Source organism: Gymnoscopelus braueri (assembly GCF_963280865.1).
Source record: "Gymnoscopelus braueri genome assembly, chromosome: 10".
Taxonomy (NCBI): domain Eukaryota; kingdom Metazoa; phylum Chordata; class Actinopteri; order Myctophiformes; family Myctophidae; genus Gymnoscopelus; species Gymnoscopelus braueri.
This window is the reverse complement of record NC_137611.1, coordinates 56,608,080-56,680,168: the sequence shown is the minus strand read 5'-3', so window position 1 is coordinate 56,680,168 and position 72,089 is coordinate 56,608,080. Positions and strand designations below refer to the sequence as shown.

The 72,089-nt window shown below is 43.0% G+C and overlaps 1 protein-coding gene across 1 annotated transcript; it reads left to right on the top strand.

Annotated features, from left to right (window-relative positions):
* The first annotated feature begins 29,399 nt into the window (after positions 1 to 29,399).
* Positions 29,400 to 51,351, top strand: blvra (biliverdin reductase A). The gene is made up of 7 exons (XM_080439507.1): positions 29,400 to 29,467; positions 33,412 to 33,537; positions 34,622 to 34,741; positions 35,641 to 35,738; positions 43,172 to 43,279; positions 47,793 to 47,961; positions 49,129 to 51,351. The coding sequence occupies exons 2-7, from the start codon at positions 33,419 to 33,421 to the stop codon at positions 49,382 to 49,384; spliced, it is 870 nt and encodes a 289-aa protein (XP_080295633.1). The 5' UTR covers positions 29,400 to 29,467; positions 33,412 to 33,418; the 3' UTR covers positions 49,385 to 51,351.
* Positions 51,352 to 72,089: the final 20,738 nt, after the last annotated feature.

The following is a 72,089-nucleotide window of genomic DNA, read 5'->3' as shown; positions in this document are numbered from 1 at the left end:
GAGGTAGAGAGTAACATATTATTATACCAGCCTGTAGGGGGAGGTAGAGAGTAACATAGTATAATACCAGTCTGTAGGGGGAGGTAGAGAGTAAGATATTATAATACCAGCCTGTAGAGGGAGGTAGAGAGTAACATATTATAATACCAGCCTGTAGGGGGAGGTAGAGAGTAACATATTATAATACCAGCCTGTAGGGGGAGGTAGAGAGTAACATATTATAATACCAGCCTGTAGGGGGAGGTAGAGAGTAACATATTATAATACCAGCCTGTAGAGGGAGGTAGAGAGTAACATATTATAATACCAGCCTGTAGGGGGAGGTAGAGAGTAACATATTATAATACCAGCCTGTAGGGGGAGGTAGAGAGTAACATATTATAGTACCAGCCTGTAGGGGGAGGTAGAGAGTCACATATTATAATACCAGCCTGTAGGGGAGGTAGAGAGTAACCTATTATAATACCAGCCTGTAGGGGGAGGTAGAGAGTCACATATTATAATACCAGCCTGTAGGGGGAGGTAGAGAGTAACATATTATAATACCAGCCTGTAGGGGGAGGTAGAGAGTAACATATTATAATACCAGCCTGTAGGGGGAGGTAGAGAGTAACATATTATAGTACCAGCCTGTAGGGGGAGGTAGAGAGTCACATATTATAATACCAGCCTGTAGGGGAGGTAGAGAGTAACCTATTATAATACCAGCCTGTAGGGGGAGGTAGAGAGTCACATATTATAATACCAGCCTGTAGGGGAAAATGTCACCAAAGTGCTTATCTCAGCCCAAAAATGCTATTTTGAGCCACGATTTTTTAAAGAAAGTGGGTGTCAGTTTTGTCTGAAGGAAGGCATTAGGGCTCATGTATTTTGTGTTGGGCTCCTAAAACCCACTTTTAGAGACCTCACAAAGTCAGCAGCCACTTAGAATGTACTGGGAACAAGTTACAGGAAAATGTCACCAAAGTGCTTATCTCAGTCTGAAAATGCTATTTTGACCCAAGATTTTTTTAAAGAAAGTGGGTGTCAGTTTTGTCTGAAGGAAGGCATTAGGGCTCATGTATTTTGTGTTGGGCTCCTAAAACCCACTTTTGCAGACCTCACAAAGTCAGCAGCCACTTAAAATGTACTGGGAACAAGTTACAGGAAAATGTCACCAAAGTGCTTATCTCAGCCCAAAAATGCTATTTTGAGCCACGATTTTGTAAGGAAAGTGGGTGTCAGTTTTGTCTGAAGGAAGGCATTAGGGCTCATGTATTTTGTGTTGGGCTCCTAAAACCCACTTTTAGAGACCTCACAAAGTCAGCAGCCACTTAGAATGTACTGGGAACAAGTTACAGGAAAATGTCACCAAAGTGCTTATCTCAGTCTAAAAATGCTATTTTGACCCAAGATTTTTTTAAGAAAGTGGGCGTCAGTTTTGTCTGAAAGAAGGCATTAGGGCTCATGTATTTTGTGTTGGGCTCCTAAAACCCAATTTTACAGACCTCACAAAGTCAGCAGCCACTTAAAATGTACTGGGAACAAGTTACAGGAAAATGTCACCAAAGTGCTTATCTCAGCCCAAAAATGCTATTTTGAACCACGATTTTTTAAAGAAAGTGGGTGTCAGTTTTGTCTGAAGGAAGGCATTAGGGCTCATGTATTTTGTGTTGGGCTCCTAAAACCCACTTTTAGAGACCTCACAAAGTCAGCAGCTACTTAGAATGTACTGGGAACAAGTTACAGGAAAATGTCACCAAAGTGCTTATCTCAGTCTAAAAATGCTATTTTGACCCAAGATTTTTTTAAGAAAGTGGGTGTCAGTTTTGTCTGAAGGAAGGCATTAGGGCTCATGTATTTTGTGTTGGGCTCCTAAAACCCACTTTTAGAGACCTCACAAAGTCAGCAGCCACTTAGAATGTACTGGGAACAAGTTACAGGAAAATGTCAAAATAGCATTTTTAGGCTGAGATAAGCACTTTGGTGACACTTTCCTGTAACTTGTTCCCAGTACATTCTAAGTGGCTGCTGACTTTGTGAGGTCTCTAAAAGTGGGTTTTAGGAGCCCAACACAAAATACATGAGCCCTAATGCCTTCCTTCAGACAAAACTGACACCCACTATCTTAAAAATACGTATTATAATATGTGACTCTCTACCTCCCCCTACAGGCTGGTATTATAATATGTTACTCTCTACCTCCCCCTACAGGCTGGTATTATAATATGTGACTCTCTACCTCCCCCTACAGGCTGGTATTATAATATGTGACTCTCTACCTCCCCCTACAGGCTGGTATTATAATATGTTACTCTCTACCTCCCCCTACAGGCTGGTATTATAATATGTTACTCTCTACCTCCCCCTACAGGCTGGTATTATAATATTTTACTCTCTACCTCCCCCTACAGGCTGGTATTATAATATGTGACTCTCTACCTTCCCCTACAGGCTGGTATTATAATATGTGACTCTCTACCTCCCCCTACAGGCTGGTATTATAATATGTGACTCTCTACCTCCCCCTACAGGCTGGTATTATAATATGTTACTCTCTACCTCCCCCTACAGGCTGGTATTATAATAAGTTACTCTCTACCTCCCCCTATAGGCTGGTATTATAATATGTTACTCTCTACCTCCCTCTACAGGCTGGTATTATAATATATTACTCTCTACCTCCCCCTACAGACTGGTATTATACTATGTTACTCTCTACCTCCCCCTACAGGCTGGTATTATAATATGTTACTCTCTACCTCCCTCTACAGGCTGGTATTATAATATCTTACTCTCTACCTCCCCCTACAGACTGGTATTATACTATGTTACTCTCTACCTCCCCCTACAGGCTGGTATAATAATATGTTACTCTCTACCTCCCCCTATAGGCTGGTATTATAATATGTTACTCTCTACCTCCCTCTACAGGCTGGTATTATAATATGTTACTCTCTACCTCCCTCTACAGGCTGGTATTATAATATCTTACTCTCTACCTCCCCCTACAGACTGGTATTATACTATGTTACTCTCTACCTCCCCCTACAGGCTGGTATAATAATATGTTACTCTCTACCTCCCCCTAGAGGCTGGTATTATAATATGTTACTCTCTACCTCCCCCTAGAGACCGGTATTATACTATGTTACTCTCTACCTCCCCCTACAGGCTGGTATTATAATATGTTACTCTCTACCTCCCCCTACAGGTTGGTATTATAATATGTGACTCTCTACCTCCCCCTACAGGCTGGTATTATAATATGTTACTCTCTACCTCCCCCTACAGGCTGGTATTATAATATGTTACTCTCTACCTCCCTCTACAGGCTGGTATTATAATATGTTACTCTCTACCTCCCCCTACAGACTGGTATTATACTATGTTACTCTCTACCTCCCCCTACAGGCTGGTATTATAATATGTTACTCTCTACCTCCCTCTACAGGCTGGTATTATAATATCTTACTCTCTACCTCCCCCTACAGACTGGTATTATACTATGTTACTCTCTACCTCCCCCTACAGGCTGGTATAATAATATGTTACTCTCTACCTCCCCCTAGAGGCTGGTATTATAATTTGTTACTCTCTACCTCCCCCTAGAGACTGGTATTATACTATGTTACTCTCTACCTCCCCCTACAGGCTGGTATTATAATATGTTACTCTCTACCTCCCCCTACAGGCTGGTATTATAATATGTGACTCTCTACCTCCCCCTACAGGCTGGTATTATAATATGTTACTCTCTACCTCCCCCTACAGGCTGGTATTATAATATGTTACTCTATACCTCCCCCTACAGGCTGGTATTATAATATGTTACTCTCTACCTCCCCCTACAGGCTGGTATTATACTATGTTACTCTCTACCTCCCCCTAAAGGCTGGTATTATAATATGTTACTCTCTACCTCCCCCTACAGGATGGTATAATAATATGTTAATCTCTACCAATCGATTGATCAATCGGTCGAACAATTAACCCCGGCCCCTCCCCCAGCCACTATGTGGGCGTGGCATATCACCTTGGGGGTGTGGTTTCGAGCCGGGGGTGTGGCCTATTGGTGAGGGGGGAGTGGTTTGGAGCTGTGGGCTTGGCCTATCACCAAGGGGGTGTGGTTTGGAGCTATGGGCGTGGCCTATCGCCAAGGGGGGGTGTGGTTTAAGGCTAGGGGTGTGGCCTATCGCCATGGGGGCGTGGTTTGGTGCTGGGGACGTGGCCTGTCGGCTTGGGGCGAGGGGCTGTGGTTTGAAGCTGGGGGCGTGGCCTATCGCCATCGGGGCGTGGTTTGGAGCGGGGGGCGTGGCCTGTCGGCTTGGGGGCGTGGTTTACAGCAGTGGGACTCAAAAATAGCAGATCTACAAGCTCGTAGATCATAGCTCTAAGAGCTTGTAGATCTGATATCGGCTGGGGGTGGGCGTGGCCTATCACCCCGGGGGGTGGGGTCTGAAGCTGTGGGCGGGGCCTATTGGCTTGGGGGCGAAAAAAATAGCAGATCTACAAGCTCGTAGAGCATAGCTCTACGAGCTTGTAGATCTGCTATTTTTGAGTCCCACTGCTGTATACCACGCCCCCAAGCCAACAAGCCACGCCCCCAGCTCCAAACCACATCCCCATGGCGATAGGCCACGCCCCCAGCTTCAAACCACACACCCCTCGCCGATAGAGGACAAGCACACGGCTTAAGACCCCAATCCAAGGGGAAAGGCCACGCCCCCAAGCCGACAGGCCCCGCCCCCCGCTCCAAACCACACCCCCAAGGTGATAGGCCACGCCCCCAGCTTCAAACCACAGCCCCCTCGCCGATAGAGGACAAGCACACAGCTTAAAACCCCAATCCAAGGGGAAAGGCCACGCCCCCGGCTTGAAACCACGCCCCCAAGCCAATAGGCCCCGCCCACAGCTTCAGACCCCACCCCCCGGGATGATAGGCCACGCCCACCCCCAGCCGATATCAGATCTACAAGCTCGTAGAGCTATGATCTACGAGCTTGTAGATCTGCTATTTTTGAGTCCCACTGCTGTAAACCACGCCCCCAAGCCGATAAGCCACGCCCCCAGCTTCAAACCACGCCTCCAAGCCGACAGGCCCCCGCCCACAGCTTCATACCCCACCCCCCGGGGTGATAGGCCACGCCCAACCCCAGCCGATATCAGATCTACAAGCTCGTAGAGCTATGCTCTACGAGCTTGTAGATCTGCTATTTTTGAGTCCCACTGCTGTATACCACGCCCCCAAGCCAACAAGCCACGCCCCCAGCTCCAAACCACGCCCCCATGGCGATAGGCCACGCCCCCAGCTTCAAACCACACACCCCTCGCCGATAGAGGACAAGCACACGGCTTAAGACCCCAATCCAAGGGGAAAGGCCACGCCCCCAAGCCGACAGGCCCCGCCCCCCGCTCCAAACCACGCCCCCATGGCGATAGGCCACGCCCCCAGCTTCAAACCACAGCCCCCTCGCCGATAGAGGACAAGCACACAGCTTAAAACCCCAATCCAAGGGGAAAGGCCACGCCCCCGGCTTGAAACCACGCCCCTAAGCCAATAAGCCCCGCCCACAGCTTCAGACCCCACCCCCCAGGGCGATAGGCCACGCCCAACCCCAGCCGATATCAGATCTACAAGCTCGTAGAGCTATGCTCTACGAGCTTGTAGATCTGCTATTTTTGAGTCCCACTGCTGTAAACCACGCCCCCAAGCCGACAGGCCACGCCCCCCGCTCCAAACCATGCCCCCATGGCGATAGGCCACGCCCCCAGCTTCAAACCACACACCCAAGCACACGGCTTTAAACCACAATCCAAGGTGATAGGCCACGCCCCCAAGCCGACAGGCCACGCCCACAGCTCCAAACCACCCCCCCCCCCCCCCCCGGGTGATAGGACACGCCCACAGCTCCAAACCACTCCCTCCTCACCGATAGGCCACGCCCCCGGCTTCAAACCACACCCCCCGAAGCGATAGGCCACGCCCACAGAGCGGGTAGGGGAGGGCCCGGGGGGCGGGTTTAAGTGTTCGACCGATCAAACCGATCAATTGATCGATCGATCGATCAGTGCAGCCTCTATGGCTTGGATTGTGGAAAAATCTCTCCAAATGACTATGTCCAGAAGTCAAAATCTGTGAAAATGACTATGTCCAGAAGTCAAAACGGCGAAAGATGGGGTTTTGCCCGGCTCTCCACGCGGCCCCGGGGAGCCTCCGGCCCCCACCGGGGTGCCCAGCCAGAGCCCAGCTAAGTCCTCTACCTGGCTCTCCATCCGAACCCGGGGACCCACTCTTAAGCACCCCCCCCGGAGTCTGGACCCACAGCCGCGGGCGCTAGTTGCCCGGGGACAGGGGAGTATAAGCCAATTTCGGCCCGGGGACAGGGGGGTACAAATCCATTTATATCCCTGAATTCTTCTAAGTCGAAACTGCAGAAGATGCAGTTTTGCGGGGCCCCCCACGCCAAACCGAGGCCCCTTAAGAGGACAGCACTCTGCCAGGTGTAACCAAAGTCATGCCTGGTTCCGTGTTCCGCAGCCCACCTGAGCTTTCTACGCTGTGGCGCCCCCTGGTGCTTCTCCAAAGTGTCCGATATTTCACTTTCTTTTTTTTTAAGGATGCTTTCCTTAGGGAAAAAAAAAAGTTATCATTGTCCTTTTGGCATCAGTGTCCTTTTGGCATCAGTGTCCTTTTGGCACTTATAGGTTCCAAACATAACCCCAGTTATCATTGGCCTTTTGGCATTAGTGTCCTTTTGGCATCAGTGTCCTTTTGGCATCAATGTCCTTTTGGCATCAGTGTCCTTTTAGCATCAGTGTCCTTTTGGCACTTATCATTGTCCTTTTGGCATTAGTGTCCTTTTAGCATCAGTGTCCTTTTGGCACTTATCATTGTCCTTTTGGCATTAGTGTCCTTTTGGCATCAGTGTCCTTTTGGCATCAATGTCCTTTTGGCATCAGTGTCCTTTTAGCATCAGTGTCCTTTTGGCACTTATCATTGTCCTTTTGGCATTAGTGTCCTTTTAGCATCAGTGTCCTTTTGGCACTTATCATTGTCCTTTTGGCATTAGTGTCCTTTTGGCATCAGTGTCCTTTTGGCATCAATGTCCTTTTGGCATCAGTGTCCTTTTGGCATCAGTGTCCTTTTGGCATCAATGTCCTTTTGGCATCAGTGTCCTTTTAGCAGTGTCCTTTTGGCACTTATCATTGTCCTTTTGGCATTAGTGTCCTTTTAGCATCAGTGTCCTTTTGGCACTTATCATTGTCCTTTTGGCATTAGTGTCCTTTTAGCATCAGTGTCCTTTTGGCACTTATCATTGTCCTTTTGGCATTAGTGTCCTTTTAGCATCAGTGTCCTTTTGGCACTTATCATTGTCCTTTTGGCATTAGTGTCCTTTTGGCATCAGTGTCCTTTTGGCATCAATGTCCTTTTGGCATCAGTGTCCTTTTAGCATCAGTGTCCTTTTGGCACTTATCATTGTCCTTTTGGCATTAGTGTCCTTTTAGCATCAGTGTCCTTTTGGCACTTATCATTGTCCTTTTGGCATTAGTGTCCTTTTGGCATCAGTGTCCTTTTGGCATCAATGTCCTTTTGGCATCAGTGTCCTTTTAGCAGTGTCCTTTTGGCACTTATCATTGTCCTTTTGGCATTAGTGTCCTTTTAGCATCAGTGTCCTTTTGGCACTTATCATTGTCCTTTTGGCATTAGTGTCCTTTTAGCATCAGTGTCCTTTTGGCACTTATCATTGTCCTTTTGGCATTAGTGTCCTTTTAGCATCAGTGTCCTTTTGGCACTTATCATTGTCCTTTTGGCATTAGTGTCCTTTTAGCATCAGTGTCCTTTTGGCACTTATCATTGTCCTTTTGGCATTAGTATCCTTTTGGCATCAGTGTCCTTTTGGCACTTATCATTGTCCTTTTGGCATTAGTGTCCTTTTAGCATCAGTGTCCTTTTGGCACTTATCATTGTCCTTTTTGCATTAGTGTCCTTTTGGCATCAGTGTCCTTTTGGCATCAATGTCCTTTTGGCATCAGTGTCCTTTTAGCATCAGTGTCCTTTTGGCACTTATCATTGTCCTTTTGGCATTAGTGTCCTTTTAGCATCAGTGTCCTTTTGGCACTTATCATTGTCCTTTTGGCATTAGTGTCCTTTTAGCATCAGTGTCCTTTTGGCACTTATCATTGTCCTTTTGGCATTAGTGTCCTTTTAGCATCAGTGTCCTTTTGGCACTTATCATTGTCCTTTTGGCATTAGTGTCCTTTTAGCATCAGTGTCCTTTTGGCACTTATCATTGTCCTTTTGGCATTAGTGTCCTTTTGGCATCAGTGTCCTTTTGGCATCAATGTCCTTTTGGCATCAGTGTCCTTTTAGCATCAGTGTCCTTTTGGCACTTATCATTGTCCTTTTGGCATTAGTGTCCTTTTAGCATCAGTGTCCTTTTGGCACTTATCATTGTCCTTTTGGCATTAGTGTCCTTTTGGCATCAGTGTCCTTTTGGCATCAATGTCCTTTTGGCATCAGTGTCCTTTTAGCATCAGTGTCCTTTTGGCACTTATCATTGTCCTTTTGGCATCAGTGTCCTTTTAGCATCAGTGTCCTTTTGGCACTTATCATTGTCCTTTTGGCATTAGTGTCCTTTTGGCATCAGTGTCCTTTTGGCACTTATAGGTTACAAACATAACCCCAGTTATCATTGGCCTTTTGGCATTAGTGTCCTTTTGGCATCAGTGTCCTTTTGGCATCAATGTCCTTTTGGCATCAGTGTCCTTTTGGCATCAGTGTCCTTTTGGCATCAGTGTCCTTTTGGCATCATTGTCCTTTTGGCACCAGTGTCCTTTTGGCACTGGCCTTTTGGCACTACAAAACTCGCTGCTGCCCCCCAAAGGGATGTGACTGCAGGTACCTTTTGCCAAATGGACACAACTTACTAGCCAAAAAGACTGTCTTTTTGGCAAAAAATGCCAAAAAGACAGTCTTTTTGGCACTTGCCTAATACCCAAAAGGACAAAAAGTCAGAATTATCTCCAACGCGGCGGTCTGCGTTGACTTTTTGTCTTTTTGGCATTGGGCTTATTAGCCAAAAGGACACAAAATTCCTGCCAAACGGACACCTTTCCCTTACGTGTTGTTTTAGCTACTTTACAGAAGCCGACATAGCATGATTTGGCGTGGCCTATTTGCCTGATCTTCTCTGTATCGCTCCAATTTCCGCTCATTCCTATGGTGGGTCCCAATCTTCTCTGTATCGTTCCAATTTGTGTCCTATTTGTCCTATTTGCCTGATCTTCTCTGTATCGCTCCAATTTCCGCTCATTCCTATGGTGGGTCCCAATCTTCTCTGTATCGTTCCAATTTGTGTCCTATTTGTCCTATTTGCCTGATCTTCTCTGTATCGCTCCAATTTCCGCTCGCGCAAGGATGACACGCAAATTCGTGAAGCGTTCCTCATTTTTAACTATTTTGAGGAAATAGAGAAAAAAAAAATATTTTAGATTTTTTAAAATTATTTTTCGACATTTTTTAATGCTTCAAAGTCCCCCCAAGTGGCCCCCGAGGTGATAGGCCACGCCCACAGCTCCAAACCACGCCCCCATGGTGATAGGCCACGCCCCCAGCTTCAAACCACACCCCCCTCGCCGATAGAGGACAAGCACACGGCTTTAAACCACAATCCAAGGTGATAGGCCACGCCCCCAGGCCGATAAGCCCCGCCCACAGCTCCACAACACGCCCCCATGGTGATAGGCCACGCCCCCAGCTTCAAACCACACCCCGCTCGCCGAGAGAGGACAAGCACACGGCTTTAAACCACAATCCAAGGTGATAGGCCACGCCCCCAGGCCGATAAGCCACGCCCACAGCTCCAAAACACGCCCCATGGTGATAGGCCACGCCCCCAGCTTCAAACCACACCCCCCTCGCCGAGAGAGGACAAGCACACGGCTTAAAACCACAATCCAAGGTGATAGGCCACGCCCCCAGGCTGATAAGCCACGCCCACGGCTCCAAAACACGCCCCCATGGTGATAGGCCACGCCCCCAGCTTCAAACCACACACCCCTCGCCGAGAGAGGACAAGCACACGGCTTAAAACCCCAATCCAAGGTGATAGGCCACGCCCCCAGGCCGATAAGCCACGCCCACGGCTCCACAACACGCCCCCATGGTGATAGGCCACGCCCCCAGCTTCAAACCACACCCCCCTCGCCGAGAGAGGACAAGCACACGGCTTAAAACCCCAGTCCAAGGTGATAGGCCACGCCCCCAGGCCGATAAGCCACGCCCACAGCTGCAAAACACGCCCCCATGGCGATAGGCCACGCCCCCAGCTTCAAACCACACCCCCCTCGCCGATAGAGGACAAGCACACGGCTTTAAACCACAATCCAAGGTGATAGGCCACGCCCCCAAGCCGACAGGCCACGCCCACAGCTCCAAACCACCCCCCCCCCCCCCCGGGTGATAGGACACGCCCACAGCTCCAAACCACTCCCTCCTCACCGATAGGCCACGCCCCCGGCTTCAAACCACAACCCCCGAAGCGATAGGCCACGCCCACAGAGCGGGTAGGGGAGGGCCCGGGGGGCGGGGTTAAGTGTTCGACCGATCAAACCGATCAATCGATCGATCGATCGATCAGTGCAGCCTCTATGGCTTGGATTGTGGAAAAATCTCTCCAAATGACTATGTCCAGAAGTCAAAATCTGTGAAAATGACTATGTCCAGAAGTCAAAACGGCGAAAGATGGGGTTTTGCCCGGCTCTCCACGCGGCCCCGGGGAGCCTCCGGCCCCCACCGGGGTGCCCAGCCAGAGCCCAGCTAAGTCCTCTACCTGGCTCTCCATCCGAACCCGGGGACCCACTCTTAAGCACCCCCCCCGGAGTCTGGACCCACAGCCGCGGGCGCTAGTTGCCCGGGGACAGGGGAGTATAAGCCAATTTCGGCCCGGGGACAGGGGGGTACAAATCCATTTATATCCCTGAATTCTTCTAAGTCGAAACTGCAGAAGATGCAGTTTTGCGGGGCCCCCCACGCCAAACCGAGGCCCCTTAAGAGGACAGCACTCTGCCAGGTGTAACCAAAGTCATGCCTGGTTCCGTGTTCCGCAGCCCACCTGAGCTTTCTACGCTGTAGCGCCCCCTGGTGCTTCTCCAATATTTAACTTTTTTTTTTTTTTTTTTTCAGGGATGCTTTCCTTAGGAAAAAAACAAAAAACAAAAAACAGGTGAGATCACCAGATGCACTTAAGAGCACTCACTTTGTGAACATTTGAACGAGGCCTACTCCCCCTATTTCTAATGAAATGAATAACTTGACTCACAGAGGGGGGGGATATTGCCATGTTGCCAGAAAGCTAAGAGCGTGCGCCGCTAAATGGTTGATCGGCGTGGCTGGTGCCTTTGCCGGCCACGGCGGTGGGAGGTCAGAATTACTCGGGTCTCTCTTCATGACGAATAAGCCTTTCGCCTTTTACTAAAGACTTCCGTGGAGAGGGACACTCATGAGTTATGCATATTTTTGGCCTTGTCCAAAGGGCAAGCCCTTTGGACAAGGCCAACTCAGCTGTTGAAGGAAATGAGAAGGCGAGCGGTGGTACGTGGGCACGTTTGAGGTCAAGTCAGGCGCGAGCGCATTTGTGTCACTATGTGGCCTTATCGTCTCGTTGTAGCTACTTTACAGTAGCTGACAAAGTATGATTTGCCGCAGGAAGGCAAGCAGGGAAGATATCAGACCTACGAGCCACGCCCACAGCTTCAAACCACACTTATGTCTATGAAATCGATTCAAGGACCACCCCCCCCGCCCCCAGCCGATAAGCCACGCCCACAGCTTCATGAGTCCAAAAGGAGGGGACTAGTGGGTGTCAGGCCGGGTGAGGATGGAATCAGCGGAGATTGCGATCGTTCAGGCAGTCAGCTAAGGGGTTATCGCTTCTCGGCCTTTTGGCTAAGATCAAGTGTAGTATCTGTTCTTATCAGTTTAATATCTGATATGTCCCCTATATGGGGACTACATATTAAACGGATTTTTGAACTCGGGAGTTGAAACAGGGGCTTGCTCCGTTCACTCCGCGCATTGACCCGGCACTGCAGTGCCGCCGGGAACGGTGCACCTCCTATCGCCTTGTCGAAAGAACACGTGAGTAAATAACCACACTTTGCTCCTGGTATAGAGGTGGGTGACACATTGTTTTTCAAAGTGTTTCCAAAGTACAGGGTTCCACTTGCAAAAAACAATGCATGTACAAGTCAAAACGTAGCCCATTTCCTCCAACCCAACAATCAACAGCTATCATCAACGAGGTTCATAAAATGTGTGTACGTTAACATAGTAGTTTGTGGTTGAGCGTGTGTTGTATGAACCGTCGAGGCGACGTGTACGTGTGTGGGTCCTTGCCTCCACGCCACGCGATGGCGAGGCATACTTACCTGGCAGGGGAGACACCATGATCACGAAGGTGGTTCACCCACGGCGAGGCTCAGCCATTGCACTCCGTGCTTTGCTGACCCGTGCGAATTCCCCAAATGTGGGAATCTCGACTGCATAATTTCTGGTAGTGGGGGACTGCGTTCGCGCTCTCCCCCGATGAAGTGTTGAAAATCAAATACCTGTGAGTGAGTTTTGCACAAGCTGTGGCCTTAACGTGTTGTTGTAGCTACTTTACAGAAGCCGACAAAGCATGATTTGGCGTGGCCTATTTGCCTGATCTTCTCTGTATCGCTCCAATTTCCGCTCACTCCTATGGTGGGTCCCAATCTTCTCTGTATCGTTCCAATTTGTGTCCTATTTGTCCCACTTGCCTGATCTTCTCTGTATCGCTCCAATTTCCGCTCACTCCTATGGTGGGTCCCAATCTTCTCTGTATCGTTCCAATTTGTGTCCTATTTGTCCTACTTGCCTGATCTTCTCTGTATCGCTCCAATTTCCGCTCACTCCTATGGTGGGTCCCAATCTTCTCCACGCCGCGTGTGGAATAAACCCCGCGCGCCCGACCGCAGGCCGGGCGGCGCTTTTGGCGCCGCCGGCCCCCGGGGCCCGCACCCGGCGCCGCGGGGCCGGGGGATCACGGGGAGTATTTTTCCCCATTATCCCCGCGGGATAAGCGAACGATACGGCAGGTTGAGGTATTGGAACATTACAGCGGAGGGAGCCCTCCCCTCGCCCGTTCACGGAGGATATGCAAATCCTATGCAAATTAGCCATGCGGTCGGTCTCTCCCCTCACCTCCCCTCCCTTCCCTCCCTCCCTCCACCGACAGCAAGCGCGCACGCACGCACAACGACAAGTGAACGGTGCGGCCGCGGTGCTCGCTCTCCTTTTACGCACGGCGCAGCTGGCACATGCGGCCACTTTGCGTTCTATGTCATCCGATCTGCCACTCTGCCACTTCAAGAATTCATTCCATAAACACTCTTCTCTCCTCTGTTATTTCTCCCCTGCTCCAAAGTCCAATAATGGCTTTGTCAGTCTGTTACTTGTCATGTTCAGAGAGTCCCGTTTTTGACTCTGTGCTTTTCCCTGCTGTGAAAGCCAAATTTGAATGCATGAGACCCTGACGGGTCCATTTGGTTCCACCATTACATTGCCACCTTTCAATTGTCATCGATTTTACATTGCAGTCTATATTTGCCTCTCAGAGATATATTACTGAATATTCTCCAGTATGTAGTGGCATCTCTTCTGCTTATTCTTGTAGCCTTTTCCTTTATTTATTTTATCCATTAACCACATGCTTATCTCTCTCTTCAACCTGTCAATACTCTGTGTCTATGATAGTGGAACAGAGGAGGAAAAGATTGGCCTGCACTGGGCGCGATGCAAACTGGTCAATTTTCTCCATTTGAGTTGGTCTAGGGAGTGTTTTGGGGGGAAAGAGCGTTTGTTTGGTGTTTTGATGGAAGAAAACGGAAGAAATGAAGATTTTATGAGGTAATGGAGGACGATTTGTAGTAAGCATGCACTGTACAGGTAGGGGCAAATGCAAAACACTCCACTCTTGTGGTCACAGATCAGACTGCACTCTGCTCTCTGAATGCTCTCTGAATGTGAATGAATGATTGTTTGTGTACTGGAGGGTGTTAGAGTGAGGCTGTTGTTGTCATTGGATTGTTTCTAATTAGTAGTAGTTAGTACATTAGTGTCCCTTGTTCTCCTCAGTGTCTGTCAAGTTGAATGACTTGCTATTTGACTTTTTTTGGCTTACTGCTGTGACCTCCTTCTCCCCTGCTGTGACCCCGCCTTTTCTATTGTGATGGCATGTTAGGCCTTGCACCGATGAGGTCACTTAACTGCTACTGTATTTAATTTTGGCTTCTGGGGGTTATATAAGTTTTGATCTAGGGTAAATGTGACTGTATTTTGGCTTCTGGGGGTTATAAAAGTTTTGATCTAGGGTAAATGTGACTTGCTATTGAATTAACTCTGCCCTGCCTGACATGGTGCATTTTGTGCTTGGTGGCTGTCTGTCAAACTGAATGCCATGCTGCTCTGTGACGTGATCTGCCTTGCCCTGCCTGATGGTTGCAATGTGGTTCTGACAGATGTGATGTCCTGCTGTTGTTGTGATGATGCTGCTGCTGCTGCTGCTGCTGACGGATGCTGAGCGGCGGACAATAAGGAAGCTGTCAGGACAACAGTGAGTGTAATACCTCTCTAGAACCCTCCCTTAATACATTTCTTTCACATTGCAAAGCAGACAGGTGACAGTGGCCATATTTTAGAGCTTTCCGCGGAGTTGCACCGCGTGACCAGAGGTCAGATCTGAACGAAAGCTTTGGTTTTGGCCTCCTGAACACCATGTCTAGCAGTTGCATGCATGCACAAACTGAGCCAGCCAGTTCAATGGAATTAAATAGAAAATATAAAATAAAACAACACTTTCACAGACCCCCCCCCTTTAATGGCACTTGTATCTTATCTTGTAAAATCAATGTGAATTTACCTCTGAGATGAATGACACTGGAACCCCTTCATTTAATCAAAGGAGCCAATTAAACACAACATTGTTACCCTCACTGTTACATAAACAACAGGGGTCCATTTGGTTCTAATTAATGAATAAATGATTTAATTAATCAGCCAAAGGGGTCAAATATAGGCTTCCTCCTGTCAGATTGTCAGGTAAGGCAAATGCAAAACACTCCACTGTTGTGTTCACAGATCAGACTGCACTCTGCTCTCTTGAATGAATGTGAATGTGTACTGTACATTGTTGATTGTCGCTTTGATGGCAGTTTATGCATTTAATAGGTTCTCTCTCTGCTCTCTTGAATGTGAACTGTACTGTAGATTGTCGCTTTGATGGCAGTTTATGCATTTCATAGGTTTGTTTACAAAAACGGAGCTAACATGCTAATTGCTATGCCTTGCCTGCAGATCAAAAGCACACAAATCGGTCAAAACTTCACCTAAAGCTCCCAAATAAAAAGCACAAACCTTGTGAAAGCCTTACCTCATGCCAGATGTAAACTTTGATTCGTTTGAGGCGCCCTGTGATTTCATAGCAATTAAAGTTGAATAAAACTAATCCTCTGTTAGCTAGCTGCCCTCCAAGTTAGCCCTGATAAAAGCACACACAGCTTGGTCAAATATGCATCAAAAGCTATCAAATAAAAAGCGGAAGCCTTATCAAAGCCTTGCCCAGTGCCAGATGCAAACTTTAATTCATTTGAGGCGCCCTGTGATTTAGTAGGATTAAATTAATTTGTCCTTCTCCTCCTCCACTACTGCAGTGAACTGTCATGGCCGCCGGTGAGCTACTGTTTGGGGTTGAGGGCCAATCAGAGCATGGGGGGGGGGGGGGAGAGAGAGAACTGAAACCGGCCAATGAAATAGGTAGAATTTTTCCCTTTCCCAGTTTCACTCCTTTTAACAGGAGGGGAGGGGGGAGAAAGAGTATAAACCCCGCGCGCCCGACCGCAGGCCGGGCGGCGCTTTTGGCGCCGCCGGCCCCCGGGGCCCGCACCCGGCGCCGCGGGGCCGGGGGATCACGGGGAGTATTTTTCCCCATTATCCCCGCGGGATAAGCGAACGATACGGCAGGTTGAGGTATTGGAACATTACAGCGGAGGGAGCCCTCCCCTCGCCCGTTCACGGAGGATATGCAAATCCTATGCAAATTAGCCATGCGGTCGGTCTCTCCCCTCACCTCCCCTCCCTTCCCTCCCTCCCTCCACCGACAGCAAGCGCGCACGCACGCACAACGACAAGTGAACGGTGCGGCCGCGGTGCTCGCTCTCCTTTTACGCACGGCGCAGCTGGCACATGCGGCCACTTTGCGTTCTATGTCATCCGATCTGCCACTCTGCCACTTCAAGAATTCATTCCATAAACACTCTTCTCTCCTCTGTTATTTCTCCCCTGCTCCAAAGTCCAATAATGGCTTTGTCAGTCTGTTACTTGTCATGTTCAGAGAGTCCCGTTTTTGACTCTGTGCTTTTCCCTGCTGTGAAAGCCAAATTTGAATGCATGAGACCCTGACGGGTCCATTTGGTTCCACCATTACATTGCCACCTTTCAATTGTCATCGATTTTACATTGCAGTCTATATTTGCCTCTCAGAGATATATTACTGAATATTCTCCAGTATGTAGTGGCATCTCTTCTGCTTATTCTTGGCATTTTCCTTTATTTATTTTATCCATTAACCACATGCTTATCTCTCTCTTCAACCTGTCAATACTCTGCGTCTATGAAACAGAATCGCCGTTATAATTGTAACAATATAAGCCCCTGTTTTAGCTGTACACAAGAAGTTGTGGTTGGGTGCAAACATCGGTCATGTTGTTGGTAAAAGCCAAGTACTTTGACCGGTGCAAACATCGGTCATGTTGTTGGTAAAAGCCAAGGCAAAGTGTCCTTATTGTATCCACACAGCAGGAGGGCTCCTCTGCAGCACGGTGTTATCTCTCCAGCAAGCCTTAAAATCTGTGGCACTCTGAGTGACCTCTAGACCTGTTGCACATATACACAGAGCTAAACACATTTAAAACTTATTTTGTGTAGCGTTTAAAAGCATGTTTTTGTCCAAAACCAAATGTAATGACTACTTTATAGGCTGTATGCTTAATATGTACACAAGGACAAAATGTGAGGTAGCTCTGCTTACACAATGCTGTACCCCCTCAAGCTGTATATGTTTGATCCCTTTTTTCTACTGTTTATTATTGTATTTTGATACTTGCAAACTGGTCAATTTTCTCCATTTTAGTTGGTCTAGGGAGTGTTTTGGGGCGAAAGAGCGTTTGTTTGGTGTTTTGATGGAAGAAAACGGAAGAAATTAAGATTTTATGAGGTAATGGAGGACGATTTGTAGTAAGCATGCACTGTACAGGTAAGGGCAAATGCAAAACACTCCACTCTTGTGGTCACAGATCAGACTGCACTCTGCTCTCTTGAATGTCAATGTGTACTGCACTAACTGTGTGTTTGTGTTGTCCTGAATAGAAAGACACAACGCTCTGTGAATGAAAGAAATCCAAAGCAATGTGAGACATTAGCCTGTTTGTGTCATTGGATTGTTTCTAATTAGTAGTAGTTAGTACATTAGTGTCCCTTGTTCTCATCAGTGTCTGTCAAGTTTAATGCCTTGCTATTTGACTTTTTTAAGCTTACTGCTGCGACCTCGTTCACCTTATATGTTGCATTTGTACAGGAGAAGTACGGTATTTACTGGTGCATCGTAGTGCGGTGCGTTGTTTTGGCCTAGCTGGTTAGCTTAGCAAGGTCCAACCAAACTTATAGTCTTCTTTAAGATCAAACAACTTGCTATATACTAACATGTGAACAATGACACCATGGCCTGGTTCTATCATTTTGTGGTGTATATTTAACGATTTATATCTTATAAATGCATACACATAGAACAGACTTCACTTACCCTGAGAAGAAGTTACATACAACAACAGCTGTGCAGTGTGCAGTGTAGAAGTGGTCGGTATCCGGTCTAGCGGATACGGAAACTGTCTACATCACAATCCGGATGTAGTAGGCGTATTCTAGTATGCACCAGGAATTAGCGGTTAAGAGTTAGATAATATATATTTTAATTAGAAATACGTTTAATATGTATGGTAACTAGGCTATTTCAAGGTTGTGCCGGCCTGGTCCTCAACAGAAAACCCCTGCATTTAACATTCTAAATTATCTAAGCACAATTATTTATTATTCATTATTATCATTATTATCATTATTATCATTATTATTATTATTATTATTATATACTATTACAACATTCAAAAAGGTGATTGCCTGGCCTTGAAGAGAAAACCCCTGTGTTAAACACATAGATAGATAGATAGATAGATAGATAGATAGATAGATAGATAGATAGATAGATAGATAGATAGATAGATAGATAGATAGTAGCAGCATTTATATGGTGGGAAGAAAGTTCGGTTTCAAAGTAGCCCTGACGAAACTTCAACCTGATGTTTGCACTTTTTCCATTTACGGCCCGTACATCTACATAAACGTTTAGATTTCAATTATAAAGTGCTTAGCCCATGGCCACGGACGTTACAATTATATACGGTGCCTCAAAAATACCCGTATATTCCGTGTTGTTCAATAAAAAGCATTTTAATCCGATTGGCTGCCATTTTCTCACAGAGTTTTAATGTATCAGAGTGCAATACACCTCCCAACCAATAGGGTCACGTAGTAAAAAGCATGGAGAAAATGGTCACCAATCGGATTCAAATGCTTTTTATTGAACAATACAAAAGATACGGGTATTTTTGAGTACCCGTACAGAATTGTAACATCCGTGGCCATTAGGTAATTACTTTATATTTGAGATCTGAACGTTAATGTAGATGTACCGAGTGTAATGGAAAAAGTGCAAAAAAAAAGGCTGAAGTTCAGCCATGACGCCCGTGACGGACACTGCGGAAGTAATCTGACATGACGTCATTGGAAACGTCAAACAAATGTCCCGTTCTCAACAAATACTCATCGGAAAAATACCAAAATAATATGGAAATGCTCAGAATATTGTCAGGTTTTTGTGGGTGGTGTGTGCTCTGGTGCATTTCAACCAAGTCTCTTAGCTCACGTTGTGTGTCAGTCCAATGTATTATCAATGGAACGTCTAAGAAGGCGCAGGCTGCCTTTTGAGGAATTCTATTAATGTCTATGGGTGCCCTGGAAGGCGCATATTATCGTCGAGGGCGGACTTGGACGACACATAGTGCCTTCCTGGGGTTCTGACCAAAAGGCAATATGTGCCTTCTTCGGAGTGAGACTGTGTTGGTTCCAACCTCTACTTTGGTAGAGGTAGAGGTTTGGGTTGTGTAGTTACCTGTCCAAGGTGGACAAGAAATCAAAAATAATTGCTCCATTGATTAGAAATTGAGAATTCAAAATATGCTCCTCATTGACACTGTACAGTGAAACAGCTCTTAAAGTCACTCTTTTAGCACAAACAAGGCTGATTCAGACAATATAGATCAACAAACACAGTACTGTTTTTTTTTTTTAAATCAAAATATCAACTTCCTGTTGATTAACTATTTTTATTAAAAAGAAAACCCGGACTGGATCTGGATCATTGTCTGAATCAGTTTGTTTCTTTATGTGCTAAAAGAGTGACTTTGAGAGCTGTTTCACTGTACAATGTAAGTCAATGAGGAGCATATTTTGAATTATCAATTTCTAATCAAGGGAGCAATTTTTTTTTTTCTTGTCTACCTTTGGAGTTACATCATGGCAAGGTAACTACACAACCCCAACCCCTACCAAAGGGGTCTTGCCCTTTAAACATGTGTGCTATCAATGCCACTGCCTACATAGACTCCAGCAAAGGTATCACGTGACAAAAGGAACAGATCTACAAGCCAACAATGTATGACGGTGCAACGCGTTAGCTTGTAGATCTATTATTTTTGTCACATGACCTCCTGTGTACATTTAGGTGGCACGTATTTCAAGTAATGCTAGACATGTTTTGGGACAATAGTCAATGCAAATTATATCCAAGCATTAAAAAAATTCAGTTAACCCATTAAGACCGGGAAAGCATCTGTGTGTCATTTTAAGATTTCTTTGGCTTTTCAAAAATAGCAGATATACAAGCTCACTATGAGCTTGTCTACTGTATCTGATATTTTTTTGAAAAATCGTGGAAGATTAGTGCACAACAAAACTTGTATATATATATGTTTTAAAGCAAACATTTTAAACTCCGATCTGTGCTTCTGGGTGGTCCCTGGAACAACATTTAGAGATGGGGGTTCGTGGCTAAATACATATAATTTTGTGGGCCCTTGACATGGCAAAGTTGGAGTACCACTTATATACTGTAGCAACATACTGTTAGGATTTAGAAAACATTTCTAGATATTATTTGGCCACGGACCCCCATCTCAAAACGTTTTGTTCCAGGGACCCCCCCAGAAGCAATGATTTGAATTTCAAATGTTCGCTTAAAAAAAAAAAAAAAGATGTGCACAAATGTCCCAGATAAAAAAAAAATGCAGATCTACAAGCTCATAGCGTGGCACAGTGCCGCACTATGAGCTTGTATATCTGCTATTTTGTGACATGATGTTCTTTTTTTAACAGGACCAACCCAGAGTGCGCTATGCGCAATTGAATGAGCATGTCCCCTTCCTCAGCCTGTACTTCGCCGGTGGCGACACAAAACCAGCCCTACGGCTATCCAGGTTGAGTGTGACCGTGCTCATCCATATGCTGCCCCGGGAGAAGGACCATGGATGGAGCCATGAAATGGAGGTGCTGGTGACACTTTACTGGCTGGCCTGTGGGGCGTCCTACAGGATGACACGAGACTCCTTCGGGATGCCAATCTCCACCATCTGCAGGACGGTCCACAACGTCTTGGAGGAAAAGATGACGGAGCTCCTCCACAGAGTGATTCATTTCCCCAGACCCGAGGACATGGAGGAGGTGGGGGCCGAGTTTCGCTGGCTAGCTGGACATCCGGTATTCCGCCATGCTGCCGGTGCCATCGACGGTTGCCACGTCCGAATCGTCCCCCCTAGACTGACACAAAAAAAGTGCTACATTAACAGGAAGCTTTTCCCCTCACTGGTCCTGCAGGGTATCTGTGATGCGAATGGCAGGTTCCTAGATGTTTACATTGGCCAACCAGGTACTGTACATGATGCCCTTGTCACGTGTCACTCTTTTAGCACATAAACGAACAAAGCTGATTCAGACAATATAGAACATCACCAAAGCCAGTACTGTTTACAAATCGAAACTTCCTGTTGATTTTACTATTTTTAATAAGAACAAAACTGTCAAGTCTAGGCTAACTACTAACACAAAGCATTATCCAATACAAAAATTGCCTAGTTAGATAAACTTACAACACTAGAGAAGCAGGCCAACATGGCATCTCTCCTCTGCCTTCTCAACTCTATCCTGGCTCTCCTTGCATGGATACTCCTCCTCTTCAGCCTCTAAATGCGGCATGCCCACAGTCTTCAACTAGTAAAACCAACAGGAAGTTAACATTTTTATTAGAAGAAACAAAACAGTACTGGGTTTGGTGATGTTCTATATCGTCTGAATCAGCGTTGTTTACATTCGTTTATATGCTAATAATAATGTCAATGTGTATGTACAATGTAAGTCAATGAGGAGCATATTTAGAATGATCAATTTCTAATCAATGGAGCTAATATTTGTGATTTATTAATCTTGTCCACCATGGCACGTTAAATAGACTCCAGTAAAGGTGTCACGTGACAAAAATAACAGATCTACAAGCTAACAACATATCACGGTGCATTTTCAATTTGGTCACTTTCACCTCAAAGCCTCGCCGGTCTACTCCACGTCCTGAGCTTCCTTGTGGGCAGGGGGTGGGGCCGGGAGGAAGCCTCGCCGCTCTGTTCCAGGTCCTTCCTCGCGGCCGGGGGGGGATGGCACTGAGAGGGACCTGTCTGGGAACGGTATTCCGCCATGCTGCCGGTGCCATAGACGGGTGCCACGTCCAAATGGTCCCCCCCTAGATTGACACAAAAAAGTACTACATCAACAGAAAGCTTTTCCCCTCACTGGTGCTGCAGGGTATCTGTGTTGGAGCGATTATTTTTGATTTCATGTCCACCTTTGGAGTTACATCATGGCACGTTAACTACACAACCCTAGCCTCTACCAAAGTGGTATTGACCTTTAAACATGTGTGCTATCAATGCCTCTGCCTAGATAGACTACAGTAAAGATGTCACCTGACAAAAAGAACAGATCTACAAGCTAACATATCACAGTGCATTTTCATTTTGGTCACTTTTACCTGGCCGAAGCCTCGCCGGTCTTCTCCAGGTCCTCAGCTTCATTTAGGCCAGGGGGGGGGGGGGGGGGGCGGGAGGAAGCTTCCCCGGTCTTTCCCAGGTCATCAGCTTCCTCCCGGCCGGGGTGCAGTAATTAGAACCCTATTTTCAGGAGCATAAAGACCCACCAACAGGCAAAGGGATAGAGCCTGGTGGTGCCACAGCTGCAGGTGGCGTGGTGCGCTTAGCGACCTCTAGCCCTTCTTCGAAAGCAGAGGAAGCCAGGGAAAGCCAGCCACGACCTAAGAAAAAAATGAAGATATGCTATTTGTTTCGGGAGGAAGCCTCGCCGGTCTGTTCCAGGTCCTCAGCTTCCTCGCGGCCAGGGGGGTGGGGGCGGGGGGCGGGGGGAAGCTTCCCCGGTCTTTTCCAGGTCATCAGCTTCCTCCCGGCCGGGGTGGGGCGGCTCTCCTCTGGATTCCTGACAAGAAAAAATATACGATAATTTAAAGCAATCTGCTTGTGTTCAAGTATGTGTATCAAATATAATTTTATTCCAAGGCAACGTCTCTCTTCCATGTCAAACTAGAAAAAGTGCTCCTCGGAGCACAGGTCTCCGCCAGGTCAGGTAAGTTATTGTGGCCTCCTGGTGGCGCTATAATAGGCCAATGTGAAAAGGGTGGGTGGCATTTCTTCCTCGGCCTAGTGGGAATGTGCGTGCAAATTTTCACGGAAATCGCACGCCGCGTTCATGATTTCAGACATTTTGTTCAAAACGGACCAATCCTGCAAACTTTGGAAGTCAACCTTAGTCAATCAGGATGGAATATGAAATATCGGACAGATGCGTCTTGATCACATGACTATAGAGATACTGTGTACCGATTTGTGTGATGTTTGGATAAAATCTGAAGGATTAATATCCAAAAATGTATTTGACATAAGTCGGCCTCCTGGTGGCGCTGTAAAAAGCAGATGTGAAAAATGCAGTGCAGATGTTTTTCCTTGGCCTCTAGGGAGTAGGCGTGCAAAGTTTCACGCAGCGGGTGCAGTTATAGTTAAAAATGCAAATCGGCCTGTTATAGCGCCACCATGAGGCTGATGTGAAAAGTTTTAAGTGCCATTTCTTCCTCGGCCTAGTGGGAATGTGTGTGTGCAATTTTATGCAAATGGCAAGCTGCGTTCATGATTTGAGGCAGTTTGTTCAAAACGGACCAATCCTGCAAACTTTGGATGGTAACCTTAGCCAATGAGGATGGAATATGGGAAATCGGACAGATCAGGGTTGATCACATGACTATAGAGATGTGTACCGATTTGCATGAGGTTTGGTTAAAAACTGTAGGAGTAATGGGAAAAAATGGGTTTTGCACAAATCGGCCTCCTGGTGGCGCTATAACAGGCCCATGTGGAAAATTTGAGGCAGAGGTTCTGAATTGGCATCCAGGGAGTGTGTGTGCACAGTTTCGCAGCGACCGGGCCAACGGTGCCGGAGATTTGGTGCTAACACACAGACAGGACACACGGACGGACGGACACACGGACACACGGACGGACGGACGGACAGGGGCGAAAACATAGTCTCTTGCCATGCCTTTCGGCCTGGCGGAGACAACAAGTCCATGGATCTATCTATGAAATCTATTAAAAGGTTTAATCGGCAACATATGTAGTAGGGGGTCCCTGCTTCATCTCTCTCTCAGCTATAGGGGTCCTTGGCCTGAAAAACATTTAAGGGGGTTTTAGGGGGTTCTTAGAGTTACTAAAGGGGGTCCGCCAACTCTTTGTTTGATGGGGAACAAGCTTATAGATCTGCTATTTTCGGCTATTGTTCCGAACAATAGCCGAAAATAGCAGATCTATAAGCTCACAACACCTCGAAGAATTGCTGTAGAGGGATAAAGAGCAGACTAAGTACAGAGGCCAACGGTCAAGTTGACTAAGTATTCATAGTACAAGTTGCATCATTTCATTTCATATAATTATATTGTAAATAGTTGTGTGTATGTGTGTATATATATATATATATATATATATATATATATATATATATATATATATATATATATATATATATATATATATATATATATATATATATGGTGTCTTTTCTGTTTTGTTGTAAATCAAATTAAATAATATAATTTACTTTCAAGAATGTGTTAAAATGTAAAAATTTTTGGGGGGGGGTCCCCAGATGAACAGCTTAATCCATTAAGACATGAGGCTGATTCTAAAAAATGTCTTCTAAATCTTATCTTATCTTATCTTTTCTGAAAAACTTATGTTGCTAGATCAGTGGTGCTCAAACTTTGTTCCAACTTTTTTGTTCCAGGGACCCCGAGAAGCAAAGATTTTAGTTAAAAATGTAAATGTGTTCAAATATTTGCATACATTTTCAAAATTCTTTCAAAAATAGCAGATCTACAAGCTCAAAGTGTGGCAAAAAGTGACACGCTGTGAGCTTGTACATCTGCCATTTGTGAATAGCCAAAGTATCAAATATGGTTAAAGTGGTAAAAAGACTGATGCAAATGACACAGATACTTTCCCAGTTGTAATGGGTTAAAGTGCAACATTGTTTTCTCACTCCAAAGTAAACAAACCAACATACAGTATAAGTACACAGGGTATCTGCATATTTCTTTAAGGAACTACTAGACCTTTAAATACCCCTTAAATAAACTAATAAGAACACCATTACTACGCCAAAAGTAAACATCAAACTGAACTATAAGAAATGGTCCAACATTGGCCAAATATTGACCTACGAAAGAGGCAAATATTGTGAAAATAGCTGATCTACAAGCTCACAACGCCTCACAATACGACGCGTTGTGAGCGTAGTTCGGCTATTTTCACAATATTTATCTGTGGAATCAAGTCCAACTAAATGTAATGCCTCAACTTGTACAATTCCAAGTGCTTGTCAGGGTTGGGGGGGGCAGTTCAAATATGATTATTTCACTACATTTTGTCCACCAGTTTCTCAAACAGAGCCAGATATCTCTCTGAGCGCTGTGTGGCTGCCCTTTCCCTCTCCTCTTCTCTTCTCAAGTCCTCTCTTCTCTCTCGGACTGCTCTCGCAAGAAATCCAGCAAATCTTCATTTTTTTCCTTCTTTTTTTCTGGCTGGCTCTCCCTGGCTTCCTCTGTTTCTGATAGGCTAGAGGTCGCTAAGCGGACCACGCCACCTGAAGTGGCAGTGATATTGGATGCAACCACCAGGGGGGCATTAATTGAGTGCTGCCCCCCGAGAGCAGCATCCATCTGACTATACCACTTCCAGGTGGCAGCTGTGGCACCACCGGGCTCTACCCCTTTCCCAGTTGGTGGATCTTTATGCTCCTGAAAATAGGGTTCTAATTACTACACTGTGAAACTGACTATTCACATTCCCAAGTAACACTTTCACTCAAGGAATGCTGCGTCTTTGCAGATGTTCAGATTACCTTGTAGCAATCTTTGAGATTATTCCACTTCTTGCCTGCCTGTTTGCCTGTCATGGACAGGCCTGAAGTCTTAACAAATTCCCTGTGAAAACAACAATACTGACTCACTTCCACTACAATAATAAGAAATCATTAAAGATGGACACTGCCCAAATCTGACACCAACCACTGCCCAGATATATAGGAAATGCTAGAAGCACTCAATACTCACTCCCATCCAGATTTAAAAGTGTTTTTCTTCCCAGTGAAGTACCGGTCATTAGATTAGTCTCCCGCCAGGTAATTTTTTGATTGATTGAATATTTTATTAGGCAAAAAATGTAAAACAGCACAGTTACATTTAAAATACTTTGTCTAACAGGTCCGTTCATAAAAGTCCTTGCGGACTTGTTTCCAATGAGGGCCTTGGTATTCAATTCATAGGCATATATAGTGGCACCACAGTTCAAATAACATTACAAAATAAACAGCAAAAAAAAATAACACCATGTACAACAAAAAAATAAAAAAGAGGGGGAAAAAAATATGTACAAGAACAGGGGGGGGGGGGGTCTGCTGTCTAACGGGAAAATGGTACTACCTCCTCCTTTGGCCTCCTGAAAGGTGATTTTTTTAAGGCTCTTTTAAATGAGCCCAGCGAACTGCATTTTTTTGAGGGATGGAGTTAGACTATTCCAATCCTGGGTGGCAGTGCTGTAGAAGGAGAATTTGCCCATGTTTGATTTATATAGTCAAAAAGTGGTTGAATCAGGGCCCCAGAGAGGGTCCTGAGGGCCTGAGGGTTGACAAAAGAGGAAACTCTGCCCATAAATTTGGTTCTCTGGTTTACTCTTTTGACCACCTTTGTAGCCATGCTTTCACCTGTCAGGTATTTGTCAAGATACAACCCAAATAGGTAATCTCTTCTTTGCTAGAGATAATTGTGTCATCGACTTTGACCTTGAAATCATTTACATCCATCTGTCTGAGGGAATGTTTGGTCCCAAAGAGAATGGATTCAGTTTTCCCAAGGTGTAGTGACAGTTTGTTATCGGTAAGCCAAGTACAGATTTTTGAGAGTTCGGAGCTGAGCGCCTCCTCAACTTGCAACTTGTCCTCTCCCGAGATCAGGAGTGCCGAGATCAGGAGTGCCGAGTCATCAGCGAACAGGAACAATTTGCAGTTACAGGCAGCACTCATGTCGTTAATGTATAGAAGAAACAGTAACGGCCCTAGAATGTTGCCCTGAGGAACCCCACAGTTCACCGGGAGGGATGAGGACATGGTTCCGTTGATGTCAACCACTTGTTCTCTTCCCTCCAGGTAAGATCTCATCCAGTTTAGTGATGTGCAGTCAAAACCAATTGCCCTCAGCTTATTATTAAGTAAAATTGAGTGGTTTACAGTGTCGAACGCTTTTTGGAGGTCCAACATGACCATGCCGCAGTATTTGCCCGCGTCTACCTCACGTTTGATGTAGTCGGTCAGATACAGTAGGCATGTGTCAGTGGAATGGGAGGTTCTGAAGCCCGATTGGAATTCAAACAACAGTTTATGCTCGCTGAGGTAGCTGTTGATTTGTTCTTGAATTAATCGCTCTACAACCTTTGAGATGGAACAAAGGATGGAAACATGCCTATAGTTGCCAGGTTCTAATTTGCTTCCTTTTTTATGCAGAGGGATTACTCTTGCCAACTTGAAATCCTGTGGGACGTGACACTGGCTGATGGAGAGGTTTGTGATTTGGGCTACTATGGGGGCAATGAGGGCCTGGGTTTCCTCATCTGTCCCTTGAAAAATATTGTAATGCTGTATGTTAGTTTAAATGCACATTGGTAGCAATTGTTCAATAATAATTACATGCAAATTTGATCAAAGAACACAAAAGAGGCAGTTAAGTACCACTTTAAAGTTGGATACTAATAGGTTAAATGGACTAATTTACTAATAAAGTTTAACTATAAAGTTATGAATCCTAGGCGATCGGGTTGAGAGACCCGACAGTCCCACCCTGAGCAAGCAATTTTTGCGACAGTGGCAACAAAAAACTCCCCCTTATCTGGAAGAAACGTCAGGCAGACCCTAGGCTCTAGGGTGGGGGCCTTCTGCCTCGACCGTGTCGGGGGGAAAGAAGAGAGAGAGAGGGAGAGACAGAGGAGAGACAGAGAGAGATAAAAGTTTGAAGTTTCAAAGTTTCAACATTGATACTGTTGAGTTCTAATGGAAGCATGAATAGTGATTTGACCTTCATGCAGTACCTCTTATCAACCAGTAGGTGTCCTACCTGACCACACATTGTAAATGATTCAATAGAAGAGCAGGGAGACCTACTTCCTCTGTACCTGTAGTTATAATAGAACTAACATTGTATTCATATTGTATTAACATAATCTACCATACACATGTACTAGTTATAATAGAACTAACTGTATAGACCAATTATTTGTTTACCAACATTGAGACTGGACGCACAGGTGATTGTTTCATGCAATCAATTCCCAACATATTGTTTCAGTACATTCAACCTCCTCTTGTGTGTTGGCTAGTGAGGCACGTCCTAGCGAGACATGACAGAATGGGTTTCATTTGGTGCCAGCCTGCGCGCGCATACTGGTTCTTATCAGTGTGACTTCGTCTGTTAAGGGGTCTATTAGCATTGTATTAACATAATCTACCATACATGTACTAGTTATAATAGAACTAACATTGTATTAGTATTGCATTAACATAATCTACCATACACATGTACTAGTCATAATAGAACTAGCATTGCATTAGAATTGTATTTACATAATCCATACAGATCAAAATAAGTTTTAATCACTACAAAGGTATGGATTGCAGCTTTAAGGAGTATATATATCGTTGCTGTCAGGCAGAAATCTGAAATCATATTTCAACTCATTTTTACATACATTAATGCCCTACTTCATATACAAGTCGGGAAAATATCCGATCTACAAACTCACAACACGTCATGATCAGTTGATTTAGCCTTTTTGGAAGATGTGAACGTGCCTCCACCCGACAGCAACGATATGCAACAGGGTTTGGGAGGAAACATTATCATTCTAATAAGTTAGTAAGTGTGTCCATTAATTCTATGTACATGTACCAAACTTAACCTGCAGTGCCACAACTGATTTGAGTCATTTTTCAGTTTTAGAATGGGTCAAACTAGCAATAAAATACATGTTCTATTGATTGAACTGTAAACTGATTCAGTTTTTGGTGCAGAAGCATCTTCCATAAAAACCCTCATGGTATCATATTTCATAAAAGCAAAGTCTCAATCTGCAATTATTTTCAACCATGAACATACTGTAGATTTAAACGTGGCCGATTTCCAACCTAAATCTCATTCTTCCGATGTCAGTTGTGTGTGTGTGTGTGTGTGTGTGTGTGTGTGTGTGTGTGTGTGTGTGTGTGTGTGTGTGTGTGTGTGTGTGTGTGTGTGTGTGTGTGTGTGAGAAATAACACCTTTATCAAACGTCTATAGTTAAGTAAAGGTAAGGGTTAGTTATAGTTTTACTAAGGTTAAGGTTAGGCTTATAGGCATAGTTTTACTAAGGTTAAGGTTAGGTTTAGGCATAGTTTTACTAAGGTTAAGGTTAGGGTTAGGCATAGTTTTACTGAGGTTTCTCCTCTCCTCTCCTCTCCACTCCCCTCTCCATTATGTTAATTGTGTAGGTGATTTTATTTTGAAGTTTACAAGCGGAAGTCTTCAAAGAGTTGCGCAGAATGCGCACTTGACAGTTGTTGATAGTTTACACAACGAGGACGTTAAGAACGTAACGCTGCTGTAACGTAACGGTAAGGATGTTTTGATTGATTGATTGATTGATTGGATGGATGAATGAATGAATGGATGAATGAATGAATATAGTGTTGTGGGGTTTTGGTTTTATTTAAAGGCTGGTTTATACTTTATACAATGGTGGTGTCATGTGCTGGTTTTCAAACCGAGGTCTGGGGACCCCCGGCGGTCCCAGTAAAATGAGGAACAGTTTAACCACTTTACACCCCTGTGTTACTTATTATTATCCTTTGGTTATTAGAAAATAGCAGATCGACAAGTTCACATCACACTACAACCTGAATCAGCCTAGTTTCTATTTAAGCTATAATGTATCAATGCAACCTAGAATAGACTAAACCTCAGTCTACAGTAAGAGAATAATAAGGTATGATAAATTCCTCCTTTTGTAGACAGTGGAATGAAAATGACATTTTCTAATATAGTTTAAATGCTATTACATAAACATATTATTGTTCTTAGTCTTATTCTTTATTATTCTTATTATGTAGTATTAAAGGTGTAACATAAATGTATATACATTAATAATAACAATAGTATTATGATTAATAATAATAATAATAATAATAATAATAATGATAATGATAATAATAATGATAATAATAATAATAACAATAATACATTATATTATTGTTATTATTATTATTATTATTATTATTATTATTATTATATGATGTTGAAAAGCTGTGACATAAATGTATATTATTATTATTAGTAGTAGTAGTAGTAGTATTACTATTAGTATTAATACATACATATTATTATTATTATTATTATTATTATTATTATTATTATTATGTCATATTAAAGGTGTAACATACATGTATATGAATGTACAACATCTGTCTTGTATTCTGGGTTCAACTGTTACATTTTGCATCATGTGCTGGAACCACTGTTGTACACAGATAAGACATAGAGAGACCTTATCTCTGTGTCTCACTCACTCACACACACACACACACACACACACACACACACACACACACACACACACACACACACACACACACACACACACACACACACACACACAGTTTGTTTTACTACTACACTTGTAAGGACGTCAACATTTTAAGACAGAAATTTTACGAATTACATTTTTATTTAATTGCTATTGCTATTTTTTACCATGTGAGCTTGTACAGTAGATTGGCTATTTATTTTGAGCACAACAAAAAAATTATTTGTTTCTTATGAGAAATAAGCAATGCAGTAACAAAAGGTTAGAAATAAGCAATGTAGGCCTGACGCCATTCTCCATATACATGCATATGCGTGCATTAGTGGTCACAGCTCCTTTAAGTCCCCTCCTTCTGTCCCCTGTATAAATGTCCTGCCACACCTCCATCTCTTCCTTGTGTATTTCCGTATTGGAACGAGGTGGGTGTCTTTTGTTATCTTTTCTGTAAAACAAAATAAGAATTGGAGTTGCAAATGACTTATACAGTGTTTGTTTGATTTTGTTTAGAAAGGAGTCCATGCACTAGAGCCACATTAACTTGGAGACGAGTGTTTTGTGTCTGTCAGAATAAATGGAGATTGTGACCAAAGAGAGTCCTGGGTCCGTCTAAATCCATTCAACACAACGCAGAGATAGAAACTACACCGGTTACACTCAGTGGTGGAAAAAGTACTCTAAAATATATTTTGCTTAAGTAAAAGTATCAATACTGCAATACATAGAAATATATAGAAAATATATAGAAATTACCATTACAAGTAGGTTTTTTGAAAATCGATTTTTTTAAAATGAGAATCGATTCTGAATCGTCCAACAGTAGAATCGCGATTCGTACTCGAATCGATTTTTTCCGACACCCCTAGCTGTTACTGTTCCTTCCATACATTAACGACATGAATGCTGCCTGTAACTGCAAACTGTTCCTGTTCGCTGATGACTCGGCACTCCTGATCTCGGGTGAGGACAAGTTGCAAGTTGAGGAAGCTCTCAGCTCTGAACTCTCAAAAATCCGTACCTGGCTTACCGATAACAAACTGTCACTACACCTTGGGAAAACTGAATCCATTCTCTTTGGGACCAAACATTCCCTCAGTAAAATGAAGGTAAATGACTTCAAGGTCAAAGTCGATGACTCAACCATCACTAGCAAAGAAGAGATTACCTATTTGGGATGTATTCTTGACAAATACCTGACAGGTAGAAAGCATGGCAACAAAGGTGGTCAAAGGAGTAAACCAGAGAACCAGATATATGGGCAGAGTTTCCTCTTTTGTCAACCCTCAGGCCCTCAGGACCCTCTCAGGGGCCCTGATTCAGCCCCTTTTTGACTATGCTTGCTCCTCTTGGTACTCCAACACCTCAGTGTCACTGAAGACTAAGCTTCAAACGTCCCAAAACAAACTGATTCGACTACTTCTCGGACTGGGGCCCATGACCCACCTCTCTCCCACTCACTTTGCCAGCCTAGGTGGCTCAGGGTGGAAGACAGGGTTAAACAACAAAAAATGTGACTGATCTTCAAAATTGTAAATGCAGATTTGCCCGAAATGCCCCCTATACCCTCATATCTGTATAAATACCTCGAAAAAGTCTGGTACCACCCACCCATAAAACAAACATGGGCAAATTCTCCCTCTACAGCACAGCCACCAAGGTATGGAATAGTCTAACCCCATCCCTCAAAAAATGCAGTTTGCTGGGCTCATTCAAAACAGCCCTAAAAACTCATCTTTCTGGAGGCTACCCCCCGCCCCTCCCCTTTTTTGTATATATTTTTTTATTTTTTCATGCTTTTTTTGTACATAGTGGTATTTTATTTTTCTTCTTTTTTTCCTCTGTATTTTTATGTTGATTTTTGAACTGTTTGGTTGCTACTATATATGTTTATGAAATTAATTCAAGGACCCCAACGGAAACAAGTCCGCAAGGACTTTTTTGGTCAGACCTTTTAGACAAAAGTATTATAAATGTAACTGTGTTGTTTTACATTATTTTGCCTAATAAAAATGTCAATCAATCAATCAAAACCAAAAGTAAAAGTACTAAAATATTTGAAAACAGCAGATCTACAAGCTCGCGACGCGTTGTGAGCTTGTAGATCGGCTATTTTCAAATAGCTTAGGTATAAAATAGGGATAAAGTGGTTAATGTATGTTTTATAATGTAATAATTTATATCTGCAAAGTAACTAGTTAGTAGTTACTAAAGTTTTCTATAATTGTAGTGGAGTAAAAGTACAATATTTGCCTCTGAGATGTAGTGGAGTAGAAGTAAAAGTATTGGAAATTGGAAATACCCAAGTAAAGTACAAATATCTCAAAATTGTACAGTACTTGAGTACATGTACTTAGTTACTTTCCACCACTGGTCCTGGGTCTGTCTAAATCCAATCTGGGAACCCAGAACCAAATGAGAAGGAAAAACAGCGCCCTCTGCTGTTTGTACTATCTCACTTGGCTCTGGGACAATGACGACGTAGCACCCGTGCGCAAGGAAACCGGGGTTTTGGTCTGCCTTCAGCGTTTCACTTCCGGTGGTGCGACTATGTTTTCATTCCCACTAACAATATTATGTCTACACTGAACACTAACACCACTTCTCCCAGAGAACATGGATCGTTTTGGTTATAAGCCCACTTGTTTCTATGATAAAAGAGCAAGTTAAAATGTGAATATCTTTTCGTGGTTTTGTCTGCTCCGCGGACGCTATTGTTAAATTAGTTTCGGTTGGTTTCGAGTGGGGAATGATCGGCGGACACGTAAATCCCGCCCACTACATTTGATTGGGTAAAGCGCGGCCTGCTTCCTGATCTGAAGGCACGCCCACTTGTAGCCCAGTGTGTACACGTTATGACGAACCTTCACGACAGATTCCAACGCAGAGCAGAATCTGTTCTTTAGAGATTAGTCTAAATCCATTCAACACAAAGCAGAGATAGAAACTACACCGGTTACACTGTTGTGTTATTTCTTCTAGGTCAGTGATGTTTGGTGCAGTGGTGGTGGGCGTCGGCATGGTGGGCAGTGTGAGGATCAGAGACATGTTGGCACCACTGCCTGGCAGCACTGTCGACAAACTGTGTGTTAAAGGATTCATATCCAGGTAAGATATCTATACACACACACACACACACACACACACACACACACACACACACACACACACACACACACACACACACACACACACACACACACACACACACACACACACACACATCTCTATCTTTATCTACTCCTTTCTCTCCTCCATCCCTTTCCTGTCTTTCTCCCAGTATACAGTCTATTTGTATTACAAAAAGACAGCTGGTACTGGTAAATCTTTAACAGTGATGTTATTATAATTGTGATGTATTTAAATGGTAAATGGTGCATTTATATATCGCTTTTCTCCAAAGCGCTTTACATATATTGTGCATTACATTCACCCGTTCACACACACATTCATACACCGATGGCGGAGGAAACCATACAAGGCACCAACCTGCTCATCGGGAGCAATTAGGGGTTCAGCGTCTTGCTCAAGGACACTTCGACACTAACTCTGTGATTGGTTATAATTGGTGATATAAATGTATCATATTGGTAATAGAGCACTGAAGTCTGAAGGGGGGCGCATGCTACCATTTTCGGTGGTCACCTTATCACCTTATCACCGCGGTGGTGATAGAGAGCGCTCTCTCTATCGCGCTCTCTCTATCGCGCTCTCTCTATCACCTAAAAGGTGATAGGGTGACCACCTCATTTGGTAGCATGCGTGGGCCTTAACAACACTGCTGCTACAGGCCGCTATCCCCCTGGGTCTATTGAAGATCCCATAGGGAAATCTTCTAAGAACTGTGTTCCAAACATAAACAAATGAGCCCGGCAATTTTACTCATATGGATATTAATGATCAACTGACGGTGAAAAAGTACACATCCAAAGAGTAAGAAAGTAAAAACAATAATCTCCAAACACAGACGTTATCAAATATATGTTACTCAATATCATAAACGACACAGAGCCACATACCTGACAGAATCGCGGGACTGATTTGTTTATTTTTGGAACACAATTTTTGTAGTGATGCGATCTATGATTTCCCAATGGGAATTTCACTCGAAAAAAATACTTCGTGACCCAGGGGTATAGCGGGAATAACGTCAGGACTTCGGTACTCTATATAAATGATGATAATGTCTCAGGCGCAGCATGGAACCGAAACAGGGAGTGAAACAGATGTCGTTAGATGAAGCTCTGCGCAGAGAAGACATCCGTGCGGCTTTCGTCTGTACTGAGAACACGACGCATGAGGAGAATGTCAGGTAACGTTCAACATTCCATTGTTTTTATGAGCCGATTCGGTAACACTTATGCATCATAGACATGGTATGCATAGCAAGTGTTACCGTAGATTCTTTGTGCCATCATCACTGTATGTGTGGTGGAAAAATGACTCACATTTTTAGTAAAAGTATCAATACTGCAATATAGAAATACTCTGTTACAAGTAAATGTCCGGAATTCAAAATGTGCTTGAGTAAAAGTACAAAAGTATTGGCATCAAAATGTACTTAAAGTACCAAAAGTAAAAGTAGTCATTATGAAGAATGTCCCATTTCAACTTTTCAAACATCTTTTGAAAATAGCAGATCTACAAGCTCACAAGCGATGCGACGCATTGTGAGCTTATAGATCTGCTATTTTCAAAAGGCCGAAATGTATATAGGGCTGAAGTGGTTAATGTATGTTTTGTAATAATAATCAAAATCTACAAAGTAACTAGTAACTAAAGATTTTAAATAATTGTAGTGGAGTAAAAGTACAAAATTCTCCTCTTGAGATGTAGTGGAGTACAAGTAAAAGTATTGGAGATTGGAAATACTCAAGTAAAGTACAAATACCTAAAAATGTTACTTAAGTACAGTACTTGAGTAGATGTACTTAGTTACTTTCCACCACTGTTTCGAAGGAGCCCACGGTCTCCACAACATGGAACGTGATGTTTCTGATCCTCTCCTCTCTCCTCCTCTTTCTATCCTCTCCTCTCTCTCCCCTGATTCCTCCCACCTCCCCATATGAAAAGAAAAGGCTCTATGGAAGTCGTATTGGAAAGAAATTTGGGCTTTCCATTTGTACACTCAGAGTTACACACCTGTAAAGTGGCTCTGTCCTAAAGGTAATCGTACGGTACGATGGATGTAATTCTCTCTCTTCTCTCCAGGACCTTCTTGCAGGCAGGCAAGCATGTGTGTGTGGAATACCCCATGACCTTGAACTACAAGGCTGCTGTGGAACTGTGGGATTTGGCCCAGGAGAAAGGTGTGTGGAATAGGATCTGGGTTACGTGCTTGAGGGTCCATTTGGTTCCATTTGTACACTGAGTTATGGCGGTCCTTGATATAATTTTTTTTAGTCCTTTATTATTTTTTTTATTTTTTATCACCGGTATTGTAATTGTATAGCAGACGTGAAGTCCACATACCAGCTCTGACAGTGTGATGAAACCCAGTCCGGATCCGGTTCCAAATGTGATGGAAACCGATTGTGGTTCCTCATGTTGGATCCGGTTCCTCCGATTTCTCCGGTTCCAGATCCCAACCGTATGTGCATTGTGGATGTGCACCGTAATGCTGGGACTTTCAAAATTGTTTTAAAAAATGTTAAAATTAACACTAGTTTCCTGTGAGCCCAGCATTCTGACTTTTTTACATCAGGCTACTGGACTTGTGCCTGCATGGCTAAAATACATATCTGGGAAAACAATTATATATATTTTTTTTTACCAGCTTGCAAAGCAGGCTGGTCTCTGAAGAGACTGACCAACTAGTCATCAATATGTGACATATTCTCGACATGTTTTCGATCATTGGCTGTCCTTTAAGCCAATGGGGAGCCACTAGCAGTGCTGCCAGATTTGCGAGAGAAATAAGAAACCAGGTCTAAGCCAATGGGGAGCCACTAGCAGTGTTGCCAGATTCTACGAGAGAAATAAGGAACCAGGTCTATGAAAACAAGCCGCGCATACACGGCACACACACACACACACACACACACACACACACATATACACACACACACACACACACACACACACACACACACACACACACACACACACACACACACACACACACACACACACACACACACACACACTATGGGGCTCCGTTAGTGCCACGAGGGGCGCATGACGCCTCCTGTGACCACATGATTTTTTCTTACGTGTGTGTGTGTGTGTGTGTGTGTGTGTACACGTTCGTTCTGCGCGTGCACTGCACAAAAGCACGCGTTACGCGCTGCAACGCGTTGTGTACATTTACGCGTAGGCTACATGCGCTACAACCTGTCACGTACATTCACACGTAGTCTACTTCCATGCGCTGAAACTTGTCACGTACATTCACACGTATTAATAATAATTTAAAAAAAAAATAATAATAATAATAAGGGTAATAATAATAATAAAAAAATAATAATAATAATAACAATAATAATCCTTTATTAAATAATGATACTGCCCAAGATATTGCCTTACTAATGTAATAATGCAATAAGGGTAATAGTGTAATAATGCAATAAGTGTAATAGGTGTACTAATGTAATAGTATAACAACTCAATAAGGGTAGTAGTGTAATAGGTGGAATAGTGTAGTACATTCACACGTAGTCTACTTCCATGCGCTGCAACTTGTCACGTACATTCACACGTAGTAATAATAATACAAATAAAATAATAATAATAATAATAATAAGGATAATAATAATAATACATAATTAATAATAATAGTAATAATAATAATAATAATAATAATAACAATAATAATCCTTTATTAAATAATGATACTGCCCAAGATATTGCCTTACTAATGTAATAACGCAATAAGGGTAATAGTGTAATAATGCAATAAGTGTAATAGGTGTAATAGGTGTACTAATGTAATAGTGTAACAACGCAATAAGGGTAGTTGTGTAATAGGTGGAATAGTGTAATATTGCATTAAGTTTAATATGTAATAGGTGTAATAGTGTAATAGGTGTAATAGTGCAACGTGTGTAATAGTGTAATAGATGTAATAACGCAATGAGGGTAATACTCTAATAGTTGAACAGGTGTAATAGTGCAATAAGTTAATAAGTGTAAAAGTGTTATAAGTGGTCACATTCACCCAATTCCGCCCACATCCACCCAAACTCCTACTTCACTACACAACTACTTCACTACACTATAACACCTATTGCACTATTACCCTATTGCGTCATTACACTATTACACCTAATACACTTTTTACACTTTCTACACTATTATACTATCACACATATTGCACTATTACACTATTAAACCTATTACACTGTTACCATTATTATGTTATTACACTATTACACTTGTTGCATTATTACACCATTACAATTATTACACTATTACACGTATTACAACATTACCCTTATTCCGTTAATATATCATATAGCAGTCACTGGGTACCGGCCACTGGGTGCCAGGCAACGGCCCCGGTCGACCCGCCAACAGCCTTTTGGTGAAGAACCTGGGCTCGGTCCACCTCTATATTTTCATGGTATGCAGAGACTGACTCACGCATAGGAAATACATTGCCTTTTTCTCCAAGTCCTCAAACCAGCCAGGATGTGGAGTTGCGAATGAGAGGAAAGTGTCTTCCTCCTCCTGCCACTGCCCCAGTTTAGGAGACACCTTCAGGCATGGGAAGACGTAGTCTATATCCTCCTCCCACAGGCCCTCTGTTGACCAGTTCTCCTCCAAGAAGGTGTTCAGGTGTGGAGGAAGACTCATTGACTTCCTTAACGATCTGCTTTAGCAGCCTAGGCCAAATGTGGACCCGCTGTTGTAGGGTCTCAAACGGCACCAGCAAGTGTCCCAGCTTAGTACAACCGGGTTCCCTGAGAAATTTTCTTATGCACACCAAGGACAGAGTTCCGACCCAACGCAAGCCACAGCCACATACCAGTTGTGGCATCAGTGTCTCTAGCAACTTTTAGGAGTCTCCAAGCCTCCAGAATGGACTCATAGAATGGTGACAGCCCTGGCAGATATGCATTGTCCCTCCTTAGTAGCAGCAGCTGCTTGCCGTAGCTTGACGGAAGCTCCTTGTCTACGAAAGTTTTCTCCTCTGGATTGAGTTGAGGGAGCCCTTCCAGCAGATCGGCAGCATAGTGGCTCACACTGCTCTGCTCCAAAGAGATCAGAATAAAAGGAGACCACCTGACCCTGCATCTCCTTTGGGTCCATGGTCCCCCTGCCATCCGGAAGCATAAGAGAAGTCATCTTTCTGCTCCTGCATGGCAACTTCTCAGGTTGAAGAAAGAGCTGGGAGCGTTCATGTCCTTGATGTTGAGGAAATGGTATCTAACCAGGGTTCCCTTCACCCTCTCCTGCATGAAGGCCTTTAGCTCCAGTCTCCTCACCTGCAACAGCACGTCAGCAGCAGAGTCTGGGTGGGTGCTTGTCACATGCTCCAGGTTTTTATACTGTTTCATGCTGTGCTGCTGCCTAAATGCTGGCAGTGGAGTGTGTTGTGTATACTGCTGACAAAACACCAGGATCTGAGCCTTGCCAACCTCCCACCACTGCCTAAAAGAGTTGAAATGACCTCATTGCTCTGCCACACTATCCAAAACTGATTGAAACTATGGCAGAAAGTACAGTAATAACTTCAAATTAATCAGTATCGTACAGTGGTTATCTGTTCGTTCATGCGCGATTTTCAAACGGCCGCCTATTGCCGCCTATTGGACCTCAGAGGTACCTAAACATACCTTTAAAAGTTGACGCCCACAGAATCTTAGCGCCTCCCATTGCAAGGATTAGAACGTTTAGTGTGGCCGTTCAAAGTACTGTTATAAAGAAAGTCCAGTTTCACATATTATGTTAAAATTGAAAATAGCAGATCTACAAGCTTACAACATGTAGCTTAGTTCTGCTATTTTTAAAATAGACAACGTTTATATAAGGCTGAAGTGGTTAATGTATGTTTTGTAATAATAATCAAAATCTGCAAAGTAACTAGTAGCCTAACTAGTTTTCAAACACTGCGCATTGCATCCATCTGTGTGTGTGTGTGTGTGTGTGTGTGTGTATAAAATATATAAAACATATTTTGAAAGTAGCAGATCTACAAGCTCACATTGACAGACAGACAGACGGACGTCTTATATATTATTATTTTTTCTCGCATCACACATACTGTGTAGTATGTATACTAATTGTTTCCTCTTTAAATGAGACAGCCCAGTTAGTGTAGAGGTTAACGCTGATATCCAGTGATTTTACGGCCCGCGTTCGAATCCCACGCGAGGAGCATGCTCGTAACGTAATTAGTGATTTAAACAGTGTATTTTCAAACATTTTACAGTGGTGTACTGGTGTAGAGTAACAAATTTCATTTACTGAAGTACTGTACTGCTCGAGTCGCAAAGCGAGTTAATTCAGCCAAAATCGAATTGTATTCTTTGATCTGCTGGTGCCTGGTGATATAACTTAACTGTCACAACTTGGTATTTATAAACATACTTGTGTGAATTACGGAGAAATCTGAATGAAGTCTTGTTCGGGGAGGCGCTACGCACTTATGGATTATGGATCTCTTTGTGTCAGTCGTGCGACCTATTTTTGGTGCGCAATACCGCCCGCCAAACGAAGTATATACACAATTGAAACCTGAGAGAGAGAGAGAGAGAGAGAGAGAGAGAGAGAGAGAGAGAGAGAGAGAGAGAGAGAGAGAGAGAGGAGAGAGAGAGAGAGAGAGAGAGAGAGAGAGAGAGAGAGAGAGAGAGAGAGAGAGAGAGAGAGAGAGAGAGAGAGAGAGAGAGAGAGAGAGAGAGAGAGAGAGGTGTGGCAGGCCGGCAGCGGACCACGGACTAAACATCTAATAGGCCTATAGGCTACACATGAACATTTTGCAAGGGCTGTTCTGGTATATGCTTTAATTCATCAACGTGATGAAAGCGACCAAATAGGCTATTTCCATGGTGGACACCAGCCTAGGGTTAGACTTGCACAGCAGTTCATTGTCTGTCCATTGTCTGAGAAGCGCAGTGCTGATCCAATAATAAAACTCATAATGACTACAGGCGTCGAAATTAAAACCTGTCCCATCCATAGAAGCCAATCTATAATAACGCATAACAATGATGTAACTGGAAATCTGATTTCCAGTTACATCTATTTATTCCCATGATATGCTCTTGGGATGAATTAAACCCTGTATTTAACCAGGTCAATCTAAATGAGATTAAAGCTTATTATCTATTACATTAACATTGTAAAACGCATATGAAAAACACACCAATGGGAGACAGATTCTATAACACTTTGAATTGTATCAAAATGTGTGAAATCGTTATCTAGGCGAGCAGGTGAGATGTGGTTTCGCAACTTTTTTCTTTCTGTTTTTCCCCTCTCCTTTTTGAGAGAGAAGGATAATTGTTGCGCTCTGCAGTCAGTAACACAGAAGTAATACCTCTATGGCATAAACGCATATGTTTATTGTTGTTGGAAGGGAGCTTGGCGCATTTGAAAACATGGGCACAATTGGACCCGTTGGAAAGCCAGAGCGGCACCATTGATTTGACACCATAAGCTATACTGTACAGCTGTTTATTGCCTTGAAATAGAAGATTATTTAAGAGAAAATACTATAGCCTAGGGCTAGGCCTACATGTTACTGATGATAATATATTTGCAATGATGCTAAATGAAGCAAATTCGTGTCAGATCAAAGCCACGTACGGTGATGCCATGCACCATGCACTCTGCTTAAAAGCCGCTGTTGCTTATTTGCTTTATCAATGGATATTGATAGAATATACAGTGATGAGCTGTACACGAAACAAAAGCTAAGGTTCCAAAGAACTTAAAATTGATTTGATTTGAGAGAGCTCTAAGTGTTAGAAGACACCCACGACCGCCGAGTTTTTGGCACCGACCGCGCCGTGATTGCGTAATTCCTTGCGTAATTCATTCATATCAGGAAATAATGAAAGAATCCAGCCATGGGCCAAATAAACATACAAAGCTTAGATTTCACGGATTCTGGCGTTCTTTTTATTTATATTTTTGGTTATGATCTGACTGAGTATTAGCTAATATAAAAATCGCCTCGAACCTCCGGAAAAAAGACGAGAAGAGTGCATGGCGCGGTGATCAACCAGACCCGATGTTGGAATCATACTGTACAGTTTATAATTGCCTTGAAATAAAAGATTATTTGACAGAAATTAATACAGCCTATATGTTACTGATGACTTGGAATTTAATTTTATTGCAATCAATGCAATATTGATTGCAAAGGACAGGATTCAAGAATGGAGACTTGGAGAGGGACAGCGCACCTGCTGTGCGTAATTGCAGAAAGCCACTTCATAAATTGAATCACATATCAGGAGAGGTAACTGAATTAATTAATACAAATATTTTATGAAGACTTACACATGCATATGAGGCGTTCTGCGCAGGGCAGAGTTATGTCACAAGGGCACATGATGCGTTATGTGCAGAGCACAGTTATGTCAAAGGGGCACATGATGCGTTTTGTGCAGAGCTCAGTTATGTCACACGGGTAGGTGAGGCGTTCCACGCAGCGCGCACCAAGGTGGCACAGCACCCACTCATCTCTCCGCGCCTCGCCTAGTCGCGTGACCAAATAATCATGCGTGCGTTGACGCGTGCCTTTGCTACAGACGCATGAATCTACACGTAGACGTGTTACCCTGTAGGTCAAGATGCAGTGGTTGCACTGTTACGCGTGAACGTGTTCCCATTGTGAGTCAATGGGAAAGTACACTACACGTCTATGCGGTTCTGTGCAACACAAAAAAAAATTACATGATTACAGGACAGGGGGTGTGCTTACGTGGCACTAACGGAGCCCCATACACACACACACACACACACACACACACACACACACACACACACACACACACACACACACAGAGAGAGAGAAAAAAGAAAGCAAGCTGGTGTACATGACTGTATGTCATGTCTTGTTTGTCCCTTGGAGCCCCTCCCTTCTAAAATCTGACAAAAGCTGAGGCCCCTGAACATCCCTTCTGATCCACAATCCACCCCATCCTGCCATGGAAGATAATACATCTAATATCTCTGTCAGGCAGAAATTTTGTGGTAGGGAGCTCAAGCTGGGTACGCTGTCTCATCTTCAGCTGCAAAAACACCAACACCCTGTTGGAACCAGTGGGAGGGAGCCAGTGACCCCCAACGCACACACGCACAGACGCACACATACACATACACATTGGCTTACATTTCTCCATATTTCAACTTGTCTATGTTTTTCATAAATTAATGACATGTACTTTGTCGCACAAGAGTATTGCGTTTCAGGTTGGGGTAAGGATTAGGATTAGACATTTAGAGGTCAGGTATAGGGATTAGAATTAGAGTTAAACATGATTTACTCTTAGTTGCGTGCCAGTGTCGTGCACCGAAACATAGCCGATCTACAAACTCATCAGCATGTTTATGCTTGCGCTTAAAAATGTCACAAAAAACATTTAATTCATAAAAATCACTGTCGTAAAATGTTGATGTCCTCACAAGTATAGTAATACAAACGTGTGTGTGTGTGTGTGTGTGTGTGTGTGTGTGTGTGTGTGTGTGTGTGTGTGTGTGTGTGTGTGTGTGTGTGTGTGTGTGTGTGTGTGTGTGTGTGTGTGTGTGTGTGTGTGTGTGTGTGTGTGTGTGTGTGTGTGTGTGTGTGTAGGGTTAGTTCTTCATGTGGAACACATAGGGTTGTTATCAGCAGAATACAAGCAACTGAAGACAGAGCTGACAGGAAAACAACTGCAGGAGGGAACACTGCATTTCACTGGTGAGACCTGTGTGTGTGTGTGTGTGTGTGTGTGTGTGTGTGTGTGTGTGTGTGTGTGTGAGAGAGAGAGTGAGAGAGACAAATCAGGAGAATATCAACTTTGTTATCGACCTTTAGAGATTTGGGAAGATATCTGAAGAGTCCATATGCAGTCTGACGGACGAGACATAGAGGGCTCTGTCCCTTATTTTTAACTATGCTCTGTCCCCATAAGAGGTTTAAAAACTGATGAACTGAGATTCTATGGGCGCTGTTCACAGGTCGCCCCTAAACCCTACCCTAAACCTGTTAAATACGGATAAGGGAGCTGCGCTGTCCCAAAACGTTATTCTGCACCTGCTCTACCCGTCACCCATTATGCCGACACCATTATTTGCGCGTGGAGGCGTGCCCGTGGCCGTGTTGTTGCTTTATCCCCCACATTGCTATTCTGCACACACACATGGGTACGACTTTGGGAGGGGGCACAGCGGATTCTAAAAGCACCCGCAAAGGGCACACAGACACTGCAATGGCTTTGTGGAGACGCAAAAGCAAAAGCGCGCACCTCTCTCTATTATTGTCAACAAATCTCTGTGATTCTAATTTTACTATAATCAGCAGAAGGAAGGGTGTCAATTCCTTGTGTCAATTATATTTACTTTAAAGAAGACAATTTGTGCATCTGCAATGCAATGCTCCACATTACACGTCAGTTTTGTTCATTGATTATGCAGGAAATAATTAACTGATTACAAAAATATAAAATTCTCTCTAATCAGAATATGTAGGTGATATTTATGTCTATCAAATGTGGTTTTACTGAAAGGCAAGCTTAGACTTAGAAACAAAACATCGGCCCCATGTTAAATCGCCTCAGTGCAGCCACAGAGCGCATGTTGGCCACAGAGCGCATGTTGGAACATGAGCCGTGTTGCCAGCCTTGGCGGGAAATAAGCAACCAGGTCTATGAAAACAAAAAGAAGCGACTATAAGGCCACATGAGCACTTCAAACTAGAGCTTTCATATCCCCTAAATATTTGAGCCTGGCTCGACCCATAATTGACAAATTGGGCCCTGTCCAGCCCGTCAGTCATTTTTCTAAACAAGCTTCTATGTGCGGCCTTTCATCATAAAGTTTAAATATAAAAACATCGAAATTAAACAAATATGTTTAACTCAGCATCAGCTATATTGTCTCAGTTATCTTGGCATATACTTACATTTTTTATAAGATGATCGGATCATCTGTGATAGCATGTTTAGGAAACGTCTCATTTTCATTTTGTGCTGCTGTCTCGTTAAACCCAGATGCGGGTGAATATTATATTATATACCATATATATTATATTATTATTATATTCCCCACGTAAACGCTACGTTCATGTTTACTGCATTAAAGCAGGGGTTCTCAATCTTTTCAGGCCATCGACCCCCAAAAATAGCCATATTTGAACTGGGAACCCCCCCATTTTGTTTGACTCGGTTCCACAGATAAATATTGTGAAAATACCAGATCTACAAGCTCACAATGCCTGGCGTTGTGAGCTCTGTTGTTGTGGTCTCGACCCACAGGTTGAGAACCACTGCATTAAAAGCTCCAAGCAAGTTACATGTCTAGTATGTTGTTGACCACGCAATGTAATGTTTTTGGTTTAGTGTTGTATAGGCTACTCCGTGGCGCGCGCACGCCTCATGCGCCGCTCGATCGTGCCTCATTGTTTATGCTGCCCAAAATAACAGATCTGTAAGCTGTCGACACGCCATGACGCAGCGCGTTGATAGCTTGTATGTCTGTTATTTTGGGTAGGTAGGCGACGCACATTACGCGCCGCAGCAATGTATCTGGGTTTGAGAGGCTATGATTGATGTAAACTTAAAGGAGAGATCCGCCCATTTTAAGTGTTATCTTTGATGTGTCGCTAATCACTCACCATCATTGAAAGGGACGTTGAGTTATTTCAGAGAGTCCCGTGTCGTGCAGTCTGTCGACCCCCTCCGTTGGCATAATGGGAGCCCGTGTAAGAGTGAAAATCGTCTATTATAACCGATGCAAAGTTAGTATTTTCTCTACTACTGCTCATTGTGGAGTCTCATGATACTCAAACGTGCACTGAATGTCGCGAACGAGCTATCGTTCATGCAGAACGAGATGATGCTGGTTGCTTACTTCTTCCACAGACGCCAGGTTCACAAAGTAGTAGAGAAAAAACTAACTTTGCATCGGTTATAATAGACGAATTTCACTCTTACACGGGCTCCCATTATGCCACGGAGGGGGTCGCCAGACTGCATGACACGGGACTCTCTGGAATAACTCAACGTCCATTTCAATGATGGTGAGTGATTAGCGACACATCAAAGATAACACTTAAAATATCCGGATCTCTCCTTTAAAGTGTAGCTCGTTCGGGATTATTGAACAAAGGTGGATGATGAAAGAGAACAGGGACAATATGGATGTAAGTTAACTGCGTCACTTCAGAGGAAACTAAATGGAGCTACTTCAGAGATGTTTACACACCCCTGGAATCCGTTAGAATGGTGGAAATAGAGCAATAACAGCCAAAGTGAGTACATATAGACCTTTCCTAAAACTGGCCAATGTATTATAGCCATATGCTACTGTATGTCTGTGTACCACCGCTCGGCCCTGTGGTCGACCAGCTGGAGGTCCATGGCTGCCTGTAGGAGCGTTGTTGCAACGTAATTAATTATTTGGGAGCAGCCGGTGTGTAAGATTCCAATAGTATAAATATTTTAAATGGCTTTCATATACTATTCCGGATCTGACTAATATGACAAGTTGCTTATTGTGAACACAATAGGCTACAAATTAATATAAATATGTATTTGGATAAAATAAAAATAAAGAAGTTGTATTTTGTTGCCTAGCCCAGCCCAACCCAAAGCCCGACAAATACGTGACCAATTGGACCCGGCAGGAAAACAGGTCCAATGTGGCTTACAATAATCAGATAGGAGAGCATATATTGGATTGGGGATGACGGCTAGCGCAGTCTTCTCTTAAAGGCAATGGCTTCTGGCACGGTGATTGGTTTTATCATTGTAACGCCCAAACCACACCTATGCATAATGTAAGGGGTAGCACAGGTGTTTAGCGGGTAAGGGAGGTGCCCCAGAATACCAAAGTTTGCTGGGGAACGCCTCTTGCCTAGTCCTAAATCAGATATTAGTGTGTTTAGCAAACTCGTGCCTGAATAGGGCAGTATATGTGAATATAGTACGTGAAATCATTATGGATATATTAAAATGTAATAAAATGTGTGTTCCAATGCTCAATAATATCATTTTCCGTCTTGGTTGATGGGGTATGGTTCGGGAATCATGACATTTTGCCATCTGTTATCTCTCCATAGCAGTGTGCAATACCAACATGTACACTGTACAGCACTTATAAACGCACTTAGGGTACCGATAACATAAGACGCACAACCAATACAATGCTCATCCGCATGACGTTGTCAGCCAGGGAGAGGGGAGGGGGAGGGTGGTGGGATGGTCAGGGGAGAAGCAAACCACGCCTACTTAGGAGACCACTTGTAGGATTTATGTACGATTTTGCCTCTAGTGGCTCCAATTGGGATGGTGTATCTTCTTAAATTAACAATCTTTGCTATAGGTTAAGACGAGCACCGCCCATACCTGCTTCTGATTGGTCGAAATTAACCTTTTTGGTGTTCTGCCAAAAAGGGGGTGGGGTCAGGTTCAAATAAGGTTCAATACCCCATCCGGCCAGATGCATTAGTGTGCTGCGTTAAGCGTTAGACGTCATGGGATCAAATCACACTCCCATTGTTTTATTCTTCCCTAAAGCGTGTCGCCAATAATTTGATTAGGGTTAGGCATAGTTTTTGTGAGGTTAAGGTTAGGAATAAGGTTATGTTTAGGCAAAGTTTCAATAATAAACTGCAAAAGTCTCACAAGGCACAACTGCCAATCAAAGTGACTATTGGCCAATCAGAGCGCGTCCTTTCCGGGACTTGGCACAACACTGTCGTAGATTGTAATAACACGGAGGGAGCTCCTTTTAGTTCACACGATAACCTACAGATGCAATTCTCAACTTGTGGGCCATCGCCCACTGGTGGGCCATAAGAATGTTGCAAATGGGCCCCCAAATAATTGGCAAAACACCTTTTTGTTATGATTAAATGACGCACACATACACATCCAAACGCTTTCTCCTTTGTTGAAGTGTCTTTCTTGGAACACATGTCAAATACATGTTTTTCTCTTTTTTCTCCTCCTGTGATGTATAAATTGTCCTCCTCCACATGACAATCCTCTGGGCTCTACAATGGTCCAGTGATACGGCTGTGTGACCCAAATATTGAATATAATATGAATATATGCAATTAGGCTAATGTCGTGTGTGTGTGTGTGTGTGTGTGTGTGTGTGTGTGTGTGTGTGTGTGTGTGTGTGTGTGTGTGTGTGTGTGTGTGTGTGTGTGTGTGTGTGTGTGTGTGTGTGTGTGTGTGTGTGTGTGGTGTGGTGTGTGCGCGTGTCAGGTGGGTCCGTAAACTCCGGCTTTGGCTTCATGGCGTTCAGTGGTATTTCTCGTCTCGGCTGGTTGGTGGATCTGTTCGGGGGGTTGTCAGTGACCAGTGCCACAATGGAGGAGCGTCCGGATGACAGCTACATGAAGATGACCGCTCTGCTGCAAACCCTGGACAGCAGGTGGGAGTGTATTGGGCTTGGGCTTGGATATCTGCTATTTCCTGCACACAATTAAGTATAAATTTAGCATATGTTTCGGTGTGTTTACACAGTCACATTTGAGTAGAATAAGTGAAATTTTGGAAAACTAAGTTGTTGGTTGAGATGCCTCTTTTTCTTTTCTTTTTTGAGCAGCCAATAATTTGTTTACCCTTTCCCCCCGCAATTTAGTCCCTTTGCTAATTAATTCCTCCCCACACACATTTGTGTGTTGTCACTGCTGTTGTATCCTACTGACTCACCTGCCAGTGAGGAGCCCCCACCGCCTTATTTCTACTCCTCCCGCCAAACACTCCCTGGCTGCTGACAAGAGTACATGCAGTGACAAATATCATCCCCCCGCACGGCTTCTCTCCCCAATGGTGCCAAGCACCTCCGAGCGCCTTAGAGATGCTTCTTGTCTGAGCAGTAGAAATGGTGTCTCTCACACAAGAGACCCTGGTTCAAATCCCTGTTAGGACTTAAACGTTACATATTGCAACTTTAACGTGTACATAATGTGTTGGTCCACCCATCCTTTAATGTATATTGTGTTGGTCCGCCCATACAGCAGCTTTAAAGGTCTTAATGTGACATTCATTTTAATTTGTTTTGTTTTTCTGGGGGTTTTATGACCTCAATTACACCCAAAAAAACTGAACTTTGAACATTCAGTGGATTTTCTGTGGTCTAGGGTTGTCTGAATAATTAGGCTAAAAAAAGTGCTGGGATTGGCCCCTTGACTTCGCCGTTATAGTCCCTTAATCCCGCCCCCTCTCCTCCCCGCCGTCGATGATAGACAGGCAAAATCACTCAACAGCGACACCCGCAGACAAAGATTTCTTATTGCAGTGCAGTTGAAAAGGCTTTAGGAATCAGAGAGAAAAAAAACTGCCATGGATCACTGGAGTGGATTTTTCAGTTAAAACATTTTAATACACGTTTGAAGGACCATGATAAAGACTTTTAATGTGTTGTAAAACTGAATGTCATGAAACCTTTAACGTGTACTTAATGTGTTGGTCCACCCATCCTTTAATGTATATTGCGTTGGTCCACCCTTACAGCAGCTTTAACGTGTACTTGTCGTGTTGGTCCACCCATACAGCAGCTGTAACGTGTACTTGTCGTGTTGGTCCACCCATCCAGGAGGCTGACATGGATAGAGGAGCGAGGACCCGGCCTCCCCAGATCCAAGAACATCAACTTCCGCATGGACTCTGGCACGGTGTGCCACATGCCTGCGGCCACCAGGGGCGCCGTGGGGCTCTTCATGCAGGACCTGGTGCTCTTCTCTGGGAAGCTGCTGGGCCTCATGTCCCCTGAAGACCTGCAGAAAGAGAGATGGAGGATTCTACACTGTCTGTGCCTTGCTGAGAACATTCAACGCCACTGTCAACAATAGAATCACAAACCGCATTTAAACATGATTCTCCAGGGGTCTTCAAGGTTTTTCAGGCCAAGGACCTTAGTTGAGAGAGAGATAAAGCAGGGACCCCCACGATATAAAATGTTGTGGCAGATTAAACTTGATCATAGATTTCATAGATAGCTTCATAGACTTGTTTGACGGCACTGTCAATGTGTAGGGTTGTGTTGGATTCATCTTAATGTGTATTTTCAGACAGTTAACCACTTAAAACCTCAAAACTTGTACTTGGTCTGCTCTCTATTCCCTCTACACCAAACCTCTTTGCCAAAGATAGCCGATCTACAAGCTCACAACGCCTCGCTGCGAGGCGTTGTGAGCTTGTAGATCTGCTATTTTTGGCTAAAGTTCGCCTCAGAATAGGGATGCTAGGGTCCAAGTGCTTAATGTAAAACAATTATCCTATCACATAAAGATTTATAGGAACTCTGAGGACCCCTTAGGGGTCCCGGACCCCTGTTGAAGACCTCTGTTCTACATGGTCTCATACCTGGCTGAGACCTCTGTCAACAATAGAACTATAAACACAACATCTAAAGAGCTAGGACACGTTGGTAGAGGTTTGGTTTGTGTAGTTACCTTGCCATGATGTAACGCCAAAGGTGGGCAAGGAATCGAAAATAATTGCTCCAGTGATTTGAAATTGATAATTCTAGCTCAGGAGGATCTCTTTTAGCCTGTAAACGAACACAAACAAAGCTGAATCTGACCATATAGAACATCACCAAACCCTAAACCAACTAAAGTTGTCAAATAAATGTAGTGGAGTGAAAAAGTACAAAATTTTCCTCTGAGATGTAGTGGAGTAAAAGTATAAAGTGCCATTGGAACATTTGTGACAAATGCACATTATATTATTATATGTATCTGCTTGACCTATGGATATTAGTTATATCCTTTCAAAGTAAAAGGCCAATTGTTACACATTCATTGATTTTATTTTATTTATCAATGACGGGGAGTTGAGTAAACCTTTTAACCTTTATACTTTTCACCAGTATTGGGCATAACTATTTGCTAAGTAATATATTACTGTCTGCTATATTATTACTTTCCACACTAACTAGTAGTGTAACTAATTACAATGACCAAAACCGTAATAATATTACATTTATTAATCCAGTTAACTGAGTTAATAAGTTACATAGATAGACTATGATATTAAGCCTAGCATTTATCCTCCATAGTAGGAGGCTGTCGGTGTCGCACACGAAAACATAACAGATTTACAAGCTATCAGCATGTTGTGATGTGACATATTGTTAGCTTGTAGATCTGTTCTTTTTTAAGCATGTATCCTCTCGCAAAATGATGACATAAATATGATTGGGAGGGATTTGTTAGCAAAAGTGATAGAACTTGTAATGCAACTAGTTATTATTTATACCAAGTAATAAGTAAAGTAATATTAGTACTATTTAAAGGAGTAATAAGTAACTAGTAACTCATTATTGTTCCTGAGTAACTTGCCCAACACTGTTTATCACTTACTAGTTTTACATATCACAATACACTCCAATATAGAGATATGTTACTACCTTATAATAACTGCCACACACACACACACACACACACACACACACACACACACACACACACACACACACACACACACACACACAGGAACATTTATGGTGTTTTGTGGCAAAAAAAAAAAAAGGATAAACATATTCAGTGTATTTTATTATTGCGATATTACTGGTTCTGGATATTAGGGATGGGACAATAATCGGTATTGTCATTTATTGCAATACAAAATACTCACAATAATCATGTCACAGAGTTTAAAAAGAAAATCATACTCTGGACCAACCTGAGTTGGCGGTGTACTTGAACTTCAAACTCAATTTTAACCATGTTAGATTAATCAAAAACACCCGTCCTTGATTCTGGTGACTCACCCTGCCCCCCTCACGCCCTCCTAATGCGTGAGGGGGCCGTGTTTTTCCGATTACTTTTTTCATTTATTTTATTTCAATTTTGTATTGTATTTTTTTTTTTTCATTTTCCAAAAAATATATAAAAAATAAATGAAAAAAGTAATTGAAAAAACACGGCCCCCTCACGCATTAGGAGGGCAGGGTGAGTCACCAGAACCAAGGACGGGTGTTTTTGATGAATCTAACATGGTTAAAATGGAGTTTGAAGTTACAATGGGTTTGTATAGGAAGGGGGCGTGTCTGATAAAATGAATATCAAATATCTAAATAATTAATCAAGCAACTTAAAAACTGTCTGGGGGGTTAACAAAGGCCTGAGTAGATGATAAAAAGACCAAAAGTTTTGTGAAAGTGAAATATCCCTTTAACCGAAAATAGCAGATCTACAAGCTCACAATACGTCATATTGTGACGCATTGTGAGCTTGTACATTATGGCTAATGTTCCCCCAGAATGTGTATGCTGGAGTACAAGTTTAACAAAAATGTCATTTTAAGAGTTTTCAGCATTTTTTTAAATGTATTATTGCGATAGTGTTAATCGCAGGGATTTTGGTCACAATAATTGTGACATGAAATGCTCATATTGTCCCATTTCTACTGGATACATAGTAATATGTCGTAACATATCGATTTGAGTTGGAGTTTGTTTGTATTGAAATAAACGGGTTGACTCAGTGCTACAAGCTCTTTCAACAATCAAGAAGGTTTCCTTTGTCACTTTTACTCATCAAAGCAGTTGATGCTGTCCAAAACTGTTACTTTTCAGGAAATTAAGAAAAAAACGTTATTGTCACAGCACAGGGCACAGGTTTACATGACTTGTGTAAAACAGTGGGTAAATGTGTTTTTATGCAGCTCTATCGTTTTTGTTATTTCATAAGAAGAGAAAGGGAAGAAGAAGGGGGGTGGGGACCAAGGGGAAGAGAGAGAGGGATCAATAAAACAACAATTTATCTACGTATTTATTTACACATATATCCGGTTCGGTAAGTACCTGAGCTAAGAGATAAGGTGCGGTAAGTAGCCTACACCTGAGGTAAGACATAAAGGTGCGTGAGCAGCAGTTATTGTACATCAGGGGTCTTCAACAGGGGGGCCGGGACCCCTAGAGGGTCCTCAGAGATACTGCAGGGGGGCCGCCAAATCTTTGTGTGATAGGGACTTAATTTTTTTATTTTTACATTAACCACTTGAACCCTGACATTAGCCCTGACATTTGCCGAAAATAGCAGATCTACAAGCTGATCTAATAGCAGCTCTACAAGCCCTGACATTAGCCGAAAATAGCAGATCTACAAGCTCACAATGCGTCTACGACGCGTGTAGATCGGCTAATTTCGGGGGAAGAGGTGTGGTGTATAAACTGTAGAGGGGAAAAAAGAGCAGACCAAGTTCCGAAGCCAAATGTCAAGTTTCTCAAAGTGGGGTCCGGGGATCTCCAGGGGTCCTTGAGGGAGTTCCAGGGGGTCCCCAGCTAAATGATAGATAGTTAGGAAACAAATTGACCCTTATGGGTCTGTAACTCAGAGTGTTCAAATTTAAATGGAACCAACCATTTGGTTCCATTTATAGACTCTCAGAGTTAAATTAGCATTGATTTTACAATATTAATTGGGGTCCCAGAGATTGAAATGCCATTAAATGGGGGGTCCGTAATCTAATGCATATCAAACTGGGGGTCCTTTAAATTAAAATGGTTGAAAATCACTGCTTGAGCCGAAAAGAAACTTCTCTAATGGGGGTCCGGGGGCATATGTTTTCAAATGGGGGTCCACGGGCAAATAAGATTTAAATAAGATTAAATAAGATTCCGCCTGCATGCCTCCATAGCACATCAGTTATGATTAATAGCCTAAAATGTGCCACCATAACAAACTACTGTACACATCAGTTATGATTGATATAGCCTAATATGTGCTACGTACCAAAGTACTGTACACATCAGTTATGATTAATAGCCTAATATGTGCTACGTACCAAAGTACTGTACAAAACTACACACTGGACTGTCGAGAACTGTGGTGCATAATGCTGTGTTCACACCAAAGGACGCCTTTGTGAAAGTCCATTTGACTTGGCGTTTTTTTTATCCAACTGGGCGTGTCCAAGGAGCTGTCACTCAAGTCTCCTCAAGTGAGCTTTTTCGAGGCGAGACACAAACGGGCTGTGTGAGCAGATGCGCATTATGAAGTCAAAAATGAAAAATAGCAGCTGTAGATGAGAAATAAGTCTATATTTAGTTACTACATAACCTATTTATGGAAAAAAAATCTACAGAATGTTTATAAACAAGCTGCTAGATTACTCAACGAGCCGTCTGGTCACTACCCCCCCATGCTGCTCTCCGTGGAGCCCGTCATTATGGAATGCCAAAGCTGCCGTATCTAGATATAAATACATACATAAATAAATGAATTTATAAAGCAATAAATGCTCAAATAAATAAATAATTGTGCAAAGAAATATACAATTAAATATTGAAATGTATTCATTTATGTGACCATTTATGTATTTATTTATTTATTTATATATTTATGTATTTATTTATGTATTCATTTATTTTTATATTTATGTTTTTATTATGTTTTTAATTATTTATGTATTTATTTATTGATGTATACATATATGTATTTATTTATGTATGTATTTCCTTATTTATTTACGTATTTATTTATTTAATTATTTATTAAAACATTTAATTATTTATTTAAACATTTAATTATTTATTTAAACATTTAATTATTTAATTATTTAAACATTTATTTAAACATTTATTTAAACATTTATTTCATGCCGTATTTCATTGACGGTATGTTAATGAGGGGGCGTGTCTTGCCGTCCCATTCAGGCTTTAGCAATCAAACCCAGAGCGATCAAACACCAAAAAAATAACTTCCAGCCCATACAGCTGGTCAGTGGTCAAATGTATTAATATTTTGTTGATGATGATAACTGCGTTTATGTTCATAATAATTTGGTTTGATTTGATAAATTAACAAATAACAATGAAAGCCATAATATATTTAAAAATATGAAGCAAAACTAAATAATATATAACAATAAATAAATGCTTGGGGATAATCCCCAACATGTTCAAAAAGGAATAGGAAGAAATGTAGACGTTTTTACTCCTACCCCCTTTGTATATATCCTTCCTGATTCATATAAACAATTACAAATTTAAATCTATATCATAAATCCTATGATATCTGTATAAATTAAATATATATTTCAAAAAATCTTATACATATGATATTTACACACACATATTTATTACAGAGAAAACAGAACCGAATGTTTGTGCAATCATCACACAGTAGCCTACTGTTACTGTATGTATATTAAACATATCATATTCATCTGCAGTCATCCATCACACAGTTGTTCTATTAAATAAATGATATTAATGTCTATTATGGCTGTTTTGGACGACTGGGCACCTGGACATCTGGGCACTATGGTACATGTGGGCACCTGTACAACTGGGCACTAGGTACATGTGGGCACCTGGACAACTGGGCACTGGGGACATGTGGGCACCTGGACAACTGGGCACTATGGACATGTGGGCACCTGTACAACTGGGCACTTGGAGAGGTGGGCACCAAAACCATCTGGGCACTAGGGACATGTGGGCACCTGGACAAGTGGGCAATTAGGGGTGGAGACATCTGGGCACTAGGGACATGTGGGCACCTGGACAACTGGGCAATATGGACATCTGGGCACTATGGTACATGTGGGCACCTGTACAACTGGGCACTAGGTACATGTGGGCACCTGGACAACTAGGCACTGGTGACATGTGGGCACGTGGACAACTGGGCACTATGGACATGTGGGCACCTGTACAACTGGGCACTAGGTACATGTGGGCACCTGGACAGCTGGGCACTGGGGACATGTGGGCACTATGGACATGTCGGCACCTGGACAACTGGATACTAGTGACATCTGGGCAACATATTTTGGGGACGACTGGGCACCTGGACATCTGGGCACTAGGGATATCTGGGCACTAGGTACATGTGGGCACCTGGACAACTGGGCACTAGGGACATCTGGGCACCTGGACGAGTGGGCAATTAGGGGTGGAGACATCTGGGCACTAGGTACATGTGGGCACCTGGACAACTGGGCATTAGGGACATGTGGGCACCTTGACAACTGGCACTAGGGACATGTGGGCACCTGGACAGGTGGGCACCTTGACAACTGGGCACCAAAGCCATCTGGGCATCATGGACATGTGGGCACCTGGACAACTGGGCACTAGGGACATGTGGGCACCTGGAGAGGTGGGCACCAAAACCATCTGGGCACTAGGGACATGTGGGCAACTGGGCACCCGCCGTTCTAAAAATGGTTTATGCCACTTTTTAAGGTTAATACCATGGTATGTTGTTTTATATAATGGCATATACCGTATTTTTTAAATGGTATGCCTTTCCAAAACGGTATGTGCCTTTCCAAACCGGTATGCACCGTTCCTGGGAGTGGTATGCTGTTCCAAAATTGGTTTATACCACTTTTTAAATGGTATGTCGTTTTATATATAATTATCTATAATAACACTATTGTAGTGGCTATTTGTCAACATCAATAAAAACTCAAAAGCGACTGAGGCACCAGGCAGCGAATCTTATGCAGATCAGGGGGTAATTGGAATGAGTCCATTGTCCAGACAGGCAGCGAAGTTTTGTGGTATTTATTTAGCTCTCCAAGATGAACAATATAGAAAAAGGATGTTGAAATGTTTGCACATTATAATCACAACACTATAATAATAATAATAATATTATTAATAATACTAATACTAATACTAATAATAATAATTACCATTATTATTGTTATTATTTTATGAATTATGATGAATTATTTTGTATTATTATTATTATGTATTATTAGTAGTATTAATAATTATTATTAACATTAGGCCAATACATGTATCCACACAGCTTACACAGCATTCAGTAACACTAGGTATAACTGCAAAATTAAATAACCCCTGTAGGCCTATTAATCATTAGCCCACAATAAGTGTATAATTGTATTATCTAACACAATAATAATTATTATTGATAATTGAATATTGATTATTATTGTTATTATTATAAAAAATAGGCCAACACATGCATCCACACAATAATGAATATGACCATTCAGTAAAACTGGTATAATTGAAGTAACCTGTTAAATATGTATTAATTATTAACCACCCACTGTGTATAATGAAATCTTACTGCATGTCTTCATACTATCATAAAGGCACACAGTTGCTCTAATCCACACCAAACTGGGAACAAACACTGTTCAGGGGTCTGCCATGACAATAGTCCCAGCAGGGGCCACGTGTGCCCACCACAAGCCCCAAGGGGAACCCATAGGGCCAGAGAGGCGCACCATTGCTCAAATCTGCACAAAATGTGGCAGAAACACTGATCACCATGACAATAGTCACACTAAAAATGCACATAGATGTGGCACCATAACAGTGTTACAGCAGTGTTTGACTTAAATGGCTATAACTAGTAGTCTGTCCGTCTGTCTGTCTGTCTTGCCCTACTCTTTGCAAAAATTGGAATGTTGCATATCTAGTATTGGCAATTTAATCAAGGAATAAAATAACCAGTCATTTTCTTAAATTTGTCGTGTGTAAATCAGCGGGATTAGGGCCTGTGTGTGTGTGTGTGTGTTTGTTTGTGTTTGTGTGTGTGTGTGTGTGTGTGTGTGTGTGTGTGTGTGTGTGTGTGTGTGTGTGTGTGTGTGTGTGTGTGTGTGTGTGTGTGTGTGTGTGTGTGTGTGTGTGTGTGTGTGTGTGTGTGTGGTGGTAGTAGTTAACTGTTAATGGTCTATCTACCTGGCCTATTCATCACAATTCAGCCAACTTGTATAACACGCCCCAACACACTTTACACATTAATGTTGATCATGTTGAATGCAAATTAAGAACCTGCAAATTGCTCAATCTCACTCTCAGCTAAGAGGGTTCCTCACAGTTTTTTTTCACTGTCTTTTTTGCTATGTTTTTAATGTTGTTACTTGCTTTTCTTTTTTTGCTGTATTGTTAATCATTTGTACTGTTTCTTTAAAGCACACACAAATAAAATGCATTAGTATCTAAAGTTTTTAGATAGATAGATTTTAAAATAGACAATCTACAAACTTGTAGATCTACTAAACTTTAGGCTATCATTTCTCAAATATCATATCATAGCACGCATATTGTATTATATGCAGTAGCACCTGAAACGGACATTATAAGCTATACAATGATAATTTTCTCTTTATGACACATGCCTACTATACTGTTGACATTTCCACAAGATCAATAGCATCCTCTACAAATGTATGTAGTAGGCCTAATACACAATACACCCTAATCTAATCAATTGGAGTTTTGTATTTTAATGGGAATACTGTTCAGTGGTTGACAGTTAAGTACATTTACTTTAGTTTAGTTTAGTTTGACTCCACTACATTTCTAGGAAGGAAGGGACTCTTGGGACCCAAACTGCATATCAATCATTTACAAAACACAAAAGTATACCCACACATTATTACTGTCATTTATTCAATCAGACTGCCTTTGTATATTATCTCTAGTAATATTACATAAGTGTAGAGGGGACTTCAACGTTTTTCCAGGCGAGGGACCCTCGCTGAGAGAGAGATGAGGCAGGGACCCCCTTTGCTGAGAGAGAGATGAAGCAAGGCCCCCCTTAGCTGAGAAAGAGATGAAACAGGGACCCCCATAGCTAAGATGGAGATAAATCAGGCACCCCCTTACCTGAAATATTATTATCATGGACACAAAATACAATACATAATGCATTTGCAAAGATTAGGGCAAGACAGACAGACAGACAGACAGACAGACAGACAGACAGACAGACAGACAGACAGACAGACAGACAGACTACTAGTTATAGCCATTTGAGTCAAACACTGCTGTAACACTGTTATGGTGCCCATCTATGTGCATTTTTAGTGTGACTATTGTCATGGTGGTCCCCTGATCAGTGTTTCTGCCACATTTTGTGCAGATTTGAGCAATGGTGCGCCTCTCTGGCCCTATGGGTTCCCCTTGGGGCTTGTGGTGGGCACACGTGGCCCCTGCTGGGACTATTGTCATGGCAGATCCCTGAACAGTGTTTGTTCCCAGTTTGGTGTGGATTAGAGCAACTGTGTGCCTTTATGATAGTATGAAGACATGCAGTAAGATTTCATTATACATAGTGGGTGGTTAATAATGAATACATATTTAACAGGTTACTTCAATTATACCAGTTTTACTGAATGGTCATATTCATTATTGTGTGGATGCATGTGTTGGCCTATTTTTTATAATAATAACAATAATAATCAATATTCAATTATCAATAATAATTATTATTGTGTTAGATAATACAATTATACACTTATTTTGGGCTAATGATTAATAGGCCTACAGGGGTTATTTAATTCTGCAGTTATACCTAGTGTTACTGAATGCTGTAAGCTGTGTGGATACATGTATTGGCCTAATGTTAATAATTATTATTAATACTACTAATAATACATAATAATAATAATACAAAATAATTCATCATAATTCATAAAATAATAACAATAATAATGGTAATTATTATTATTATTATTGGTATTAGTATTAGTATTAGTATTATTAATAATATTATTATTATTATTATTATTATTACCCTTATAGTGTTGTGATTATAATGTGCAAACATTTCAACATCCTTTTTCTATATTGTTCATCTTGGAGAGCTAAGTGGCATAAACCATTTTTAGAACGGCGGGTGCCCAGTTGCCCACATGTCCCTAGTGCCCAGATGGTTTTGGTGCCCACCTCTCCAGGTGCCCACATGTCCCTGGTGCCCAGTTGTCCAGGTGCCCACATGTCCATGGTGCCCAGATGGCTTTGGTGCCCAGTTGTCAAGGTGCCCACCTGTCCAGGTGCCCACATGTCCCTAGTGCCAGTTGTCAAGGTGCCCACATGTACCTAGTGCCCAGATGTCTCCACCCCTAATTGCCCACTCGTCCAGGTGCCCAGATGTCCCTAGTGCCCAGTTGTCCAGGTGCCCACATGTACCTAGTGCCCAGATATCCCTAGTGCCCAGATGTCCAGGTGCCCAGTCGTCCCAAAAATATGGTGCCCAGATGTCACTAGTGCCCAGTTGTCCAGGTGCCGACATGTCCATAGTGCCCACATGTCCCCAGTGCCCAGTTGTCCAGGTGCCCACATGTACCTAGTGCCCAGTTGTACAGGTGCCCACATGTCCATAGTGCCCAGTTGTCCACGTGCCCACATGTCCCCAGTGCCTAGTTGTCCAGATGCCCACATGTACCTAGTGCCCAGTTGTACAGGTGCCCACATGTACCATAGTGCCCAGATGTCCATATTGCCCAGTTGTCCAGGTGCCCACATGTCCCTAGTGCCCAGATGTCTCCACCCCTAATTGCCCACTTGTCCAGGTGCCCACATGTCCCTAGTGCCCAGATGGTTTTGGTGCCCACCTCTCCAAGTGCCCACATGTCCCTAGTGCCCAGTTGTACAGGTGCCCACATGTCCATAGTGCCCAGTTGTCCAGGTGTCCACATGTCCCCAGTGCCCAGTTGTCCAGGTGCCCACATGTACCTAGTGCCCAGTTGTACAGGTGCCCACATGTACCATAGTGCCCAGATGTCCAGGTGCCAAGTCGTCCAAAACAGCCATAATAGACATTAATATCATTTATTTAATAGAACAACTGTGTGATGGATGACTGCAGATGAATATGATATGTTTAATATACATACAGTGACAGTAGGCTACTCTGTGATGATTGCACAAACATTCGGTTCTGTTTTCTCTGTAATAAATGTGTGTGTAAATATCATATGTATAAGATTTTTTGAAATATATATTTAATTTATACAGATATCATAGGATTTATGATATAGATTTAAATTTGTAATTGTTTTTATGAATCAGGAAGGATATATACGAAGGGGGTAGGAGTAAATACGTCTTCATTTCTTCCTATTTCTTTTTGAACATGTTGGGGATTATCCCCAAGCATTTATTTATTGTTATATATTATTTAGTTTTGCTTCATATTTTTTAATATATTATGGCTTTCATTGTTATTTGTTAATTTATCAAATCAAACCAAATTATTATGAACATAAATGCAGTTATCATCATCAACAAAATATTAATACATTTGACCACTGACCAGCTGTATGGGCTGGAAGTTATTTTTTTGGTGTTTGATCGCTCTGGGTTTGATTGCTAAAGCCTGAATGGGACGGCAAGACACGCCCCCTCATTAACATACCGTCAATGAAATACGGCATGAAATAAATGTTTAAATAAATGTTTAAATAAATTTTTAAATAATTAAATAATTAAATGTTTAAATAAATAATTAAATGTTTAAATAAATAATTAAATGTTTAAATAAATAATTAAATAAATAAATACGTAAATAAATAAGGAAATAAATACATAAATAAATAATTAAATGTTTTAATAAATAATTAAATAAATAAATACGTAAATAAATAAGGAAATAAATACATATATGTATAAATCAATAAATAAATACATAAATAATTAAAAACATAAATAAAAACATAAATAAAAACATAAATCTAAAAATAAATGAATACATAAATAAATACATAAATATATAAATAAATACATAAATGGTCACATAAATGAATACATTTCAATATTTAATTGTATATTTCTTTGCACAATTATTTATTTATTTTAGCATTTATTGCTTTATAAATTCATTTATTTATTTATGTATTTATATCTAGATACGGCAGCTTTGGCATTCCATACGTCATAGCAGCCCGATCACGGCGAGCACATCTCGGTGGGTCCCTGTGCTGGAAATGACCAAAGCGAACTTAATAATCTCAATCAGTGGCGGAGCGTCCGGGGAGGCCAGGGAGGCGGCCGCCTCCGGGCCCGCGAGCCTGGAGGGCCCGGGCCGTCAGATCACATGGACGTGCGCTCCGCCTCTCCGCCTCTCATTTAAAGCATTATCATCATTAAAATAATATTGAAAATGTTATGTTGCGTGTTGTTGGTTTATTTTCACTCACAGTAATGCAAATATACAAATGAATCACAATCGCTTCCATTATCTTATCTCCAAATGTATTTTGGTTAAAATTGTCATCAACATCTGCCAAAAAAGCCCCATGCCACCCGTGACCTGTACGTCATCATCAATCACTTGTCAACACAAGCCAGGACACGTTACGTTACGGCTTACGGCACGGGCCCGGCTTAATCATGAGCGGAAATGCATATAAACACAAAAGTGTTTACACAGGAGCCAGATTAACAGGTATGACTGTCGGTGTCACTCACTGTCTACAAGAAACTTAGTTATTAAATTGTTTATGGTTCTTATAGTAGCCGCCGAGCCCTACTTAAGAGTCCTTCTCTCTGTCTCTTAGTGAAGATGATGATGATAGGGACTCAGCAGCTGCTAGCTGCTCCTTAGGAGAGGATGCGGGCCCGGTGTTGGACCAGCAGCTCCCCCTCCCCTCACCCACACTGCAAGTGGAAGAAGTGGACACTGGGGGTGAAAGCAGCAGATCTTCTCCTCCCATGGGTGAAATTGAGACCATGGATGAGGACAGCACTCCCCTGGAGTGCTTTCCGACTGATAGGGCCAATTTCTGTGAAAATGTTGAGGACGCCAACACCAAAAGATATGTCCTTAAAATGCAAACCCAAGGGTCCATTCCCCACCGATACGGACAGTCGTTCTTTTTCGGAGAGTTATTACACCTCCACCACTAAAGTTGGGATAAAATTGCCACGCGGTTGTGCTATTCACCAAAATTAGACCACTGTTACTGTGAGCCTTGCTGGCTTTTTGCCAAGCGAAATGCACCCCACTATAATAATGCATGGGTAAATGGAATAAACGCCTGGAAGAATCTCTCCAACAAAATTGAGACGCATGAACCTTCTCAAATACATATTGATGCATGCATAGTATACGAGCAATGGAAATGCAACAGTACAATAGACGCTGACATGGAGAGGTCTGTGCGTAATGCAGCCCTGTTTTGGAGACAGGTCTTAGAGCGCATTGTAAATGTAACACTCACTCTTGCTTCATGCAACTTGGCATTCAGGGGGCATAGGGAGGCTATAGGTAAGGGAAATGCTGGCAACTTTTTGTCAATAATTGAATTATTGTCTCGCTATGACCCTGTTTTGAAAGAGCTAATCAACCGACCAGAAGGGTCAGTGAAATACCTCAGTCACAAGATTCAAGATGAGATTATTTACATATTGTTTTTGCTGAATCAGGTTTCATTAATGTAATTAAAAACATTTGATTGATTGAAATTTGTATTAGGCAAAAGAATGTAAAACAACACAGTTACATTTATAATACTTTTGTCTAAAAGGTCCGACCAAAAAAGTCCTTGCGGACTTGTTTCCGTTGAGGTCCTTGGTCCTTGGTCCATCTACAACAAGCATTGTTGATGTGCGGGCAAAGCTTTGTAAGCATGACACAAGAGTGTTGAATTCAAGTAGAGGAATCCCTGTGTAGAGAAGACAGTCTTCATCATCTTTTAGGAGATCCTCTGCAACAGACTGTGAGCTCTCAGGGGATGGTTCAGTCAGCTCGCTAGATGTCCTGGTAGGTGGAGCTTTGGCATAGATGTGGTCCTCCATTCCTGGGTCTGACGACTGTGTCTGGACATCATGTGAGCTCTTTGCCACGGAATGTGGCTCCTCTGAAGCCTCCATTGCAACTGGCTCGTCGTACAGACATATTTAATTAGTGTACAATGAGATGTATTGCAGTAGTTGTTATCGATTGAGACAGATGTAATTGTACATGTTTAACACACCACCATGCTTAAGGCACTGAATTAAACATACGATTATGACACATTGTTTTTTGTTTTTTGAAAAAATAAAAACTTTGTTTATTGCATCTTTTTTGTCTTTAAGGTTGTACCGTCACCTTCCTAAAATAATGGCCTACATCTTACTTTTTGGGAAATTATATTTTTGCCTAAAGAGTTGTTTGTGGCTAGAAATAGGCCATTATTTTGGCAAGGTGCATGGAGAAGAAAAAAAAACAAGCGCTGTGCGTGGGTGTGACACACACACACACACACACACACACACACACACACACACACACACACACAGTGACGTTACAAATGACAGATTAGTACATGTGTTTGTGATCATAAATGCGTTGCAACTTTTTGTTTGCGATAGGTTGAATCGCTTGCGACACAAATAAATCACAATGAGCCCTGCCGTGGACCAGGCCAGGTCAGATTTGTTTTAATGCCTTGTAGAAATTAATCTTACCCGTTAAATGTCTCTGAACGATACTCTCCTCTGGAGGTCTCTCACCCAACAGCAGCGTTGGATATGGGTTGTCCCGTGTAGGTCTCTTGTCCACGAAGTGAAATGAACATACATACACAGCTTTGGGAGTTTTTTTAAAGTTCAAGTTTCTTAGCCAACTTCTTTTCAAATCGGATGCGATGGAATTTTGACGTTAAGCGAGAGAAAAGCAGAGATAAAAGACTTACTAACAAACGTTCTTGGAGTCAGAATCGCTAGGCGACCTGTGAAGCTGCAGCTACGTTCTGCTGGCAAATGTAAACACACTGAGCCGCTACTTCCTGCTTTCGGTCCGTCCGCAGGATGTTTCCCACACAGGATTTTTGCTCCAGTAAATTCCCGCGGAAACAGGTGGATAGAGAAAAACTGATTAAGTCTGTCTAAATGCCGTGGACAGGGATATGATGGTGCTGCTAATATGAGTGGTGTGTATTCAGGCGTACAAGCAAGAATTGCAGAGAAAGAACCACTTGCCCGGTATGTCCATTGCGCTGCTCATAATCTCAATTTAGCACTCAATGACTCTGTTAAAAACCTCCCTGGAGTAAGACAGTTCTACGACACTGTAGAGGCGTTATACAACTTTTTCGGTCACAGTATCAAGAGATGGGCTTTGCTCAGTGAGGTGATGACGCCAGAGAGCAGAAAAATAACAGTGTGTCCAACTCGCTGGCCCTCTCACCATGATGCGCTTGTTGCGTTAAGGCACAGATATCGAGACATTGTAAAAGCCCTTTTGAAAATAAACCTCACCAGTGACAAAAAAGATGAGCGCGATGACGCAAGTGCACTAAAGAATGCAATCAGTAGCCTACATTTTTTATATTTTTGGTCAACATGCAAAGCAAGATTTTGGAATGTATAAACGCTGCCTCACAGTTAATGCAAGCGAAACACACTGATATCCTCAAAGCATCTACTCTGCTGCAGAACGCCATCAGTGTTCTGAAGGAGTACAGGGAGCAATTTGATGAGGCCAAATCCACAACACTTGCTCTAGCAACTAAATGGGGCAGTACAACACAGTTCGAAACAACCAGGGCGAGAAAAGTTAAACGTTTCTATGATGAACTTTCTGAAGACAGTCGCCTTACTGACGCAGAAAGCAACTTTCGGATAAACGTTTTCAATGCCTTTCTTGATATCATCATACAGCAACTTTGCCAGAGGTTCACCAGCTTACATGTAACTGCAAATATATTCGAGGCAATTCACCCCAACACACTCTTGGAAGCTCAGGATGATGAGTTATACCAAGCTGCCCGACGGCTTAGTGAGCACTGCAGTCGCGACATAGCCCTCAGCTTCCCTGACCAGCTGCTTTCTTTTAGAACGTGTTTCAGAGACCAGATACCTAAACAAAAGACTGTTGTGGATTTAGCTAAAATGCTCATTGTAAACCACCCAGCAGTGACCTCTACATTCAGTGAGGTTTGCACAGCCTTCATATTATTTCTGACTATTCCTGTCACTGTAGCAACCGCCGAGCGCTCATTCTCCAAATTGAAACTGATTAAAAACTACTTGAGAAGCACAATGGGACAGGAGAGACTCACTGGACTGGCCGTGTTGTCAATAGAGAGTGAACGGTCAAAGAAACTGGACATACAAAAGATAGTCGATGAGTTTGCAGAGCGCAAGGCTCGTCGAGTTGCCTTCAAATAGTGGTGAGTGGACCTCACCTAGAAGGCGTGAAATTGCATTCTTGTTGTAGGCTACTTGAGCTCATGGGCCAATTTTTTTCTAAGCAGTTCACCATTCTAATATTTGTTTTATTTAATAGGCCTATTTATATTATTTTAACTACAGTGAGTGTTGTTCATTCATTAGTCTTTTTTTGAAGTGGGTTCCAAAAATGTCATGGCACCACCGCTGTCCATGACAGCGGTGGTGCTGAACTCTTACAAAATGCTGTGATTTGTTTTTTGTGTGACAACAATGTAAGAATGCTTGTAAGCGCCGCAGTTGCGGGAATGTTTGTTGTAAAGCGATTCAATAAAACTGAATTGAAATGTAACGTCAAGCTTTAATTTATTATGTAAAATGAATGTACATTTTTGGAAATTATATTTTTTTATAATGCATTTGTTTATGCGTGCGTGCATGCAAAGGGGGGGGGCCTGAACACTGTGCAGTGCCTCCCGGCCCGGCTTTGAGTTGTTCCGCCACTGATCTCAATAAAAAAGCACAAACTAACTACTTCACAAGAACAATGTTGGTGTAATTAGGAGATTCGACAGGGAATCTATATTTTATATACACAAATTAACAAGTTAAAAGAAAAAATCATGTGGCAGTATTTCCTGGTTTTCCGCGGACTGTCGGCCCCATCCTCCCCGTTCAGCTGCTGTTGTCTCACCGCAGAGATGACAGCGGGAGCCCCGGTGCCATGGTCCTCGCCTCTCCCCGGGGAGAGGGGGGCTCGCAGGATTGATATGCATGCATGCCTGTTCATAGCTAAAGTAGTAGCACTTTAATTCATAGTTTGTTGCTTCGCTATACTGGAGCGACATTATATATATATATATATATATATATATATATATTATCCCCAGGCCGAGCTGACTGACACACGCACACACACACACACACACACACACACACACACACACACACACACACACACACACACACACACACACACACACACACACGTAACTTGAGTACATGTACTCAAGTACTGTACTTAAGTACTTGAGATATTGTTACTTTACTGGAGTATTTCCAATTATTTTACTTCTACTCTGCTACATCCATCCCAGAGGAAAATATTGATTTGACAACTTTAGTTACTAGTTAGTTACTATGTGGATTTTGATTATTATTACAAAACCACTTTAACCCTATATACATTTGAAAATAGCAGATCTACAAGCTCACAATGTGTAATGTTCATATATATATATATATATATATATATATATATATATATATATATATATATATATATATATATATATATATATGTGTGTGTGTGTATGCTATAGGCCTATCAGTTATAATTATAAACGATCTATCTATCTATCTATCTATCTGTCTATCTATCTATATCTATCATATGCATAGGCCTATATTCTGATCTATGTGATTTATTTATTTATTGGTTCATTGATGCCTGAACGCAACAAACCAATTGAAATGATTCCCTCACAAAACTTTCCCTCACTTTTACTTTTCGCGGGCAACAAATGGTATAAATAAAGGGGTTTTCAAGACTCATGTCATAGCGACAACATGGATCATCAGCAGCGGATCAGACGACGGAGGCTCTTGATCATTCTTGCCGCTCTGGAAGATGAGGAAACGTGGGAACGACCCCTGCCCCGCCAGCGCTCTGAGCGGTCTGTGTGGGTCCACAGCATCCTCCAGACCCGTTTTGAGCGGGGTGAATTTCACACGCTGGTTCGGGAGCAAATGCTGGATCGAACTAGCCTGGTAAACCCCCCTCCCTCCGGAAATCTCATTTGCATTTGGTTTCAGGAAGGAGGGTCTGGGATTGCTCACAGAGTAAAGCTGCCCGAACCACTGCGCATACGAACCAATCAGCGGCTGCTAGGGGCGGGATCATCCAATCACCTGCCTAGTAGCTTGAAAAAATGAAACTCCGTCTGTCATCGATTCTGCGCCCGGAGTCTCAGATGCAAGTACGCTGTGAAACAAAATGTGTGTCGCAAGCTTCTTCCATTTGACGGAGTGAGGTTAGGATCGAACCCGCTTCCAAGAAGCTTTCAGGCTTTCTGTGGCCCAGTTTGAGGAGCTGTTGGCGAGAGTGGGACCACGCATAGCGAGGATGGACACAAACTACCGCCGAGCGATACCCCCAGCTGAACGGCTCGCAATTTGTCTTCGGTGAGATCTCTTTTATTCTAGCAACATGCAAATAAGTATAGTTATTTATTTATTTTGCTTATAGCGTATTCTAGAACCCAGTGAAGTGCTATTACGTTTTCTGTATTATTCTTCTGTGGTGGAAATCAACAATGTACATGTTGACTACTGTGTTCAGGTCAATTTAGAGTAATTTTACCTAACTTGAGTGTTTCCATTTGTCGATGATTTTACTTCTACTTCTTTATTCTAGCAACATGCAAATAAGTATAGTTATTTATTTATTTTGCTTATAGCGTATTCTAGAACCCAGTGAAGTGCTATTACGTTTTCTGTATTATTCTTCTGTGGTGGAAATCAACAATGTACATGTTGACTACTGTGTTCAGGTCAATTTAGAGTAATTTTAACCAACTTGAGTATTTCCATTTGTCGATGATTTTACTTCTACTAGGCCTACAGTAAAAAAATAAATACTAAAAAATGTTAAAACTATTTGCTACATTGAGGAAGCAAATATTGTACTTTTTACTTGTGGTGCATTCATTTTAGTACAAAACAAAACAAGATGACCTCTTGCTCTATATAATAATAATGATAATAACAATGATAATAATAATAACTAAATCTTTTTCAATTGTGTTTTCAAGCTTCTTGGCCACTGGAGACAGCTACCGGACCATAGCTGGCAGCTACCGTGTGGGCATCTCCACTGTGTCTGGGATAGTGCCAGAGGTTGCCAAAGCCATCTGGGAGTGTCTGGTTGGTGACTTCATGGCTGTACCCACCACAGATGACTGGCGTGCCATCGCTGCTACCTACCAGCGACGTTGGAACTTCCCAAACTGTGTCGGAGCCATAGACGGGAAGCATGTCGTCATCCAGGCCCCCCCGGCAACCGGTTCACAGTTCCACAACTACAAGGGGACTTTCTCCTTGGTCCTCGTCCGTCGTGGATGCTGATAAAAACTTCCGGGTGGTCGACGTCGGCAGCTATGGAGGTTCCAGCGACGGTGGGATTCTGGCACACTCTGCCTTTGGTCAGCGTCTGGTGGATGGCACCCTCTACCTCCCTGAAGACGCTCCGCTTCCTGGGGCAGAAGACTTGGGCCGGCAACCCCATGTGATTGTGGCAGATGAGGCCTTCCCTCTTCGCCGCAACCTCATGCGGCCATTCCCCGGGGTTCACCTCACCAGGAAGCAGAGGGTCTTCAGCTACCGGCTGTCCCGTGCCAGACTGGTGGTGGAGAACGCCTTTGGCATCCTGGTAAGCCAGTGGAGGATGTACCATCGGGTCATTCCCCTCCACCCAGACAATGCAGATGCCTGCGTCAAGGCCACGTGTGCCTGCACAACTTCATGAGGAGACGCACCAGCCGTGGACCTGCTGCTGCTCGACCACCAGTTGTGGACCTGCCCGGAGAGGCTCCGGGGCTTCGTAGGCTTGGCAGAGTGGGCAACAACAACGCTGCACGAGAGCCCCTCTTCAGGAGAGAATGCTTCACCTCGTTCTTCTCTGGAGTGGGTGCTGTTCCTTGGCAGGATGACGTGGTCTAGTCCAACACAAAGGCTTTTTTAAGAGCCACCCCCATATTCCAATGAAAGAGTATAATTCTACTAAACATATGAAAACCCCCCTTTCCTAAAGAAATTCCAGTGAGTAACAAGTATGCACAAGCACATAAAAGGGCCACTCGTATTCAGATGAAAGAGCAGGTAATTCTACACCAGTACATGTCAAACTTTCCTAAATATGTAGAATATGCACGGCCTTTTTAAGAACCAGCCATTTTCAAATAAATGTAATATTTTGAGTATTCCTGGCACACTGAATAAATTGTTTGGCAGAGGGAATCACTGTGCAATGCAGGTATGCAAGAACATGTTTAATAACAATACAACAATATCAGCTGCATTCAAGTACTGTATAACAATTATGAGGTATTTAACAATACTTCTACTCCACTACATATTGTACTTTTACTCCAGTGCAATCATTTGAAAAGTAAAAAAAAAGGAAACTAGAGAAAGTGCTCCTCGGAGCACAGGTCTCCGCCAGGTCAGGTAAGTTATTGTGGCCTCCTGGTGGCGCTATAATAGGCCAATGTGAAAAGGGTGGCATTTCTTCCTCGGCCTAGTGGGAATATGCGTGCAAATTTTCACGGAAATCGCACGCCGCGTTCATGATTTCAGACATTTTGTTCAAAACGGACCAATCCTGCAAACTTTGGAAGTCAACCTTAGTCAATGAGGATGGAATATGAAATATCGGACAGATGCGTCTTGATCACATGACTATAGAGATACTGTGTGATGTTTGGATAAACTCTGAAGGATTAATATCCAAAAATGTATTTGACATAAGTCGGCCTCCTGGTGGCGCTGTAAAAAGCAGATGTGAAAAATGCAGTGCAGATGTTTTTCCTTGGCCTCTAGGGAGTAGGCGTGCAAAGTTTCACGCAGATCGGTGCAGTTATAGTTAAAAATGCAAATCGTCCTGTTATAGCGCCACCATGAGGCTGATGTGAAAAGTTTTAAGTGCCATTTCTTCCTCGGCCTAGTGGGAATGTGCGTGTGCAATTCTATGCAAATGGCAAGCTGCGTTCATGATTTGAGGCAGTTTGTTCAAAACGGACCAATCCTGCAAACTTTGGATGGTAACCTTAGCCAATGAGGATGGAATATGGGAAATCAGACAGATCAGGGTTGATCACATGACTATAGAGATACTGTGTACCGATTTGCATGAGGTTTGGTTAAAAACTGTAGGAGTAATGGGAAAAAATGGGTTTTGCACAAATCGGCCTCCTGGTGGCGCTATAACAGGCCCATGTGAAAAATTTGAGGCAGAGGTTCTGAATTGGCATCCAGGGAGTGTGTGTGCACAGTTTCGCAGCGACCGGGCCAACGGTGCCAGAGATTTGGTGCTAACACACAGACAGGACACACACACGGACGGACGGACGGACGGACGGACACACGGACGGACGGACAGGGGCGAAAACATACTCTCTCGCCATGCCTTTCGGCCTGGCGGAGACAACAAACAAAATAAATAGCCGACCTACAAGCTCACCAAACAATAGTGCAAAAAAAGCCTTGCCACAGGTCAGAGGAGGCCAACATTTTTAACTCAAATCTTTGCTTCTGGGGGTCCCTGGAACAAAACTATTTTCAGATGCCGGTCCATGGCCAAATACATACATTTTGGGGGTCCTTGACATGAAAAAGTTTGAGAACCACTGATATATTATTGCAATATAACTTCCTTCAAAAAACTGTAGAACACATTTGTGGAATCCCCCAGAATAGTAGCCTGGTTCCAGCCGAATCTGCCTTTGCAAAATCGCATCGCACTTTAGCCCTCGGCAGATTAGGTCTGGCCCCCCTCCATAGAGATTCCATTTCTCTCCCTCCGCAGTGGTGTGGAGCCAACCAGGGCCCAGTATCCAAATGTGGGCGGGCTTATCACCTTATTTGGAGCAATGACGTACAAGGAAGCACTGCTCTGATTAGTTCGTGAACAAGGAAGCACTGCTCTGATTGGTTTAGGTCTAACCAATAGAGTCCGTTTGGATCTTTTTGTAACCGCCCCTTGGAAAAAAATCTATCGTTGATAGGGACCAGACTAATATCCACGCAGTGTGTCGTGTGATATTGTCTGGCCACGCGAGGCTACCAGAATAGCAGATCTACACGCTCATAGCGCGGCACTCGGTGCAGCGCTATGAGCTGGGAGGGGAGGCGTAGTGTGTACTGGGAGGGGAGGTTTAGTGTAGCCTGGCATTGGCCAGACTGATAACGTGGATTCACTCTCACGTTCCTCCCCGGTGTCAGTCTGGACTTCGGCGCAAGGGAGCAAGTATAAGAAATCATCAATGGGTTTCAACTGCTGTCCGTACAACAGTGAAAAGCATCCAAATCATTTTCTGATTTCTCATACTCGCTCCCTATGGGCCGAAGTCCAGACTGATACCGGGAGGAACGTGAGAGTGAATCCACGCAATCAGTCTGGCCAATGCCAGGCTAGGTGTAGTGTGTTTCGGAGGGGAGCTGTAGTGTGTGTTTTTTTTTTACAAAAAAAAACACACTGCAGTCCTTGCTCTCCCAGTTCCTTGAACAACTGATCGTTCACTGCCTGCAGTATGTTCATTTTCACCACAGCCTTCCCCCTGGCCGACAGCGTCTTCACCGTGTGGGCAATGCCCAGAAAGTAGTAGTGCTCCCCATCCAGAGCCTGCGGAACAGTGTGAGGGACAGAGGGCCCAGCGGTCCCTGGGCCCTCTGGGACTCTCATGCCCAGCGGACATGACTGTGGCAAATGCCCAGGTCTTAATGGGCACATTGGCCGAGCCACTTGTGCTGCAGTCCTTCACCAATTGTAGGTGCTTCTTGTAGCCCTCTTTCAGGGTCTTCCACCTTCTCATGCACTCTGCCACTGGGGAAAAACACAAAATACATGTCATGTGACGTGACCTGAGTAAAGCAGCAGCTACATCATATCAAAATAACAA

What these genes read in the sequence shown, in the direction of transcription:
- blvra (XM_080439507.1), top strand. Translation starts at nt 33,419, where the DNA reads ATGTTTGGTGCAGTGGTGGTGGGCGTCGGCATGGTGGGCAGTGTGAGG. An exon ending in GTTAAAGGATTCATATCCAG is followed by an intron (nt 33,538 to 34,621) that starts GTAAGATATCTA and finishes ATAATGTCTCAG; the next exon opens with GCGCAGCATGGAACCGAAAC. An exon ending in GGATTTGGCCCAGGAGAAAG is followed by an intron (nt 35,739 to 43,171) that starts GTGTGTGGAATA and finishes GTGTGTGTGTAG; the next exon opens with GGTTAGTTCTTCATGTGGAA.